Consider the following 72089-nt stretch of genomic DNA (forward strand, 5'->3'; position numbering starts at 1 on the left):
ATTATTTTTCATATGGACATTCAGTTTTCATAGCACTGTTTGTTAAAGAAACTGTCTTTTCCTTAGCATATGTTCTTGGCACCTTTGTAGAAAAGGAGTTCACTGTAGGTGTTTGAATTTACCTAAAGCTTCTTTATTCTGCCTCAGTGATCTATGTATCTGTTTTTATGACAGCATTATGCTGTTTTGATTATTACAGTTCTGTCATGTAATTTAAAGTCAGGTAATGTGATTCCTGCAGTTTTTGTTCTTTTTGCTTAGCATAACTTTGGGTCTTTTGGGTCTTTTGTGGTTAGACATAAAATTTAATATTGTTTTTTCTATTTCTGTGAAGAATGTCATTGGTAATTTGATAGATATTACATTGAATCTATAAATTGCTTTGGATAGTACAGACATTTTAACAATATTGATTCTTCCTATTCATGAACATTGAATATCTTTCCATTTTTGTGTGCCCTCTTCAGTTTTTTTTTTTTTTTTTTTCCAGTAGTGCTTTATAGCTTTCATTATAGTGACCTTTTACTTCTTTGGTTAAGTTGACTCCTAGGTATTTAATTTTATTTGTAGCTATTGTGAATGGGATTAATTTTTTATTTCTTTTTCAGATCGTTCATTGTTGACATATGGAAATGCTACTGATTTTTGTATGTTGATTTTGTATCTTGCAACTTTACTGAATTTGTTTATTAGTTCTAATAGTATTTTTGCGTGTCTCTAGGTTTTTCCAAATATAAGATTATACCAGTTGCCAACCAAAATAATTTGAATTTTCTCATTTTAATTTGCATTACCTGTATTTCTTTATTATATGTGACTGCTCTAGCTAAGACTTCTAGTATTATACTGAATAACTGTGAAAGTGAAAATTCTGTGAAGGGTGAAAATCCCTGACCTGCTTGTTGTACAGGGCAATTCATGGCAGTTTACAATCTGCCATGATTGTAAACTTCCTGAGTCCTCCCCAACTATGTGGAACTGCAGGTCAATTAAGCCTCTTTTCTCTATAAATTACCCAGTCACAGGTATTTCTTCATAGCAGCATGATAACAAACTAATACAATTTCCATGAGAACATTGTTAAACCAAGTAATGTAAGAAAGTTAACACATTCTCAAATGTAGCTATAGATACACTCATTTGTTTTTCATATCTGTGTCTATATATTTATACTTATTCTTACTTGTATCTCTATTTCTTAATAAAGTGGAAGTCAAAGGACAGCAATAACTAGTACCTATTGGCACATTTTACAAATTATGTCCTTTAGTTGTCATAAAACAACCCAATAGGTTTGGGTTGCTGCAATAAAAATAAGTAAGAGTGAATAGGTAACAGTGTAAACATCATAATGGATTTGGGTAACATGCTAAGGAGCTTAGATTTTAAAGAAAAAATAATAAATCAAATAATTTGGGTGCAACATGACTTTGACCTCCTTAGAAAGGTAGTATTTAATTTTAGAAAAATTGTGTACTTTTATGTTATATTGATCCTTTACTATTAGTAAGTATATGTGTGAATCTGACTAATTTATTTAACCCATCATTCCTTAGTTTTTGTCTTTGTAAATTTAAATTAAAAATAACTATCTGATATATGGGTTTTTAAAGGATTTATAACATAACATATATAAATTTTAGAACATCCAGCTTTTTTATTAATTTTGATGAATGCAATACTCTACCCCACCACGATGATTAATTTTATATGTCAACTTGTCTGGGCTATGTGATACCGGACATTTGGTTAAACAGTCTTTGGGGTGTGTCTGTGAGAGTGTTTTTGAATTAGATTAACGTTTTAATTAGTAGACTGAGAAAAGCAGATTGCTTTCCCCAATGTGGGTGGGTCTCATCCCATTAATTAAAAACCTAAATTGAACAAAATAGCTACCTAAGGGGAAACTCTGCCTTTCTTTGAGCTTGGACTTTATCTCCTGCCTTTGATCTCAGACTTGGACTATAATTTCCACAATCAGCTCTCCTGCTTCTCAGGTCTTCTTATGTGGACTGGAACTGTACCATCAGCTATTCTGGGGCTCCAGTTTGCCAGCTGCAGATCTTAAGACTTCTTAGTATCCATGATTCCATGAGTTAATTCTTTATAATAAATCATTTGGCAGATGGATTCTATCGATTTTGTTTCTTTGGAGAAGTATGGCTAATGCATCTACTAAGTCCATCAAAAGAAATAGCCCTGTGCAGCTTGGGTTCACCCTGAACAGAGCATAAGCAAGCATATGTACACAGACAATTTATTTTAGAACATAATCCCGTGGGAAAATGTGGGTGGGTTGCGAAAAATTGAAGATTTCAGGAAAATGAATAGCAAGAAAGAATAACTGAGCTGCTTGCTGCACAGGGCAATTAATACTAACTTTCACTAGCACACTGTGAGAGATCCTAGAGGGTATTCTTCAGTGTAATCTACATGAGGCATGGGAAGTGGGCACTTGTCCATTGAATCCCATGCCCTGTTTGTAAATGTCACCCCTGCGGTACTAATCCCCTTACTTTTCCTGATGCCGCATGCTGCTGCCACAAAGAGAGCAAAGAGACCGCAGATCAGAGGAATTTAGGAATGGTGTAGCTGACACAAAGAGCCATGAGACTACATTTACATACAGATGGTTGCTACCACAATTACTGAATCAAAAAGGTAGATGATGACCTTGTGAGATAGGATAGTAAATATTTCCACCACACCCCTTTAGGGGCATTCAAGTTCTTCCCAAAGCAGTGTGATTTAATGAAATAAGCAACACATGCTAAACCAAGGAACTTACACTTGGATCACAATTAAGGGCGATAGAAGAGACATCTTGAAAAATGGGGGTATGCTTTTTGTTGAATGAGGACAGAGGGTGGTCTGATTTGAAATTACTTCCTGGCTATGAGCTCCATTATAATTTGTACTTTCTGCTGGATGGTTTTGTAATTTCCTTTTCATCTTTAGTCAAGAAGCTTTCATCTTCTATCATGATATATGACTTAAAATTTTATAAGTGTGAGAGGCTGCAAAGTAGTTGAGAGAAAGCGTTCTGCCTTGAGAAGTGTCAGGAGTCAGGACACCCAAGACCTAGGCTCACTGTGTCACTTGTTAGGTCTTTGACATTGGGCTAACCCTGATCTTCTTAGCTTAATTTTTCTACTTTGTAAAAGGGAAGACTTTTATAGATTTTTCCCTACCAGAGTTAAAACAAAAAAGTCTTGCAGCATGATTTTGAAAGTGAAGAGAAATTGGACACACACCATACATGTCTCTCCTTCTTCTCTAAGACATACAATTCAATAATTGTATTTAGATCCTAATCCACTGCACAAATGAGTCTGGAAAAATGCCTCCAAGCTTCTTAATGCAGTTCATTTCTACAGGAAAAGCATTTTCACACATTAAGACAAGAAACAAAAATGAGTCATTCTCTCTCTGGTGATCAGACTGTTTATTCAGTAAACATTTTTCCCCAGAAGTCCGTTTTAGAATCCCTGCTGTGAGTCATCATTCGACATCTTATTACATGAAGTCTGAGCAGCTATGATTCTGGACTAATGGGGTTGTAACTGATCTATTTTGAGGACAGATTCATTAGATGCTAATTACACAAAGAGTATCCAAGTTAATCCCATCTCTTGTGTTTCTATAATCTTTGGCCTTACACAGTAGCAGCTAAATCCTTCCATCTCCATAGAAACACAGGAACCTATAAAGAATCAATAGAGCTGGACAATGCTAGAGTCTGTAAATAGAAAATAATTGCGTTTTAAACATGTAGAATGTCAGCTGTCAGAATAGAGACTTCATGCTCAGACAAAGAGAAGGCAGAGAGGACACTGGGCATGAACTCCTGGGTTTGTCAGCCATGTAAAGAAGCCACAGGTAGAGGATTTGGAAAATAATAGCCCAGGCAGGAAAGACATGTGGTAAAAAGAAAGTTGTATCAGAACTAGTTGCCAAAATGCAGGAGTTTCAGGAAAAGAAATAGAAGTGGTTTAGGGGCATTCACTCATTCAGTCAGGATAGCCAATATGGTGTCTATAATTTACTACGTGTAAAATATATACCCTGGGGATAAAATAGCAAGTAAGGCAGACACACAGACATGATTTCAGTTCTTATTAGGCTTGCACTTCTTCAGAGGATAAAGGTGATAAACAAGCTGGGCAGAAAATATATAAGATAATTATAAGCCTCGTGAAGTGTTACCAAGCATATGAAAGATGTAGAATATTAAATCAGAAAAAAAGTTGTTATAATTTGGGGAGTCAGAGAAGGCCTCTTTGAAGGATGACTGATAAGATGACACTGAGGTGTTAAGGGCCAGTTTGGAAAAAATTATTTTAGAATATTGTAGTCTGAGGCAAGAAAACACATATAGGCTTGTGAAGGTGAGAGCTACAGAGCATTTCTCCTAGCATCTGCTGGGTTTAGGTCCCCCCATCCCCTCAACAAGTTTTCTTTGTCAGATGATGCGTGCTACTGAAAATGAGGATAAATCAAATCATTTCTAAGTAAAAACTTATTTTTGTTCGCTGCACTTTGACAGATGAGGCCAAGAAACTGGTTTGAACAGCATTTAGTGGCAAGCAGAAGATAACACTTGGCCACTCAATCTCCTGAAATTATCAGTCCTAAGAACATTCTACTCACTCAAGTTTCCTTGTTTACATTATAAAGCTAGAAATGTGGTGAATCTCCCCATGAAACCCTTTGGACGGGGACAGCATCTACAGGCATTGTGGAGTCAGTGGTACCTGGAAGAAACCAGTCCTTCCTTGCCTCTGACAGTTGAGATTCTAGGGCCATTACCTGCGGATGCAACCTTAGGTTGTCATCACAAAGCTGCTTTCTATGGCCTAGCTACAGTGAGGGGCATAGCCATCTGTCACCACTGCTCCCAGGGCAACAGACCCAACATCTCAGGTGGGGACAGCCTAAGAACCTTAGATCTCCCACTTTTACCTGACAGTGTGTGTAGGGGGAGCTGGCAGGAAAAAAGGACCTTAGACAAATATAAAGATGAGATATATAAAGCTAGATGACAGGCTAGGAAGAAAGGTGCAGAGAACAGCTTGTCAAATGGGCTAGCAAAAAAGAATATCTGGAAGATTCCAGCGATATAGGCTGGTACCATGGTTGCTTTTATGAATTTCAAGAGAGTGTCGTGACTGAGGGTCAGGTTTATTTAAAGGACCAGGAGAAATATTCATCAAATTTCCAATTTTGCCCAACAGAAATCTGACTCCAGTTATTTATTTCTTCATTCTTAATCCTCTTTAGCCCTAAATCTTTGCTGTAACATACTGAGAAAATAAGTATGTAAATTAATCTGTAGAAGTTCTAGGATAAAAACAATCACTTCAGATTTCCCTCATAGAATACCAAATGAAAACCTTTAAAAAACAAAGATACAAAACTTTAATACTAAAAAAAAAAAAGAAAAAGGAAAGAAGAAGTTTAGAAGTGCTAGCTCATGATTTCGTACCCTTAAGATGATACAAATAAAAAAATAGACTGCAGTATAATAGATTTCAATACCCCAGTTTCAGCATTGAAGTGATCACCCAGATAGGAAGGCAACAAAGAAACACTGGACTCAATCTTTACAACAAACAAAATGAAACTAAGAGATAGTTATACAACATTTCATCCAACAGCTGCAGAGTATACATCTTTCCCCTCAGCACATGGATCACTGTCAGGGAGAGACCGTGTATGTTAGGCCACAAACAAGTCGTAAAACATTCAAAAAAATTAACATCATATCAAGTATCTCTTTGACCACAATGAAATAAAACTAGAAGTCAATAATAAGATAAACTTTGGAAATGATTAAAAAACCCAGGAAAATTAAGGAATATGCTCCTGAATGACTGATATTAAAGAAATAAGAAAATTTGCAAATTTTTTGAAACAAATGATGATGGAAACACAATATACCAGAACTCATGGGATCCCACAAGAGCAGAAGTGTGAGAAAAACTTATAGCTATAAGCCCATTCAAAAGAGAGGGAAAAATTCAAATAAACAATCTAATGGTGCATCTTAAAGAACTAGAAAAGCAAGAGCAAACCAAACCAAAAATGAGTAGAAGAAAGAGATAAAGATCAGAGTAGAAACAAAGAAAACAATACAAAAGATCAATGAAACAAAAAGTTAGTTTTTTGGAAAGATAAACAAAATTGACAAACCTTTAGCCAGACTATCCAATGAAAAAAGAGAACACTCAAAAAAATAAAATCAGAGATGAAAGAGAAGACATTACAACTGGTACCATATAAATTCAGAAGATCATTTGTGGCTACTGTCAGTAACTATATGCCAATAAACTGGAAAATCTAGAAGAAACAGATACAACTTACCAAGATTGAATATGAAGAAATCCACAACCTGAACAGACCAATAACAAGTAACAAGATCAAAGCTGTACTAGAAAGGGCCCTAACAAATAAAAGCCTGTACCTGATGGCTTCACTGCTGAATCCTGTGACACATTTGAAGATGAATTGATACCAATCCTACTGAAACTATTTCAAAACATAGTGGAGGAAGGAGCGCTTCCAAACTCATTCAATGAGACCAGTAGTCCCCTAACACCAAAACCAGAAAAAGACACATCAAAGAAAGAAAACTACAGGCCAATATTATTGTTAAATAGTTTTGCAAAACTTAATGAAACACTAGCAAACCAAATTCAACAACATATTAAAAACAGCATTCATCATGACCAAGTGGGACTTATCCCAGAGATGCAAGGATGGTCCCGTGTATGCAAATTAATCAATGTGATGCATCATATCAACACAACAAAGAAAAACAAAAAGCATATGATTATTTAAACTGATGCATAAAAATTTGATAAAATTTAACATCCTTTCATAACAACAACAACAACAGAAAAAACCCTCCAAAAATGGGTATAGAAGGAACATACTTCAACACAATAAAATACATATACAACAGACCCACAGCTAGTATGATATTGAATGGAGAAAAACAGAAAGCCATTTCTCTAAGGTCTTAAAAAAAGACAAGGATGCTTACTTTCACCACCGATATTCAACACAATACTGGAAGTCCTAGCTAGAGTAATCAGGAAAGAGAAAGAAATAAAGAGCATCTAAATTTAAAAAGAAGAATTCAAATTATACTTTTTTGCAGATAATACAATCTTCTTCGGAAAAACCTAATGACTCCACCAAGAAAATTATTGGAACTGAAAAATAAAATTGAATAAATTTACAGGAAACAAAATCAACATACAAAAGGCAATAGCATTTTTATATGCCAACAGTGAACAATCTGAAGAAGAAATCAAGAAATAATCTTATTTGCAAAAGCTAAAAATAAAATAAAGTGTTTGGGAATTAACTTAACCAATAGTGGAAGATTTCTAGTGAATTCTATAAAAGATTGATGCAATAAGTTGAAGAAGACAAAAAAGGAATGATATTTTATGGTTTTGATTTAGAAGAAGTAATATTTCATCAATGTTCATATCTAAAACAATCTACAGGTTCAATGCAATCCCTATCAAAATAGCAATGGCATTCTTTGCAAAGGTATAAAAAAATCCTAATATGTATATGCAACCACAAAGGATCCAGAACAGCCAAAGCTACCCTAAGCAAAAAGAACAAAACTGAAGGAATCACATTACCTGACTTCACATTATACCTCAGAGCTATAATAATGAAAACACCATGATACTGGCAAAGAAACAGATACATGAACCAAGGGAACAAAATAGAGAAGACAGAAATAAATCCATAAATCTACGGTAAACTCATTTTCAACAAATGTGCCAAGACTATACAGTGGGGAAAGGAGAGTCTCTTCAATCAATGGTGTTGGAAAATCTAGATATCCACATGCAGAAGAATAAAACTAGACTCCTATTGATTACCATACATAAAAATGAAATTAAAATAGATTTTTAAAAACCAACAACTTAAATCTAAGACCTCACATGACTACTTTGGGGAACTCTCCTGGACATTGGTCCAGGCAAAAATTTCTTGAGTAATAACCAACAAGCACAGACAAACAAAGCAAAAATGGACAAATGAAATTACATCAAGTTAAAAAACTTCTGCACAGCAAAGGAAATAATTGACCAAGTGAAGAGACTACCCAGAGAATGAAAGAAAATATTTGCAAACATTCCATCTGACAAATAATTAAGAACCAGAATACATAAAGAGCTCCAACAATTCTAGAGGAAACAATGTAATCATCAGATTCAAAAATAGGCAAAAGATCTGAATAGACATTTCTCTAAAAAGACATACAGATGGCAAACAGGTATATGGAAAGGTACTCAACATTACTAATTATCAGAGAAATGCACGTCACTTTGAGGAAATATCTCACCTTAGTTAAAATGGCTTTTATTCAAAAGACAAGCAATAACAAATGCTGGTGGAAATATGGAGAAAAGGAAGCACTCATCACGGTTGGTGAGAATATAAATTAGTACAGCTACTATGTAGAACAGTATGTAGGTTCCTTAAAAAACTAAAAACACAGCTATCATGTAATCCAGTAATCCCACTTCTAGGTATATACCGAAAAGAAAGTAAATCAGTATATAGAAGACATAGCTGCACTCCCATGTTTACTGCAGTATTATTCATAATAGCTGAGATTTGGAAGCAGCCTAAGTGACCATCAACACATGAATGTGGTACATATACACAGTGAAGTACTCTTTAGTCGCAAAGAAAGACTGAGATCTTGCCATTTAAAACATCAACATGGTGGAACTGGAGGGAATTAAGTGAAACAAGTCAGGCCCAGAAAGACAAAATTCACATGTTCTCACTCATTTGTGGGAGCTAAAAATTAAAACAACTGAACCAAAGTATATAGAGAGTAGAATGATGATTACCTTAATCCTGAGTTCTAATCTGATTGAACGATGGTCTGAGAGACTGTTTGTTATGATTTCTGTTCTTTTGCATTTGCTTGGAAACTACACAACCTATCCTTGAATGACTACTGGGTAAATAACAAAATTAAGGCAGAAATAAATAAGTTATTTGAAATCAATGAGAACAAAGATACAATGTACCAGAATTTCTGGAACACAGCTAAAGCAGTGTTGAGAGGAAAATTTATAGCACTAAATGTCCACAGGAGAAAGCAGAAAAGATCTAAACTTGACACTGTAACATCACAATGAAAAGAACTAGAGAAGCAACAGCAACAAATTCAAAAGCTGGCAGAAGATAAGAAATACCTAAGATCAGAGATAGAGACATAAAAATCCTTCAAAACATCAAGGAATCCAGGAGTTGATATTTTGAAAAGAGTAACAAATAGATAGACAACTAGCCAGACTATAAAGAAGAAAAGAGAGGAGAATAAAATAGACACAATGAAAAATGATAAATGAGTTATCACCGCTGACCCCACAGACACACAAACTACCATCAGAGAATATTGTAAACACCTCCATGCAAATAAACGAGAAAATTTATAAGAAATGGATAAATTCCTGGACACATATACCCTCCTAAAACTAAACCAGGAAGAAGCTGAATCCCTGAATAGACCAATAACAAGTTCTGAAACTGAGGCAGTAATTAAAAGCCTACTAAACAAGAAAAGCCCACAACCAGACAGATTCATGGCCAGATTCTGCCAGAGGTACAAAGAGGAGCTGGTACCATTTCTTCTGAAACTATTCCAAACAATACAAAAAGAGGAACTCCTCCCTAGCTCATTTTATGAGGCTATCATCATCCTGATACCAAAACCTGGCAGAGACACAACAAAAAAAGAAAACTTCAAGCCATATCTCTGATGAACATCCATGCAAAAATCCTTAATAAAATACTGGCAAACTGAATCCAGCAGCACATCAAAAACCTTATTCACCACAATAAAGTCAGCTTCATCCCTGGGATGCAAGACTGGTTCAACATATGCAAATCAATAAATGTAATCCATCACATAAACAGAACCAACGACAAAAACCACATGATTATCTCAATAGAAGCAGAAAAAGCCTTTGATAAAATTCAACATCCCTTTATGCTAAAAACTCTCAATAAACTAGGTATCAATGGAATGTATCTCAAAATAATAAGAGCTATCTATAACAAACCCACGTCAGTATCAGACTGAATGGGCAAAGATTGGAAGCATTCCCTTTAAAAACTGACACAAGGTGGCCGAGGACTCAAGATGGCGCTGTGAGAACAACCCAGGATTGGAGTTCTCGTTGTGTCTGCGGAGAGGGTGTCCACTCAGAGACCCAATCGAAAAGTCAGCAACTACGCAGACGACCAGTGGACAAATCCACAAAGATGGGAAGAAACCAGCGCAAAAAGGAGGAAAACACCCGAAACCAGAACACCTCGCCTCCTAGAAAGGACCAAAACTCCTCACCAGCAAGGGAACAAAGCTGGACGGAGAATGACTATGACGAAATGACGGAATTAGACTTCAGAAGATGGATAATGAGAAACTTTTGTGAGCTAAAAGACCATGTATTAAATCAATGCAAAGAAACTAAGAACCTTGAAAAAAGAGTTGAAAAAAGATTCGAGGAAATGATAACAAGAATGGATAACTTAGAGAGGAATATGAATGAATTAAAGGAGCTGAAAAACACAATACGAGAACTTCGCAAAGCATGCACAAGTTTCAATAGCCGAATTGACCAAGCAGAAGAAAGAATATCTGAAGTCGAAGACCAACTCAATGAAATAAAACGAGAAACCAAGATTAGAGAAAAAAGCGCAAAAAGGAATGAACAAAGTCTCCAAGAAATGTGGGACTATGTGAAAAGACCTAACCTACGTTTGATAGGTGTACCAGAAGGGGATGAAGAGAATGAATCCAAGCTGGAAAATACTCTTCAGGACATCATCCAGGAAAATTTCCCCCACCTAGCAAGACAGGCCAACACTCAATTGCAGGAAATTCAGAGAACACCACAAAGATATTCTGCAAGAAGAGCAACCCCAAGGCACATAATCGTCAGATTCAATAGGGTTGAAATAAAGGAGAGAATACTAAGGGCAGCCAGAGAGAAAGGTCGGGTCACCCACAAAGGGAAGCCCATCAGACTCACAGCAGATCTCTCAGCAGAAACACTACAAGCCAGAAGAGAGTGGGGGCCAATATTCAACATCCTTAAAGAAAAGAACTTTCAACCCAGAATTTCATATCCAGCAAAACTGAGCTTCAGAAGTGAAGGAAAAATAAAATCCTTTGTGAACAAGCAAGTACTCAGAGATTTTGTCACCACCAGGCCTGCTTTACAAGAGCTCCTAAAAGAGGCACTACACATAGAAAGGATCAACCAGTACCAGCCATTCCAAAATCACACTAAATGCTAAAGAGCATCAACATAATGAAGAATCTACAACAACTAACAGGCAAAACAGCCACTTAGCATCAAAATGGCAGTATCAAATTCACACATAACAATATTAACCCTAGATGTAAATGGACTAAATGCACAATCAAAAGACACAGACTGGCAAATTGGATAAAAATCCAAAACCCATCAGTGTGCTGTATCCAGGAAACCCATCTCACATGCAAGGATACACAAAGGCTCAAAATAAAGGGATGGAGGAAGATTTACCAAGTAAATGGAAAGCAAAAAAAAGCAGGAGTTGCAATTCTCATCTCTGATAAAATAGACTTTAAAGCAACAAAGATCAAAAGAGACAAAGAAGGCCGTTACATAATGGTAAAAGGATCGATACAACAAGAAGAGCTAACGATCCTAAACATATATGGACCCAATGCAGGAGCACCCAGATACATAAGGCAAGTTCTTAATGACTTACAAAAGGACTTAGACTCCCACACAATAATAGTGGGAGACTTTAACACTCCACTGTCAATACTAGACAGATCAACCAGACAAAAAATCAACAAGGATATCCAGGGCTTGAACTCAGACCTGGAGCAAGCAAACCTGATAGACATTTACAGAACTCTCCACCCCAAATCCACAGAATATACATTCTTCTCAGCACCACATCACACCTACTCTAAAATTGACCACATAATTGGAAGTAAAGCACTGCTCAACAAATGCAAAACAACTGAAATCATAACAAACAGCCTCTCAGACCATAGTGCAATCAAGTTAGAACTCAGAATTCAGAAACAGACCCAGAACCGCACAGCTTCATGGAAACTGAACAACTGGCTCTTGAATGTTGACCGGATAAACAATGAAATGAAGACAGAAATAAAGAAGTTCTTTGAAACCAATGAGAACAAAGACACAACGTGCTAGAACCTCTGGGACACATTTAAAGCAGTCTCTAGAGGAAAGTATATAGCAATAAGTGCCCATATGAGGAGAATGGAGAGATCCAAAATTGACACCCTATCATCAAAATTGAAAGAGCTAGAGGAGCAAGATCAAAAAAACTCAAAACCCAGCAGAAGACAAGAAATAACTAAGATCAGAGCTGAGCTGAAGGAGATTGAGACACGAAAAACCCTTCAAAAAATCAATAAATCCAAGAGCTGGTTTTTTGAAAAGATCAACAAAATAGACAGACCACTAGCCAGATTGATTAAAAAGAAAAGAGAGAACAACCAAATAGATGCAATAAAAAACGATAAAGGGGAAATCACCACAGATTCCACAGAAATTCAAACCATCATCAGAGAATATTACAAACAACTATATGCGCATAAACTAGTAAACCTGGAAGAAATGGATAAATTCCTGGATTCCTGTGTCCTCCCAAGCCTAAACCAGGAGGAAGCTGAAACTATGAATAGACCAATAACAAGGTCTGAAGTTGAGGCAGCAATTAAGAGCCTACCACACAAAAAAAGCCCAGGTCCAGACGGGTTTACAGCCGAATTCTACCAGACACACAAGGAAGAGCTGGTACCATTTCTTCTAAAACTATTTCAAACAATCCAAAAAGAGGGAATCCTTCCCAAATCATTTTATGAGACCAACATCATTCTGATACCAAAACCCGGCAGAGACCCAACAAGAAAAGAAAACTTCAGGCCAATATCCATGATGAACATAGATGCAAAAATCTTCAATAAAATATTGGCAAGCCGATTGCAACAGCGAATCAAAAAACTTATTCATCATGATCAAGTAGGATTCATCCCGGGGATGCAAGGCTGGTTCAACATACGCAAGTCTATCAACGTAATTCACCACATAAACAGAACCAAAAACAAAAACCACATGATTATCTCAATTGACGCAGAGAAGGCATTTGACAAAATTCAACAGCCCTTTATGCTAAAAACCCTCAACAAACTTGGTATTGATGGAGTGTATCTCAAAGTAATAAAAGCTATTTATGACAAACCAACAGCCAATATCATACTGAATGGGCAAAAACTGGAAGCATTCCCTTTGAAATATGGCACTAGACAAGGATGCCCTCTCTCACCACTCCTATTCAATATAGTTATGGAAGTTCTAGCCAGAGCAATCAGGCAAGAAAAAGAAATAAAGGGTATTCAAATAGGAAAGGTGGAAGCCAAAGTGTCTCTATTTGCAGACGACATGATAGTATACCTAGAAGACCCCATTGCCTCAGCCCAAAAACTCCTGAAACTGATAAGCAACTTCAACAAAGTCTCAGGATATAAAATCAAAGTGCAAAAATCACAAGCATTCATCTACACCAATAACAGACTTAAAGAAAACCAAATCAAGAGCGAACAGCCATTCACAATTGCTACAAAAAGAATAAAATACCTTGGAATACAACTCACAAGGAACGTAAGAGACCTCTTCAAGGAGAACTACAAACCACTGCTCAACGAAATCAGAGAGGACACAAACAGATGGAGAAACATTCCATGCTCATGGTTAGGAAGAATTAATATCGTGAAAATGGCTATACTGCCCAAAGTAATTTACAGAATCAACGCTATCCCCATCAAGCTACCATTGACTTTCTTCACAGAACTGGAAAAAACCACCATGAACTTCCTATGGAACCAAAAGAGAGCCCGCATAGCCAAGCCAATTCTAAGCAAAAAGAACACAGCGGGGGGCATCACACTACCAGATTTCAAACTATACTACAAGGCTACAGTAATCAAAACAGCATGGTACTGGTACCAAAACAGAGATATAGACCAATGGAACAAAACAGAGGCACCGGAGGCAACACAACATACATACAACTATACAATCTTTGATAAACCTGACAAAAACAAGCAATGGGGAAAGGATTCCCTGTTTAACAAATGGTGTTGGGAAAACTGGCTAGCCATGTACAGAAAGCAGAAACTGTACCCCTTCCTGACACCTTACACTAAAATTAACTCCAGATGGATTAAAGACTTAAACATAAGACCTGGCACCATAAAAACCCTAGAAGAAAATCTAGGCAAAACCATTCAGGACATAGGAGTAGGCAAGGACTTCATGAACAAAACACCAAAAGCATTGGCAACAAAAGCCAAAATAGACAAATGGGACCTAATGAAACTCCACAGCTTCTGCATGGCAAAAGAAACAGTCACTAGAGTGGATCGGCAACCAACAGAATGGGAAAAAATTTTCGCAGTCTACCCATCTGACAAAGGGCTGATATCCAGAATTTACAAAGAACTCAAACAGATTTACAGGAAAAAAACAAACAAGCCCATTCAAAAGTGGGCAAAGGATATGAACCAACACTTTACGAAAGAAGACATATATGAGGCCAACAATCATATGAAAAAATGCTCATCGTCACTGATCATCAGAGAGATGCAAATCAAAACCACATTGAGATACCATCTCACGCCAGTTAGAATGGCGATCATTAAAAAATCTGGAGACAACAGATGCTGGAGAGGATGTGGAGAAAAAGGAACACTTTTACACTGTTGGTGGGAGTGTAAATTAGTTCAACCATTGTGGAAGACAGTGTGGAGATTTCTCAAGGCCTTAGAAATAGAAATTCCATTTGACCCAGCAATCCCATTACTTGGTATATATCCAAAAGACTATAAATTGTTCTACTATAAGGACACATGTACACGAATGTTCATTGCAGCACTGTTTACAATAGCAAAGACCTGGAATCAACCCAAATGCCCACTGATAATAGACTGGATTGGAAAAATGTGGCACATATACACCATGGAATATTATGCAGCAATCAGAAATGATGAGTTTGTGTCATTTGTAGGGACATGGATGAATCTGGAGAACATCATTCTCAGCAAACTGACACAAGAACAGAAAATGAAACACCGCATATTCTCACTCATAGGCGGGTGATGAAAAATGAGAGCACATGGACACAGAAAGGGGAGTACTAAACACTGGGGTCTATTCGGGGGAAAAGGGGAGGGCCAGTGGGAGGGGGAGGTGGGGAGGGTAGCCTGGGGAGAAATGCCAAATGTGGGTGAAGGGGAGAAGAAAAGCAAAGCACACTGCCATGTGTGTACCTACGCAACTGTCTTGCATGCTCTGCTCATGTACCCCAAAACCTATAATTCAATAAAAAATTAAAAAAAAAAAAAAAAAAGAAAACTGACACAAGAAAAAGATGCTCTGTCTCATCCCTCCTATTCAACATTGTATTGAAAGTTCTGGCCAGGATAATCAGACAGGAGAAAGAAATAAAGGGTATTCAAGTAGGAAGAGAGGATGTCAAATTGTCTCCGTTTGCAGATGACCTGATTGTATATTTAGAAAACCTCATTTCCTCAGCCCCAAATCTCCTTAAACTGATAAGCAACTTCAGCAAAGTCGCAGGATACAAAATTAATGTGCAAAAATCACAAGCATTTCTATATACCAATAATAGAGTCAAATCATGAGTGAACTCTCATTCACAATTGCTACAAAGAGAATGAAATACCTAGGAATACAACTTACAATGGACGTGAAGGAACTCTTCAAGGAGAACTATAAACTACTGCTCAAGGAAATAAGAGAGGACACAAACAAATGGAAAAACATTTCATGCTCATGGATAGAAAGAATCAATATAGTGAAAATGGCTACACTGTCCAAAATAATTTATAGACTCAATGCTATCCCCATCAAGCTACCATTGACTTTCTTCACAAATTAGAAAAAGCGACTTTACATTTCATATGGAACAAAAAGAACCTGTATAGCCAAGACATTCCTCAGCAAAAAGAACAAAGCTAGAGGCATCACTCTACCTGACTTCAAACAACATTACAAGGCTACAGTAACCGAAGGAGATGGTACTGGTACCAAACAGTTATATAGAACAATGGAACAGAACAGAGGCCTCAGAAATAATGCCACAGATGTAAAACCATCTGAGCTTTGACAAACCTGACAAAAACAAGCAATGGGGAAAGAATTCCCTGTCTAAAAATGGTGTTGGGAAAACTGGCTAGCTATATGCAGAAAACTGAAACTGAACCCCTTTCTTAAACATTATACAAAAATTAACTCAAGATGGATTAAAGACTGAAACCTAAGCCCTAACACCATAAAAACTCTAGAAGAAAATTAGACAATACCATTCAGGACACAGGCATAGGCAAATACTTCATGACTCAAACATCAAAAGCAATGGCAACAAAAGCCAAAATTGACAAAAAACGATCTAATTAAACTAAAGAATTTCTGCATAGCAAAAGAAACTGTCATCAGAGTGAACAGGCAACCTACAGAATGGGAGAACATTTTTGTAATCTATCCATCTGACGAAGGGCTAATATTCAGAATCTATAAGAAACTAAAATTACAAGCAAAAATAAACAACCCCATCAAAAGTGGACAAAGGATATTAACAGGTACTTCTCAAAAGAAGACATTTATGCATCCAATGAACATATAAAAAAAAAAACACTCATTATCACTTGTCATTAGAGAAATGCAAATAAAAACCACAATGAAATACCTGTTTATGCCAGTTAGAATGGTGATCATTAAATAGTCAGAAAACAACAGAAGCTGGAGAGGATGTGGAGAAATAGGAACACTTTTACACAGTTTGTGGAAGTGGAAATAATTAAAGCATTGTGGAAGACAGTGAGGCAATTCCTCAAAGATCTGGAACCAGTAATACCATTTGACCCAGCAATCCCATTACTGGGTATATAACCAAAGGATTATAAATCATTGTACTACAAAGACACATGGACATGTATGTTTATTGCGGCACTGTTCACAATAGCAAAGATTCAACTCAAATGCCCATCAATGATAGACTGGATAAAGAAAATGTGGAACATATATACCATGGAGTACTACACAGCTATAAAAAAGGATGAGTTCATGTCCTTTGCAGGAACATGGATGAAGCTCAAAACCATCATTCTCAGCAAACTCACACAGGAACAAAAAACCAAAAACCGCATGTTCTCACTCATAAGTGGGTTGAACAATGAGAACACATGGACACAGGGAGGGGAACATTATATACAGAAGTCTGTCAGAGGGTGGGGGGCTAAGGAAGGAATAGCATTAGGAGAAATACCTAATGTAGATGACGGGTTGATGGGTGCAATAAGTCACCATGACACGTGTATGCCTATGTAACAAACCTGCACATTCTGCACATGTATACCAGAACTTGAAGTGTAATAATTAAAAAAAGGAGTGATGATTACCAAAGTCTGGGAATGGTAGTTGGTAGGGGAGTGGGGATGGTTAATGAGTAAAAAAAAATACAGAATGAATAAAGTCTGGTACAATGGGGTGCTTATAGTCAATAATAATTTATTGTACATTTAAAAATAACAAAGTATAATTGGAATGTTTGTAACATAAAAAAATGATAAATGTTTGAGGTGATGTATACCCTGTTTTTCATTATGTGATTATTATGCATTGTTTGCCTGTTTCAAAACATGTCATGTACCCCATAAATACTTATATCTACCACATACACCAACACTTAGAAATTGTAAAGGTATAGAAATAAAAGAAAAAATTAAACAAGTGTTCTCTGGTTCAGGATGAGATAAACACATCACAGGGAAAAGCATATTTAAAGTTTCTGAGAGCCCAAAGTGAAGGGACTTACCTAGGGTACAGAGTCAACTTTCCCAATAAGAGAATTCTTTGCTTGGATGACTGAAGATTAGAAACCAGGATGAAATCTGCCAAATTTTAAACTTACATCCTTTCTTAGGAAACTGACTTTCAAGCCTCACAGATGACATTAAAGAGCTGAGGCTATTGGGAGCCTGACACCTAGACAATGAGATACACCTGTGGCTTATTAATCAATCAATTCCTCTTCCTTACCTCGCCCTAGTTTCTATTTTTCTACCTGTGGTTACAGTGAGATACTAGACCGCTTATCTGACCACCTGCTGCCTGTTAACCAGCTCCACTTCCCTGCGTCTCTTTTTTTCCTTCTCTACTATGTAAACCCCTAACTTTTGTTGGAGAGGAGAAATGGATTTGAGATTTGGCTCCCATTTCTCTGGCAAATGTCACCCATAAAATAAAATGGTTTTTTTGTGTGTTTGTTTTCTACCCTCCCCGCCTCCCCACTCCCACTCCCCAGTGATGCTCATTGTCTCAGTGATTGGTTTTCTGTGTGGTAAGCACACAGAATTTGAGATTTGGGATTCGGACCAAACCCCTGGTGTTCCGTAACAAGGACCTGACATGAATGAACAGCAATCGAGCTGCTCTCCACTGAAAAGCCCAAACTTGAGAGATGGTTGGTGGGAGAAGTAGATTTACTCCCAGAGGCAACAGACTGAGAATATGGTGGGCTAACGTCTCAAGTTGGTACAAATTACAGGCTCTTTTTGTGTTAAGGATGGCGGGGGGTGGGGGGGAAGGGGTTTGGAATCAGGAGGTGACTGAGGACCTCGGACACCTGGGCACCAGAGGGGGTCCAAGGGGGTTGGGAACTCCTTTGTCTTTAGTCAATTCAAAATGCTCCTATTAACTTAACAAAATATATTTCGTTGTTAACGTACTTCTCCTTTAATCCCAGAGTTAGTTTCAAAAAGTATATGATTGCTGTTTTTGCATTTTATCTCTGTGTTCTAAAATTAACCTAGCCTGTGTTGAGGAATGAGTAAAGACCCTTGAACAAAACTGGAGTTAGTTACGTTAGTTTATTTGTTGTTGCACTGTTAGGTTTTCCCCATCTTTTTGTTTTAAATACAATGGCATTTTAAAAAGCCTATTGGCTAGGAAATCTCTGGATACTCACTTCTCTTATTAAAAAATCAAACAAATAAGCAAGGAAACTGAAGGCTTACAAATATAATTTTTGACAATTTGATTTTTAAGTTCCTTTTTCACGATTTGGTGGGCTTTTGATAATGGAAAGAGAAAAAGGAAAAGAAATATTGAGAGAGAACAATTAAGGTTGAAAGAAAACTCCACACCTCTGCAGATAGGCACATATAGATGAGTCCACATGCCATCATGCTACATATGAGAACTAGAAACTATGAGTAAAAAAATTTGCTTATTGGTAGAAATTGGTCAATAATAATAGTAAAAAAGGTTATCGTGAATATATAGGAATATAGGATCCTTAGCTGTTCTTCACCTACCAAAGGCCATTGATTGGTTGGACTGATGTTACAAATTTATTAGTCAGTAAGGAAGATTAGATTTTAAAAGAAAATACTAGGTGGACCCCAAGTCATCAGAGAAGCAACTCAAAGATAATCCATTGGCATTATTGTTAGAGTACCTAATATTTGATGCAATTATTTGTTCTTTAGGGAATTTGTCTAAATACATTAAGTGTGTGTTTGTGTTTGTGTGGCTGAATACGATGTTCAGTATGTACAATAGTGTTGTCTTACCTGGGAAGCAGGTGAATAGACCAACCCACAGCCTGAAAGAAACCTACTGCAACTGACCTGCAAATATTTACTGTTGTAGGCCATTAAGATTTGTGGGATTTGTGTAAGGCAGTATTATAGCAGGAATCTGATTTATCAATTCAGCAGAGGATAAATTAATTTGGTAAGTCTGACTTCAAAAAACAAGGCTCTGGCTCTGGCAAAGATACACCGGGTTATAATTTGAATTGATTAAGTGAAGATTATTAACTCATCTGTAGAATATTGGCTCACAAAGTAATGTGCCAAGTCTTCAAACTTTACCATTTCCATTTGAGATGTTCTGTTCCCTTGACTTCCTTGGTTTTGGTAAAAATAAAAATAGGTATTTATTTTTTTCAAATTATTTTTGAATTATAGCCACCTTTTCAGGCAGATTCTACTCATAACTACAATTTATTTCTTTAGCTAAAGAATAATTCATATTTCGATCATTTAATAACAAAGCAAGAGTCTGCAAGTTCAGGAAGAATATTGTGTATGTGGGAGAAATCCTAAGATTCTTGAACAATAGCCAACACAATGGAATATTCTCCCTATTACCTCCAGGAAACCTGACTTCCTAGTCCAGATTTTGTACTAATAAGGTTTGTAGTATTGGAAAATTTATGTCTATTTTCTGGTTTAAATATTTTGAGTCAAGTAACTGGATGAGTTGAATAGAGCTGCAGAGTTTATACTCTTCATTGGTGACTTGGGCATATCAAATTGAATAGGAGGTGGGGAATGGGGCATCAGATTGAGGTACAAATGTTCAGAAATCTTTGCTCTTGTTTAAACCTGTATAAAAATCCATCTTCAATCTATTTTTCCTATTTGGACTATGGATAATTTGTTAATGAAAGGTCCGTAGCTAAAAACATTAAAAATCCATTAGCTGAAACAATTTCAAGCATTCTTTCTAAATAAAATTCTCACCGACCCTAGTAAAGGAAATAAAGATGATAAGTTTGAAGGTGAAAATTACCATTTTTATTGCTTTAATTTCAGTTTAACTTTCACTTTGAGGAAATGGTAAATCTTTATTCCTGCAGCAGTCCTTCTCTTCATTCCATCTTTCGTTATGGTTTTGTGAAAATCCCCCTCCAGTTTATTAAGTCAACAGCATGCTCTGGACATGACGCAGACACATTATTGTTTTAGGAAAGTCTGTAAGCAATTGCAATCGACAATTTATGCCGTACCTTAAATGATAATAACTGTGATTCATTTTAGAAATGGCTGTTATGATCGAACAGTTAAAATTCCAGAACAAACTGCTATTCACAAACATTAAAATGAAACAGTGCCTGTTTTGAAGATTTTCTTAAATAGTGAAAACTGTTCTGTTAGCTATTTGCTTCATCAAAGAACATTAAGCCTCACCATGGCAGATTCCAACAGAGTCAACTTTCTCTAAAGTCATAGCTTAATCAAACATTTGCTAATGAAAATTAATGAAAGTTATATAACTTTCTTAATTCAAAAAGTCTTACTGAATACATAAAGGATCTACAAAAATATATGTTAAGATGGGAAATAAATTGACTGAAGATTATTAGGCCAAGAAGTTTCAATTAAGTAATGCAAAAACGTGTCCTAATTTGCCACCAGAAGTAGAACTTACTTGTCCATGGAGTAAATGGATGACTCAACCTGGATACCAACTTAGATTATTTTATGTTAACAAATTTTTAAAACTTAACCTTGAGAAACACTTTATGTTTCTGGGTCCTGGATCTGTCCTCTACCAGCTGAAGGTCTTAGCCTATGTATTGTTTCAGACACTTTTAGATTTAAAGTTATGATATGTAATGAGACAGTTATGATACTAATTAACATACGATATTTGCTTCACCCCTTAAACTCAACTCAAATTCTATTGTGTCCATGTTTTGTCAAAAATGCATTAACTATATCTCCTTAACTTTTAGCATAAAGACTAAACTCCTCACTTAGGCTATTCATGCTACAGTAACAAAATATCTGAGACTGGGTAATCTGTAAGTAATAGACATTTATTTCTCACAGTTCTGTGGATGAAAAGTCCAAGATCAAGATGCAGGGAGGTTTGGTGTCTGGTGATGCCTGCTCTTTTTTTAAGTTGGTGACTTTTTACTATATCCCACCATGGCAAAAAAGATGGAGGTTAAAAAGGATGACCTCACCCCTTCAAGTGCTTTTATAAGGGCTCTAATCCCAGCCCCTAGGGTGAGCGAGGTCAGGGCCTAATCACCTTCTAAAGGCCCTGTCCCTTAGTACTGCCTCAATGGGGATAAAGCTGCTAGGAGGGACACCAATATTCAAACCATAGCATCCTGCCCCAGATCTCCAAAATGTATGTTCCTCTCATACACAAAATGCATGCAATCCATTTCATAACCTTCAAAGTTTTAATTCACTCTAGCATCAACTTTAAAGTCTAAGTCCAAAATTGCACTTCAATATCATCTAATTCGGATATGGGTGAGCCTTAAAGTATGATTCATCCTAAGGCAAACTTTTCTCAGCTGTAAGCCTGACACATCAAATAAATGATGTTCTTCTAAAACACAACAGTGAGTAAGGCATAGGATAGACATTCCCATTTCAAAAGGGAGAAACAGGAAAGAAGAAAGGGTTAATAGGTTCTATCCAAATCCAGAACTCAGCAAGGCAAGCACTAATTCTTAACGCTCTAGAAAAATACTATTTCGCTCTATCAACCGCCTTCAGAACACCCTGGGGTGGGGATTGGCTCTCAAAGCTCCTGGCAGCCCCACTCCCACCCCTTTGCTGGGTGCAGTTCACATGGCAGCTCTCCGGGTTGGCATCTCATGGCTTTCCCAGGCTGGAGTTGCACAGTGGCAGCTCTACAGCTCTGGTGTCTTGAGAGTAGCCCTACCCCTGATCCTCTCAGAGCCCTGTCTCCCTTCCCCTCCCCAGTTCTCTGCCTGGGCCCTGAGACTCTGGAGACATCCTTTGACATCGACTTGGAGGTAAGCATTTCCATCGCGAATTCACTCTGTGTACTGCAGAGTTGGCCGTGAACAGACACCACCCAGGTTTATGGCTTGTTTCTTCTGGAGGCGTGTCCTGGGCTGCACTGGGAACCATTCAAGGCACAAATGAGCACTGCACCCTCATGCTGGGAGCAGTCCTGAAGCAGGAGAGGGCAGTGAGTGCTCACGTTTCAAGGGTACCTGAGGCCTCTTTTTTTGACATTCTTCCGTTTTCCAGACCTTAGCACTCTGGGCCTGTAATGGGAGGGGCAATGCTGATAATCCCTGCAGAGCCATCAGGGTCAGTCTCCCAGGGTCCTGATTAATAGCACTTGGCTTTTTCCCATTCATTGGTGTTTTCTCCAGAACGTAATTTGTCATTTTTTTGCAAGCTGAGAACTTTCCAGCTCCTTCTCTCTTCCCACATTTTACTACAACCAGTCAAGCAAACTCATTCCACACCCTCAACACTTTATTTAAATATTTCTTCTGCCAAATACCCTAGTTAATCGCTGTTAAATTCTGCCTTCCACAAAGCCCCAGGGATGGATACATTTCAAGTTTGTTGCCAGTTTATAACAAGGGTGGCCTTTTCTCCAGTTTCCAAAGGACTTTTTATTTCTGTCTAAGGTATCATCAGAACGGCCATTGCTGCCTATACTTCCACCAGCATTCTCATCAGAACCACTTACATAATCTCCAATAATATTTAGTCTTCTCTACAGTTCTCTTCTTTTGAACTTTCACCAGAATTGCCTTTAATGCTCTATTAAGCATTAAATGCTTAATAATGCTCTATAAGCTTTTTCTGTTTTTAACTCTTATTTTAGTTTCAGGGTCACACGTGCAGGTTTGTTCTGCAGAAAAACTGAATGTCACAGGGGTTTGGTGTATATGTTATTTCCTCACCCAGGGAATAAGCATATCCTATCCAATGAGTTCTTTTTAAATCGTAAGATTGAAAAAGTAACAGGCATCTCAAAACTCATTCACTCTTGACTCAGTCCCCAGTTTCAAAGTCAGTTCCACATTTTCAGGTATTTGCTATAGTAACACCCCACTTCTGAGTTCCAGTTGCTATCTTGTTTTTTTGTACTGCTAACATAAAATACCTGGGACTAGATAATTTATAAATAATAGAAATGTATTTGTTATCGATCTGGAGGCTGGGAATTCCATGATCCAAGCACAGGCAGGTTCAGTGTCTGGTGAAGGCTGGGTCTCTGCCTTGAAAATGGTTCCTGTTTTTACATCCTCTAGAGGCAAGTGCCTCTATGTTCTCACTCAGCAAAAGGGCAGAAGTAGAAAAAAAGGAGCTACTAGCTAACTACTTCCCATTAGCCCTTTGAGGCATTAATCCCATCCATGAGGGCTCTGTCTAACCACCTAAGGTTTTACTGCTGCACTGGGAACAAATTGCAACAAGAATTTTAGAGGGAGCAGCACATACATTACTTGTAGCATGTACATACCTTTTGGAAAATTAGGGGCCACTCATTGTTTGTAAACAGATCTTTTCAAGAGCCATGAGTAAATAAATAGGTCTCTTTAGTTCCATCATCTAAATAGTAAAGAAAATTATGCCCCATTTGAAGATGTTTTTGTGAAGAATAAAGTGGATAACATAAAATAACTTGAAATGATAGAGGTGCTGAATAGATAGCAGCTGATTATGGTATAATTGTTAGGTGAATAGTAAACAAACGTTTAGCACTATATCCAAGTATTCTTAATAATGTAGTCATTGAAGTTATTTGTTTAGCAAAAATATTTGACAGGACACATTGTCTAAGGTTGATAAAAAACACAACAAAAAATTTCTTACATGCAGTAAAAATGTATTTGCTCACAAAAATGTGAAGGGGCAATAATATAGATACAAACAATTTGATTAAGCGACTCCCTATCACTGCAATGATTTCTCCATCTTTCATCTTTGCATCATACCATTCACTGGCTTTAACTTGAATTTGGCCACCGCAACTCCTAGCATTTAAATTTCATAGCTAGGAAGAAATAAATCCTTCTTATTCTTGTAGCATATTAGTCTGTTCTTACATTTATATAAAGAAATACCTGTGGCTGGGAAATTTATTTTAAAAAGAGGTTTAATTAGCTCACAGTTCTGTAGATTGTATAGGATGCTTGGCACCCATGTCTGCTTCTAGAGAAGCCTCAGGAAGCTTTCAATCATGGCAGAAGGTGAGGGGTGAGCAGGAGCATCAGATGGCTAAGGCAGCAACAAGAGAGCAAGAAGGAGGAGGTCCAAGACTCTTTCAACAACCAGATCTCATGGGAACTGAGCCATTGAGAACTCACTTATCAACAAAAGTGCTAAATCATTCGTGAATAATTTGTCCACATGGTCTAATCATCTCCCACCAGGCCCCACCTCCGACACTGGGAATCATATTTTGACAGAAGATTGGGGGAGGACAAATATCCAAACCGTATAACCTGGATATAATTGTTATGGTTCTAGAGAATAAGTGAGAGTAACCAGGCTTGGTCATATGTCTATCCCTCCAAACAATCACTGTGACTGAGAAGTGGAAGCACTGATTAATCCAGCCAAAACCCAGCCCGTTTCTCAAGCTACTGCTATAGCCAAGGAGGCTGGGAATACCTCCTGTCATAAGAACTGAAGAAGCTGGGTTGCTGCATAGATGAGGCCATTGGGTGTATGATGATAAGCCCAGCAATATTTCTGGGTTGTTCACTAAGTCTCTTCAACAGTAAGCAGCTGAGAGCTAGACAGTTCCAAGCCCAGTTTCACTGGTGTTTCCTGCTGCATCATCCCCATACCTAAGAAACACTGTGTCTCATTTTCAGCAAAACTAGAATCATGTTTCCTTTAGGACTGAAGAATGGCACCTATGGGCCCCAGCACAGAAGCTGAGGATTCTATTGGGGAACAAAGCACCCCAGCCTCTATAATTCTAGTCTTATGTTTGCACCTCTCTTGCCATAGGACCTTGGAGTCATTAAGTAATCATTCTGACTCAGTTTCTGCATGCATAGAATAAGAAGTATCCACTACAGGGTATTTTCAACTCTATTTTTTCCAAACTTTACCTGAATTCTTGTTCTCCGATTCAAAGAAATTTACTAGAGCTTTTCATTAACATGAATTTTTCCTGTGTTACCATTTTTCTAATTTAAATGTCTATTTTTTAAGACAAATATGTTTTGCATTTGAAGAGTATTTACTCTTTAAACGTGAGTTAAAATATGAGTTTGCTAAATGAGCTGTTTTCAGGTTATCATAAATTACTATTATTTCCTGGGAAGGGCTTTCTATTTCCTATCTCCTGGATAATGTAAAGGATGAATCCACATGCTTCCTTTTCAAAATTTAATTTAGCATTTATAGTCCTGCTTCTTTTGCACTCTTTGCACTATCATCTCTTAGAATGACCTTTAAAGTCTTTGATTTCCTGGTAACTTCCTGATGTTCATTATTTTCATAGAATTCAGAATTTACAGACAAATAGTGGATTGCCAGATATTATGTGTTTCTCCTATAAACATAAAAATATAAACTAATCAGGCATATTATATTATATGACTATCAAAAGTATAAACTAGTGGAGTATATTATATTGCTATGCTTTTATAGGATGCTTTTTGACTAGAAACAGTTCCTAATAGTACTACAGATTCTGAGACCTGCTCTGATGAACCTGACCCCATCTTCCTCTTTACAGGCGTCCTGACTGCACTTAGGTCCTATGTGTCCTCAGAGAATAAAAACACTTGTGAAATAACTAAGAGACGGAGAGGTTTTAATGTTTACTTTTTCTTATAACTCCCACCAAGTTTTAAACTTCCTGAAAGAGACTGTATCTAACTTGCTCACGATAGTTTCTTCAGAGCTTAGCAGACCCAGGCAAGTACCAGATGCTCAACATCTGGTAAATATTAGAAGAGAGAATATCTAAAGCTGCTGCTTTTTAGTTATTGAGATGTAAATATGATGCCTTCCCGAGTCAAATATTTTATTACCATATACTAGGCATTTTCTATATAGCTCCCCATTGTGGCAGGGGGGATGTGGTGCCCTTGATTTCTATGTACATAAAAATCTCCTAGGTATATTTAATAAAGGTTTTAATCAAAATTCGTTGTAATTGATTTTGCTAATTTGAGAAGAGTCTCTCTTTTCTGTCCCACATAAGCTTCACAGTATGAATGTGAGGGCTACCTCTCCTGCTCTCCCCCATGAATGGCTGTGGGCTTTTAACTGTCCTCAGATGGTTTGGGGGAGTGCTCCCTGTGGGGTTTCCTAACCACTTTCCATTTAAGAACCAGAAGTATCTGTATGCCGTTGCTTTCACTCAAACGCTTCCCCTCCTCACCATCCTCATCATCATAACAGCAACGATAGTAAAGGCTACAGTATTTTTCAAATATTTGTGTCAGGCAACAATCCAAAAGCTTCATGTTTAACTCATTCAATTCTACAAAGCCCTGTGAGGTAGTTTCTATCATTTCCCAGATGAAAAACCTGAGGAACTTACAAGGAGACGAAGTAATTCACTGACGGTGACACAACTAGAAAGAGAAGAACTGGACTGAGAATGTATGCAGCGAGACTTGAAAGTGACCTGCCTTGCTGCTCTGGAGTAGCTGGAGTGGCATCTAATATTTAGTGGATACTCATGCATGCCTGTCCCTACTCTGTTCATTGTCTCATTTCATCCTATTGAGAACCTTGTGAGCGAGGTATTTTATTGCCATTTACAGATGAATAAAAAGAGATACTTGAAAGGACAGTGAACAAGGAACCCACAGACACACAGCAGCTCAGTGGATTCAGCAGGCTGACAACTTTGGACATGGGGTCTCTTAGACTTTCGTCTATGCGGCTTCCTCATCAAAACTAATCACACTCACATATCAACATATGGAGATCATCTACTTCCAGTCACCTTATATGAGGTGTTCCTTTTAACAAACATGAGAACTCCATTATACACATGAGAAACGTGAAGACACAGAGGGGTTAAGACTCCCAAGGTTCCAACAAATTAGTAAATGGCAGAGCTTGAGTTTGAATCCAAGCCATCTGACTCCGGAAAGCAAGCTACTAACCACTATGCTAAACTGTCTCTTAGGCCTGTGGGCGGAAAGGGCAGACACCAATACTGAGGAAGGAGGATGGGTCCACTAATGTGACAGACACCCTGTATGCTGCGGTCACATGCTGACTTAAGAGTGCTCTGCCAGTGACTCATGAGGCTTACGTACTCACGCCGTTTTCCTGCAGAGCTGCTTCTTGAAGTGTCTTGCCCTGGACTGCTCCAGATAGCTCACAGTCTAACAGCTGGACTGCTGGATCGAGCAGTGCCCATTTCCTCCCCACAAATTCCTCCTTAGAGCTTTGTCTTTCTTTGAAGAAAGACGTCAACTGCAACTGCTGCTCTAAATGTGTTACCTATCACAGTGGTCCACAAAGAGAGGCATGCTGGCAAAGAAGCCTTCAGGTTTGCAATGGTTTCTTTTCCTTTTGTTCCCTCCCTCCCTCCCTCCCTCCCTTTCTCCCTCCCTCCCTTCCTTCCTTCCTTCCTTTCTTCCTTCCTTCCTCCCTTCCTCCCTCCCTCCATTCTCCCTTCTCCTCCCCTCCCCTTCCCTCCCATCTCCTCTCTCCCTTCTTCCCTCTCTTCCCATTCCCTCCCCTCTCCTCCCCTCCCTCCCTCCCTTCTCCCCTATCCTCCCCTCCCTCCCTACCTTCTCCCTTCTCTTCCCTCCCTCTCCCTTCTCCCTTCTCCTCCCCTCCCTTCTCCTTCCCTCCATTTGCTTCCCCTCCCTTCTCCTCTCCTCCCCTTCCCTCCCCACTCTTCCCCCCTTTCTCCCCTCCCCTTTCCTCCCCTTCCTTCTTGTCGCCACCCCTGCCTTCCCCTCCCTTCCCCTTCTCTCCCCTCTCCTCCCCTCTTTCCACTCCCCTCCCCTCTCTTCACTCCCCTCCCCTCCCCTCTCTCCACTCCCCTCCCCTCCCTTTCTTCCTTTCATGTGATATCAAACAGAAACATAACTTTATTCCTTTCATTGGACCTGAGATTCAGGATACTTAGTTGCAATTCTCTGAGTGATGCAGGCAGCAAATGACTCATTTGAAATCAGTAGCTGGGATTTTCTATTCCACGTTCAGTGTCCTTTATGCTAACCTAAGCCACCTCCTTGACAATTCCAGGACAACAAAAGAACAGAAGAAATGCACTTTCCTCATGTCACCAGTGTCAGTACAGTGCTTACTCTGTAATTTAGATGATATTGTGAACATTTTAGATCAAATTCTCAAAAATTGCTTTATTTCTCTTTGTTGAAACTGCTAACATATTTAAAACCAGATTCAAATGGAAACAAGATCTTTTGCTTTCTTTTTTTCATCAGAATGATTTAAAACAATAGGCACAGATATATTTAAATTAAACTATTTCCATTCTTTTATAAAGTTGGAAAATATTTTAATGAGCCATGAAGGGTAAACTGAACCATGACAGACAGAAGAATTAATTAGCTGGTAATCATGTTAATTTTATCAACATGCATACTCGAATGAGGATAGGAAATGTCTTGCAGAGAGAGATAGAGATGTGTAGTATATAAACCTCTAGTTAAATTATAATTAATGCTGCAAAATGTGGCAGGCTGAAAAAATTGGAATAATAAGATATAATAAAATGACTTCCTCGATATCAAAGACAGAGTGGGAAGGAGCCAACGAAAGCCGAAGAAAACCTGATTTTACGGACACTTCTGAAACTGCATCTGTATGAACTGAATTTTCTATCAGATGAGTCAAGTCCCATTTTTAGAGCACCAGCTGAGTTGCTGTTTTGAATGTCTCCTAAAATGGAAATTTTCAAGGCATAGCAAAAAAGGGTCACTGACATAAAAAATCAAGAATAAAATACTGTGTTTCAAAAAAACCCAAGTCTTATCTGCTTATGTGAATTACTGATTTGTCTGTGTTTTATCTAACGCAGTCAGCATCTGCAGGGTTTGAAGCTGGTTGGCAGCAGGGAGTAACTTCTGAACAGAACTGCTATTTTTAATCCTGACAAATATCTGCATTCGTCATAAAGTACTCAGTTCATAAATAATTCATGGTATATAATGGAGGAAAATACTGCTATGAGAATGTTCTTCCAATGCATGTGCTTTGTTTTGTTTTGTTTTTTCTCAAAAAGCATATAAACTGAATTAAATGTTTTCAAGACTATTTAAATTCATCCCACCTGAACTTCCTGCTTTGGGATGAGGATGGCGTTTTCTCAGACAGATTTGAACACTTTAATGAGATCTACTGGTAGGGCTGGGGTGAGGACCAGAAATAGTCCTAACAATCATTTTTGGTTTTAAAGAGTAATTATATTAGCTGGCCCCTGTAAATGTTTACCAACATTTAATAACATCTTATTTAATTTATTTCTTATGATACATTTAGTTATTTTCACATTATTGCACACATGCACTTTCTCTTTTTTTGGAGATTTTCTTTCTCTACACATCATGTATATGGTGATATTGATACTGGATGAATATTCATCCTAGATACTCTCTTCCATAAAGTGCTTAATTAGTTGGGCATCTATGTGTGTACATTTTGTTATTTTTGTTTTTTAAATTGAGATATAATTCACATATGATAAAGATAACCAATCTAAAGTTTACGATTCAGCAGTTTTTAGTATATTTATAGGTGGTACACTCATCACCATTAATTTCAGAATATTTTCATCATCAGACACACAAAAATACAGGTTGTGGCTCTATTTCCTTTATGCCCACCAATCCTGACAAGTAATCTGTGTTCTTTTATGGACTCGTTTGTTCTGGGTGTTTCATATAAATTGAATGATATATTATCTGATCTTTGTGTCTGGCTTCCCTCATTTACCATAATGTTTTGAAGATTCATCCATGTTGTAGCGTGGGTCACCACTGCATTGCTTTTTATGGTTGAATAATATTTCATTGTATTTTATGTCACCTTTTGCTTACCTGTTTATCTGTTGATAGATATTTGGGTTGTGTCCACTTTGGGGCTATTATAAATAACGACACTGTGAATATTCATGGGTAAGTGTTTGTGTGAACATGTGCTTACAGTTCTCTTGGGTGAATACCCAGGAGTGGTATTCCTGGACCATACAGCAACTTGTGTGTAACTTATTCAGGAATGAAACTGTTTTACAAAATGGATGCCCCGTTTTTCACTTCCATTTTTGTCTTGCTCCTGATCTTAGAGGGAAAGTTTCGCTTCTTTTGCCACTAAGTATGATGTTAGATGTGGACTTTTCCTAGATACTTTTATTAGCATGAGGATATTTTTATTCTATTCCTAGTTCTGAGTGTTTTTACTAAAAGGGTGCTGGATTTTGGAAAATGAGTTTACCACATTTATTGAAACAATCATATGCTTGTCTTGTTTTCTTAGTCTATTTATATGGGGTATTCATTGATTTTCACATATTGAATCAGTTTTGCATTTCTGGAATAAATCTCACTTGGTCATGGTATGTGATCCTCTCTTTGTATATTTAGTTTGTTAGAATTTTGTTGAGGATTTGTTGTGTACATGTCATAATGGATATTGGTTTATACATTTTTATGAAGTCTTCTCTGCTTTTGGTATTAATATGATACAGGCCTGATATAATTAATTAAGATGTGTCCTCTGTTTTCTGTTTTTGGAAGAATTTTGAAGTTAGCGCTACATTAAAATGATTCTTTAAACATTTGGTAGAATTCACAGATGAAGGCATCTGTTCCTGAGCTTTCATTTATTGCAGGTTTGTTATAGTTCTACCTAGATTTATGATTTTTTTCTTCATTTTAAAAATTATATCTGAGATGTTGAGTTTCTTGACAGAACATTTTTTTACATTTCTTCTTTAGAATATTTTGTATTTATGTAAGGTAGGTAGTAATATCTCCTCTTTTATTCCAGATTATAGTAATTGAAGTGATTAAAAAAATTTTTTTTAATTGCTCAACTTAAAGCTTGCCAATTTTGTTGATCTCAAAGAACTAACTTTTTGTTTGGTTGATTTTTTTCTACTGTTATTTTTTTATTTTATATTTTGTTTTAATTTATAAACACACAAATATTTATCATCTTTGTTCTACTTGCATTGAGTTTCATTGCTTTAATTATTGTAGTTTCTTCAAATGGAGGGTTGGCTCACTGATATGATAGCTTTCTTATTTTTAACATAAGCATTTATAGTTAATAATTTCTCTGAGTTTTGCTTTCTCTGAATTCCATAAGTTTTATCAATTTGTCTTTTCATTTAACTTATCTCAAATTATTTTCTAGATACTTTTTGTCATTTCTTCATTGATCTATAGGCTGTATAGGAACATGAGATTTAGTGTTTATGTATCTGTGAATTTCTTCATTTGTTTATTTTTAATCTCATTCCATTGGGGTTGGATAACATACTTTGTATTTTTTTTAATTCTTTTTTTATTGTACTTTAGGTTCTTGGGTACATGTGCAGATCATGCAGGATTGTTGCATAGGTGCATACTTGGCATTGTGGTTTGCTGCCTCCATCACCCCATCACCTATATCTGGCATTTCTTTCCATGTTATCCCTCCCCAACCACCCCACCCCCTGATATCTCTCCCTAGCTCCCTTCAACAGACCCCAGTGTGTGAGGCTCCCCTCCCTGTGTCCATGTGTTCTCATTGTTCAACACCCATCTATGAGTGAGAACATGTGGTATTTGATTTTCTGTTCCTGTGTCAGTTTGCTGAGAATGATGTTTTCCAGATTCATCCATGTCCTTACAAATGACATGAATTCATTGTTTTTTATGGCTGCATAGTATTCCATGGTGTATATGTGCCACATTTTCCCTGTCCAGTCTATAATCAATGGACATTTGGGCTGGTTCCAGTTCTTTGCTATTGTAAACAGTGCCACTATGAACATACATGTGCATGTCTTTATAATAGAACAATTTATAATCCTTTGGGAATATACCCAGTAATGGGATTGCTGGGTCAAATGAAATTTCTATTTCTGGATCCTTGAGGAATCACCACACTATCTTCTACAGTGGTTACACTCCCACCAACTGTGTAAAAGTGTTCCTATTTCTCCACATCCTCTCCAGCATCTGCTGTCTTCAGATTTTTTAATGATCACCATGTTAACTGGTGTGTGGTAATATATCAATGTGGTTTTGATTTGCATTACTCTAATGATCAGTGATGATGACCAGCAGTTTTTTATGTTTGTTGGCCTCATAAATGTCTTCTTTTGAAAAGTTTCTGTTCATATCCTTCACCCACTTTTGAATGGGTTTGTTTTTTTCCTGTAAATCTGTTTTAGTTCTTTGTAGATTCTGTCAGATGGGTAGATTGCAAAAATTTTTTCCCATTCTGTTGGTTGCTGATTCACTCTAATGATTGTTTCTTTTGCTGTAAAGAAGCTCTGGAGTTTAATTAGGTCCCATTTGTCTATTTTGGCTTTTGTTGCCAATGCTTTTGGTGTTTTAGTAATGAAGTCCTTGCCTGTGCCTATGTCCTTAATGGTTTTGCCTAGGTTTTCCATCTAAATTTATTTACCCCATAGAATACTATGCAGCCATATAAAAGAACAAGATCATATCTTTTGTGGGAACATGGATGGAGCTGGAGACCACTGTTCTTAGTAAACTAACAGAGGAACAGAAAACCAAGTAGCACATGTTCTCATTTACAAGTAAATGATGAGCTAAATGATGAGAACTCATGGACACTAAAAGGGAAACAACAGACACCGGGTTTACTTGAGGACAGAGAGGGAGGAGAAAGAGGAGCAGAAATAACAACTATTGGGTGCTAGGCTTAGTGCCGGATGATGAAATAATCTGCACAACAAACCCCTATGTCATGAGTTTACCTATATAACTAATCTGCACATGTACCTTTGAAGCTAAAGTAAAAGTTTCAGAAAATTATTTAAACTTGTTTAATTACTTAATATTTGTTCTTTTCTGAAGAGTATTGTATGTACATTGAAAATAATGTATAGTTTACTTTTATTGTGTGGTGAGTTCTATATTTTAGGTCTCATTTGTTTGTAGATTCTTTCTTTTTGTTGTTGCTATTTTTTAATCTAGTTGGTATACTTATTAGTGATAGTGGCATACTGAAATCTCCAAATTTAGCCAGATTATCTATCCAAGTCTCTGTTTTTGCACAATGTATTCTGAGGCCCTGTGGTTAGGTGTATATACATTTGATATTATTATATCTGTGTGATAGACTAAGTTTTGTATCATTATGAAATATTTTTTTTCTCACTCTAGGAATATATTTTACCTTACAGTTTTATTTATATGGTATTAGTATACTTACTTCGGCTCTCTTGGTCACAATTTGTATGGCACATATTTTAAAATTTTATTACTTTGAAGCTATTTATGTCTTTGAATCTGAAGTCAGTCTCTTACAGATAATACATAGTGGAGTTACTTTAAAAAGTTGATTCTGAAGCTATCTGACTTTTATTTGAAGAGTTAAATATTATTTATACTTAATTTCATTACTGATAATGTGTAACTGATATGTGACATTTTGCTATTTATTTTCCACATGTCTTACATTTTTTTTCCCTAAGATATCCATTATTTCCTTATTCTGTGTTAAATAAACATTTTCTATTATGCTATTTTAATCATTTTCATATATTTTATAATTCCCTGACATATGCATATATACATACATACACATATCAGGGAATTATAAAATGTATGTACACATACATACACATATATATATATGTATCACATATCAGGGAATTATAAAATATATGAAAAGATATGTATGTACATTTATATGTAAAGATATATAAATATATTTATATATTTTTTCATATGTGCATATATACATATACACACATATACATGTATTTGACTGTATGATCATATGAATTCCTTATTCAAAGCCGTTTTAAATTCACAGAAAAATTGAGAGGAAGGTACAAATATTTGCCATATGCTCTCTGCTCACAAACATGCACAGAATACCCCATTATCAACATCCCCCACCAGAGTGTTACATTTGTTATGATGAATGAACTTATACAGACACATCATTATTATCTAAAGTCCATAGTTTATATCAGAGTTTGCTCCTGGTGTTGTGCATTCTGTGGATTTGACCCAATATATAATAACATATTCACCATTATAATATCACACAGAATACTTTCACTGTCCTAAAAACACTCCGTACTCTACCTGCTCATCCTTCCCTCTTCCATGCTCCTAGGAAATTACTGATCTTTTTCTGCCTGTTCAAGTCTGCTTTTGAGCTCCTTTAATGCATTTCTGTTTTAGTTATTGTACTTTTCAAAACTAGAATTTCTGTTTCATTTGTATAATTTCTATATCTTAATTGACATATATTTTGTGAGACATTATCATATCTTATTTTTTTCCTTAGGTTTAATTTTCTTTAAGTCATTAAATATACATAACATAAATGATTTTAGATCTTTGTCTAGGAAGTCCAATTTCTGTGCTTCGTTAGGGCCAGTTGGTAACAATTGTTTTCCCCAATGTATGTGTCTCACTGTTTTTCCTTTAAATCTGTAGTGTGTAAAGAGACATATAAATATGTAATGGCAGCAAGAACATGGTTATGAATGTCAGGATTATCAGAAATGATTATGAAATGTGGAACATATTTTTAATTGACTAGGTACTTGGTTTAAAGGAGAATATCCAAACATTTAACTTCTGTTAGCAATATGCAAATGTCAGTATTCTGATTTTTAAGGTTATATTTGGCAATGTAAAATAAGGTCATTGCTTGTATTAAATATACAGGAATGTATGCAAGGGTAATGAAAATATGGTTTCTATCTCATTCAAAACTAGGTCAGAAAAATAAGTATCTTGTACCATATCATCAACTTTTCTGTAAGTGTGTGATCATTTCAATGTCTAAAAATAATAAATTGTTAGGCTAAAGAAATTTATGAAGTAGAAAATGAGTTTTTCAAATGAAGAAATAAATAGATCATGAATATACCCAAATGAAAAGAGTAAAAAAATAATAAGCCAAGAAAATGTAACTGAGAAAAGTAGATATAAAAATGCTTTTATAATTAAAAGGAAACTTAACATGGAAAGCAACCAAAAGAAAATACAATTTAAATCCTGATTAGAAGTTCCCATGAAGCAGACAGGCAATATTTGAAAGTTTTTGACCTAATTATTTGGTCTAAAAAAATATAACAAAAAAAAATGGTAGAGTCAAGGAAAAACATAAAAATTCACAATTACATTGAAAAATCATTAAATATTTGACAGGTAGAGTAAGAAAACCAGAAGATTAAGCAAGGACATAAAAGATTTAGTTGTATAAAATGTTATAAAGTGATAGAAATAGAAATATGCACTCATGAAAAGAAACCTAAATTGATTTTAGCATGTATGTAACACAAAATTCACTATATAGTAGATCACAGAAAATTTTTATTGCAATGAATTAAAATTCACCATATTCTCTAGGAGAGTATAGATAATAATAAGAGAGCTACTATAAATAAATTGGAAAAGCATAATATAGTGTTGTGTATTATTAAGCATTAAATAAACTGAAAAATGTAAGAGATTGCGATGGCATACTGGTGCTTATACCAAGGGATGAGTGTGCTCATTTTTTATTAAGCTGTGGGAAATGGACTCTAGGAGGTAATACTTGAGGCAATATTTGAACACTGGATAAAGCCATCTATGGAACCAAAGAGCTTTCTTGGCAAAGGGAATATGAGTGCAATGATTAGAACAAACATAATGCCTAGGAGGGTAAACCGGGAATACAAAACTCAGAGCTTAAAGAAATAGGCCAGATAAGGTAAAACACTGATGTTAGGAATGAGAGTATGCTCTGCATGCCACGCAAAGTCAGTGGCATGCTTTACGGAGTGGGAAGGGGTTATATTTACATAGGGGTGGGGTGTGTGTGTGTGTGTGTGTGTGTCTGCGTGTGTGTGTGTACATGTCTAATGCGATTATCTTTTTAGAAAATTATATATATCTACTGTATTGACAATGGATTGTAGGAGATTAGGAGTCTAAACAGAGTGATCACATTTGCAATTGCCTTGTAAATACAGCTTCAATCTATCCCATATCTGGTTTTGAATCTTCTTCTTCTACTCTGTAACTGTCTAAGCTTTTCTTAAGTTTTTATCCTTTATCTGTAAAATATGATTGACTATTAATCTATTTCTCCAGGAAGTTTAAATAAAGCAAACTGAGTAAAGTTCTAGACATTTTAGACATAGACAACAATGGTAGTGAATGTGCCTAAAAATGTATCTGGCATGTCATAGATACATGTCATTTTTTTTCACAATGTCCTGTCAGACTCTGTATTTCTTGGCACCTTGTATGTCTTTTATTGAGAGGTGTCTGTTCATGTCTTTCACCATGTGTTAATGGGGTTACTTTTTGCTTGTTGAGATGTTAATATTCATTATAGATTGAGATATGAGACTTTTTCAGATGCATGTTTTACAAATATTTTCTCCCATTCTGTAGGTTGTTCATGTTCTCCATTGATATGCTGCTTTTTGTTTTATTTCTTTTGCTGTGCAAAAACTCTTTAATTAGGCTCCGCTTGTCAATTTTAACTTTTTTTTTTTTTTTTTTGCAATTGCTTTTCAGGATTTAGTCATAAATTATTTCCCCAGGTTAATGTTCAAAATGATATTTCCTAGGTGTTCAGCAAACCTAGAATAACTAGAAAAGCAAGAACAAAGTAACTCCAAAGCTAGTAAAAGAAAATAAATAACTAAAATTAGAGAAGAACTGAAAGAATTTCAGACACCCAAATCCATACAGAGAATCAAATAAACTAAAACTTGGTTTTTTGAAGGAATAAACAAAATCAATAGACTTCTAACTAGATTAACAGAAAAAGAGAAGATCGAATAAGCACAAGCAAAAAAACAACAAGGTTATATTACAAATGATCCCACAGAAATACAAAAAACCCTCAGAGACTGTTATAAACACCTCTCTACACCTACACTAGAAAATTAAGAGAAAATGAATACATTCCTGGAAACACACAACCTCTCAAGATAAAATCAGGAAGAAATTGAAAACCTGAACAGACTAATATTGAGTTCCCAACTAGAATCAGTAATTTTAAAAAACAACCAAACAAACTCTAGACTAGATTGATTCGTAGCTGAATTCTACCAGATGTACAAAGAAAAAGTGGTACCAATGCTAGAGAAACTATTCCAAAATATCAAGTAGGAAAGATGCCTCCCTAACTCATTCTAAAAGGACAATATCACCCTGTTACTCAAACTTGGCAATGATATGACAAAAAAAAAAAAAAAAAAGAAAAAAGATAAAGAAAACTACAGACCAATATCCCTGGTGAACTTAGATGTAAACATCTTCAACAAAATACTAGCAAAGTGAATCTAATAACACATCATAAAGTTAATTCACCATGATCATGTAAACTCCATTCCTGGGATGCAAGGTTGTTTTGATAGTGACAAATCAATAATTGGGATTCACCACATAAACAGAATTTAAAACAAAAAACTTAAAATTATCTCAATAGACATGGAAAAAGCTTATGATAAAATTCCACATTCCTCTATGAAACCCCAAAATAATAAGAGGCATTTGTTGTGTCCATTTCTATGTTTGTAAAGATAGAAACATCCTTCACAATAAGAATTCAAACAGTGAATGATACTTTTTTACCCTAATAAATATCTTACCTAAACACATATACACACTCACACACACACTTGCTCACTTACTAGTCTTCAGTGTTTGATGTTATATAGTGATTCAACATATTTGTCCAAGATCCTTAATAAAAATACTTTCTGTCTCCTGGTCAACCAGAAAATAAAGAAATCTGGCACCTCATTATGACAGGTGACTTGAAACTAGAGTCACAGGTGGAGATTTTAGCTCATATGGATGAACACAATACAGGTGTGGCTGACTTGAGTGTCCCATTTCTGTGGTCATGCTGGGTTGAATTTCATACTATCCTTTTAATATATTTTTTTATAGCTATGATCACAATGACTCTTTGGCTTGTTTCAATGTGATAGCCATTTTGGATTGGATGGGCTGTTTTCTTCCTGAGATTAAATTTAATTTCCAGTGTGATGACCTCTTTACACCAGTTCATTTTCTTAGGCATGTAAGACAGTAACTCCTTGACTACAATTGGATACTTTGATTTTTTTGTACTGTTTTACCTTTACGTAGAATATGTAAGGGGTATAAGAAAAGAGAGGTAGAATCAAGAAATGATACTATATGCATTTTTTTTCCTACGTATCCAATATTTACATACAATCTTTGCTCATTCTCTTGCCTCTATTCAGTAGTTCTTCTTCATTCACTATTAATTTTGAAACAAGTTTTAATTAACAGCTGATGATAAAAATTTACAATTTAAATTAAAATATTTTTATTAGACATGATACTTATCACCTATTATCCATTTCCAAGTGTTTGAGGTGGCATTTTAAATGCATAGATGGTGTTTATTGTTTTTGGCTTTGCAATTAATTTCAAAAGGACATAATACAAAATTCTAAGAAATATAGAGGCTTTATTTTGTTCCCCAGTGTGCCTCCTTTTAGCCTTATTGTCAATGTCTGAAGCTTTGTCAACTTAGCATATTTATAATTGAAGGGCATATTGTCTTTTGCACTTCCTCACATGTGCCATTTCCTGTGTTGGTTCTCCACTTATCTCTTTCACTTTTTCTCCCCTTTATTACTCTTTCTCTTCCTTCCTCTTTCTCCTTCTCTCTCACTAATAGCATAGTAAGCATAAGGGTGATGGTTCATTTTACCCATCAAATTGGGTTACAGAAGGCCCAGACAGTTAATCAAACATTATTTCTGTTTGTGTCTGTGAGGGTGTGTCTGTGGGGGTGTCTGTGAGGGTGTTTTCAGAAGGGGTTAGCATTTGAATTAGCAGGCTAAATTTAAAAAGAGAGAGAGAGAGAGATTTCTTCTCACCAGTGTGAATGAGAATTATCCAATCCATAGAAGGCTCAAATTAAATAAAAAAGTGGAAAAAGGGAACATTTCTCACCTCCTCCAACTCAGTTCTAAGCCTTTAGCCTTGAACAAACTCTTCTGGTTATTGGACCTTTAGGCTCAAGCAGAATTTAACCAGAGGATTTTCTGGATTTCCAGCTTGCAAATGGCACATCATGTTACTTTCCAGTCTCCATACTTGTGTGAACTATTACCATAATAATTTCTTCTTACATGTGTATGTGTTTTATAAACAATAGGATATATATGACTATATATACATATACATATATATTTATATATATACCTATACACACACACACACACACACACACACACACGCATATCCAATTGTTTCTGTTTCTCTGGGGACATCTTGACTAATGCATTAAGTGAAGAAGAATTTTTATACAGAATCTAATTTCCCATGTCCATGAATGAGGGCCTCACTACTAATTTTAGTAGCCAACTTAATTTTTGGACAGCACTGAATATAAATTTAAAACACATTCTATTTACATCATGCTATTCAAAGGAGATATAAGCTCAGAATTGCTCCAGAGTGTTAAGAAATATGAAACATTAGAAAGTAATAACACTTAACAAGTTGATGACCCTTTAATCTTTCCAACTAAAAATCAAGAAGTTTGACATTTTTACTTTTACATGTAAGCATTTTTTTCTTTCCTTAATGGTTAAACAACCAGAATCCATGATTCTAATCAATTACTGAATCTGTTCTTTCTTTTGTCCTGCTTAAAACATGAAGGCAAGCGAATACTATTTGACATCTGGCTTCTCTGTGTATGCTTTCTTTTTTATTATTTATTATACTTTACGTTCTGGGATACATGTGCAGAATGTACAGGTTTTTTACATAGGTATACACTTGCCATGGTGGTTTGCTGCACTCATCAACCCGTCATCTTATTAACAGCTATAAAAATCTGTCTTTTGAAGTGTAGTGCTAGCTGAGTAGAAATGTATAATTTAGGTCACATAATTTGATAATAAAAATAAAAGTTCCATTTGTTCATGTGCTGTCATTGTTGCTGGGGTCCATTCTCCAGCAATGGCTGCAAATTTTGATGTTGAATGATCTATTTTTCTTTTATGTAAATCCAGGAAAAAATGTCTTCTAACATTTCTCACATCTTTAGCATAATCTTTCTGGTTCTACATTCTTAATGCAAAGTATGTTTCCTCTGAAATATCAGAATAAATTGTTCAACTCTATTTAGTTTGTAATATACCATGTAGGCTTTCCTCTTTGCGTCAAGCAGATGGTGCATATATCTTTCTGCAGTGTTAGTTGCTACCCTTGCAAGTCCATTCATCTCCCCTCATTTATTCGTCTGATTCAGCCTTGCCCAACTCTGAGTGAATATTGAAGCCTCATAGTATATGTATGTGCTCAGAGACACCAGCACAGTAGTAGTAGGCTCAAGATTTCTTGTGAATGGCATTAAAGGCAACAATTTTGTGTAAGTGACCAAGTCTCAGTTGCGGGTGTTATTAGGGAGACTCGTACTGAAACTGTGCTTAAGTAAAGATGGTATTTTTACTTATATTGCTATTTAGATGTAGATAAAGAATCCTAATTTCATTCAATTTTTATGTAAAATTTAAAAAACATCAATTTTGAATAAGGGTACTGTATTAGGGCTCTCTAGAGAGTCAGAACTAATGGAATCTGTATATATACCTATATATATATATATATGGGAGTTTATTAAATATTAACTCATAGTATCACAATGTCCCACAATAGGTCCTCTCCAGGCTGAAGAGCAAAGAGAGCCAGTCCGAGTTCCAAATTGATGACTTGGAGTCCAATATTCCAGGGCAGGAAGCATCGAGTACAGGAGAAAGACGTAGCCTGGGATGCTAGGCCAGTCTCTTTCACATTTTTCTGCCTGCTTATCTTCTAGCTGTGTTGGCAGCTGATTAGATTGTGCCCACTTGATTAAGGCTGGGTGGGCCTTTTCCAGGCCACTGACTCAAATGTTGATCTCCTTTGGCAACATCCTCAAGACACACCCAGGAACAATACTTTGTATCCTTCAATCTGATCAAGTTGACATGCAATATTAACCATCAAAGGCACTAAGCGTTGCTTGTTAGTAGTTAGAGAGGAAATCAAAAGAATCTGAGACCACCATTGCTACTGTTCCTGCCAGAAGCTGGTATCTTGAATGTATTACGCTCTTCTCTCAGTGCCCACGTTATACATCAATCATAATATTTTATCTTGTTCCTACATGGCTGACTCTATCTTTCATGAAATAATGCCATTTAGATCTTTTTCAAGAAGTATCTTCCCATTTTGTTTTCCGTCAAGATAGCATAACAGGAAACAGATTTATTTTCCCATCAAATGAAAAAAAAACTTTTAAAAAACAACTTTAAAAGAGACTTTAAAAATATTTGGCATCAGTCAATAAGGAGAGTAATCTCTTTAGGATGGGGAAACAAATGCGGCAAATGCTACCATTGCCTCAGCTAACTGCATAAAGTGTTTCCGGACCACAGAACAGGTAAGGGGAACCCAGAAAGACCCTAGTGGTTCATTGTTTGAGGGAATGGCACAGAGTTTCACAGATGATAGGAGAGAGCTAAACACAGAGAGAGATAGAATTATAGATACCTGTAGACAGTCTTCTTTGAGTCTTCAGCTGAAGACTGACAGACCTATGGATGTAAGCAAAATATCAGAGGGCAGTGAAAAACACACCCAAAGAACTAAGGGAATTCTTAGGCTTCAATGGGCCTGTGGATGGTTTCTGTTCCATAGTAGAGTTTACCTCATTTATGGCAGCAAACAAGTCCTAGACTCGCTGATGCTCTTGTCTTACTTAACAAAGCTTGAAAAAAATCAAAAGGATACAAATAATTACAAGTAAATTCGCTGAGATCCAGAACAAAGTTCAAGGATATGTATAGGTATAGAAAAATGGCCAGCATGCCAAAGGATAAAATCCATACCTGGTATTTAATGAAAACTGTTATTAATAAAAAGAAGCAAGAAAATAGGAGGTATAATGAATAGACATATCAACTGAAATCAATCCAGAAATGGCACAAATGTTAGAATCAGTGGACAAAGACATTGAAAGAGTTATTATAAATGTATTTGACATGTTCAAGAACATAGACAAAAGAGTGAGCATGTTAAATGAAAACATGAAAAATACATTAAATGCATAAATCAGTTTAATTGGAGATGGAAAAAAACAATTTCTCAGTTGAAAATACACTGGATGGGATTAATGGAAGATTAAACATTATGGATATTGCAAAAATGAATATTAATGCATTTGGAGACCTATTAGAAGGCAGAAAAACACCCACAAAGAAACAAAAAAAAAAGATGTAATGAATAGCAAAATAGTGGACTTAAACCCCACTGTGGTAGCCAGCCTCTAAGATATTCCTCCATGATCTCTCTATTTCTGATATTCATATCCTTATGTAATTATCTCCTCTTAATTGTGGGTTGGGCTTATTTGCTCACTCCTTGGGTAAAATAAGGAAGAAGAGACAGTATGTAACTCACACACTGACTTATAAAGACCTCTCCTCTCTCCTTCCTTCTGTCATCTCTCTCTTTCTGGCTCACCACTCATTGTAGATAAAGCCAGCTCATTAACAACATTAAGGAGAGACCCATTTACATAGCATCCTTCAAAAGCCTTATGAGTGATCTTGGAAGCAGTGTTTGCAGCCTTGGTCAAATCTGCTATGACTGCAGCCCCAGCTGACAGCTTCAATGACATATCATGGGAGACTCTGAGCTGGAAGCACCCAGCTATACTCCTCCCAGGTTATTGAAAAAGTGTGAGCTCGTAAAAGTTTGTGTTTTAAGCTGGTTAGTTTGGGATATTTTGTTATATAGCAATAATACATCAACTCCGCAAAATCACATTAATTACAAATGTTCCAGAACCACAATAAGAAATGGAGACTGTCACACTGTATAAAAGAGAGAAATCAACTATATACAGTATACATTTTCATTATACTACAACAAACCATATGAAGACATGTAAATTTAAAGAAAATTATGTAAAAAGTTATACTATGCTAACATTAAACAAAAAAGAAATTTGGAGTAGCTATATAAATAACAGGCAGTGTATGTTTCAGATTCAGTAATAAAGTGGGGCATAAAAATCATAAATGATTTATGTACCTAATAAACAGATTTAAAATACATTAAGCAATAAGTCATAGGCTTGCAAGATAAACTAAAATAATGCTTAAGAGAACAGTTGATTATTTTAACGCCTCTCAATAACTGAAGTTACAACTAGATGAAAAAAGCAGTAATGCTATACTAAAAACAAACAACAATATCAACCAAAATAATCGACTTAATATTTAAATTGACAGAAGCATATACTTTCTTTTCAAGTGCACAGAAAGCATTTGCCAGAATGGACTATATCCAGAGCCATAAACAAATATTGACAAATTTTAGGTAAATCAGTTCATATGAACTGCATTCTTTGACAATAATAAAATAATAAAACTTTCTTGAAAACAGAAATCATCAAAACTAACTCAAGATAAAAATAGATAATCCGAATAGCCCTACATCTGATAAATGTATTTAATTTTCAGTTATACTTTTTCATAAAGAAAATTTCAAACCAAGAGGATTTCTTTGGTAAATTCTGTCTTTTAATGAAGATTAAACATACTGAAATTATAAAAATTCTATACAAATATTTTCTTAAAATGAAAGATGAATTAACAGACAAATATGCTATAATATATAATATCCCCCATGAAATAGATGCAAAGAATTTTATTTATTAAGTACCTTTTTCCATTTACGGAAAAAAGCGCAGCTTGCTTCCAGCACTTCTTTAATTTTACATAAACACCCTCTGAGGCTGGAGCAAATCTGACTGATTTTCAATGTGAAAATAAAATATAAAAAATGTTCTTGGAGTGATTTCTAAATAGAACTAATATCAGAATAATCAGAATCATTTTTTTTGGAAAAATCAGATTTAACAAATTAATCTTCAGCCAACCACTGCTGGAGGACCACGTGAACATCACATGTAGGAATGTCACATTGCCTAGGATTTGACATTTTGAGAGGTCAAGAATTACCATATTTTGTAAACGGAAATACTACTGCTAAAAATGGAATGCTATAAATAGAATGATGTCTTTTGTTTCCCAAGTCACTGTACTAGAGCAAGGTGAAAATAATAATAAAAGCTAGCTACTCTGTGCAACATTCAGGGTAAATGCTGCATCTACAAGCACTGCAAGCAAGTATTCTCGGAGTATATGGGAAAAGCGTAAAGATGCTAGCAAACAGAATCCAACAATATATCAAAAGTCATAACATGTAGAATTTATCTCTAGGCTGTGATATTCTTTAACATTCAAAAATCAATCAAGACAATTCAGATTAAAACACTTAAGAATAAAAAATGTAGGATCATCTGAATAGACACAGAAAGTATATGGTAAATTTCACAATTCATTACTGACTAAACAGCATAGAAAACTATAACTATAAATAGGACTTCCTCAACCTGATAATCAGTAACCATGAAAAACACTATTTAAAAGTGAAATACTGAATGTCATCCCCACTGAGGTCAAGAATAAGACAAAGATGTCTGTCCTAAGCATGTCTGGTTAGCATTTTATTGGAAGCTCAAGTTAGTGCAATTAGGAAAGAAAACATAAATGATAGGCATCCAGATTAAAGAAAAGAAAAGAAAGTAAAGATTATTTACATATTATACTATAGTTTATGCAAAATTTCTTTTGAATATCAATAGATAAATAATTAAACACACTACATCTCTAAAATAACTTACTTTGTTAAGCCCTCAGAGTATGTGATCAATATTTCTTAAATGTTTGATGAGTGTTTTTTTTTTAATTAGTAAACATTTTCTCTTATTGCAGCTTTAGGTTTACATAAAACTTGAATGGAATGTATAAAGAGTTTCCATAATACTCCTTATCTATTGCCCCTTAATATCCCTGACTATTAACATATTGTGTTAATTGATGCAATGCATTTTTACAATAAATGATATTGATACATTACTAAGTCCATAGTTTACATGAGGGTTCACTCTTTGTATTGTACAGATGTATGTGTTTTACCAACATATATCCAACATTACGATATCTTACACAATAGTTTTATTGTTACTCATCCCTTCCTCACTGCCTGCTCCTGGCAATCACTGATCTTTTTCTGTCACTATAGTCTTGACTTTTCCAGAATGTCATGTAATGAGAATATTTCTGCACTAATCACCAGCGTCCTGTCAATATTTTGGATTTTGGCCATTCTAACAGATGCCATCCTGATAATGGTGCCTCATTGTTGCTTTAATTTGTATGTCCTGATGACACGATGTTGAGGATTTCTTCGTTTACTGTCATCATAACATCTTTGTTGAGGTGTCAGTTCAGATTGATTGGCTATCACAATCAATTTTTTAAAAAAACCATTTGTATTTCTATATATTAGCAATTAGCAACTGGAAATTTAAACTTAAAACCACTAACATTTACAATAGCATGAAAATTGTAAAGTGATACACCTGCAGAGAGATTACCAAGGCATGTATGCTGAAAACTACAAAATGTCATGAAGATACATTTTAAAAAGAAAAGCCTTAAATATATGGAGAGATACCTTGTTCATCAGATAGAAGTTCATCTTCACTATTGTTAAGATCTCAGTTCTTTCCAAGTAGATCTATAGTTGATAAAATTTTATAAAGTTAACATATATATATAATGTATATAATAGGCACAAAACTTTAAAATTAAGAACATAGGTGAAGGGCTTACACTATCTGACTTTAAGACTTATTATAAAATTAAAATAAAGATGAGTTTGTGATATTGAAATTTTAAAATGACAAATGAATAAGTAAGATGAAATAGATAATCCAAAAATAGATCCATACAAGTATGGTCAACTGATTTTCCTCAAAAGTGCAAGAACAATTCAATAAGAAAAGGTAGTCGTTTCAGAATATAGTGCTAGAATAACTAAATATTCATATGGAAAAAACACTCATCTGTGTTTCACATCATACACAAAAATTAACATAATAATTCATAGTCACGAATGTAAAATCTGAAAATATAAAACTTCTTGAAAACAGGAGAAAATTTGTGTGACTTTGAGTTATAAAATATTTTTTAGGTCTAACAGTAAAATCACAATTTATATCAGATAAAAACTTGGACTTTATCAAAATTAAGAACTTCTGATATTCTAAAGATATTGAAAAGAGAGCCACAGATTAGGATAACATTTCTGTAGGATATATATCTGATAAGGAAAGTGTATAAAGAATATATAATATATTCATCTCAAAATTCAATGATTAGAAAACAACTCAATAAAAATGGGAAAAGTTTAAACTGATACATGACAAGAGATGTACAGATGTCAAGTAAGCACATGGAAAGAGAATCAGCATTATCGGTTGTTAGCAAAATGCAAATAAACCACATTGATTCACCACTACACAACAATTAGTAGGTATAAAATGGAAAACAAAATAGGAATACAAAGCACAACAGAAAACTCACCATGCCAGGTATTGGTAAGGAAGTGGAATTACTATATAACCACCTCAGAGAACAATTTGACAGTTTGTTAAAAACTTAATCATATAACTAATATATGATCCATCCATTTCATTCCTAAGAATTTACCCAGTGGAAATCAATGTGTATTTTATAAAGATATTTTAAGTGCATATTCAAAGAAGTTATATTTATTAGAGCAATAACTAAAATGACCCCAATATCACCAACAGAATAAATAAACCAACTGTAATGTATCTATATCATGGAATATTACTCAGAAATTAAAATAAATGAACTATTCATACCTGGTTGGATCTTAAAATGTCAAGTGAAATAAACCAGACAAATCATATTATATTATTTTATTTATTAAAAATTCTGGAAAATTCAAAATTGTCTATATTGACAGAAAGCAAATCAAACTTTGGATAGGGATCACTAGATGTGGGAGAGATTAGTGGAGCACAAGAAGCATTTTTGGGGTGATAGTTACATTTATATTCTTGGTGGTGATAATGATTTCACAGGAAATCCTCACATATCAAAGCCTACCAAATTCCTTACTTTAAATCTGTTTATTGTGTTGTGTGCCAATGATAGTTCAATTAAAAAAAATTCGTAGTGGCATGAAATATTGCTCTTGGGCTTTCATAATTCATGAGCAGAGAAATCACATCTAAGGAAATCCTGTGGTCACTAACAGAATGTTTTGCATCTCAATTTGTCTATCTTCCGTAAGCAAATTCCTTTTGCTATAGAAAGGTGGACAGCTTGCCCCGATGTCTTAGTGAAATCTCTTGGAGTGCCATGAAGATAAAACTTGTATGACTGAAAATATTTATTATTTGTTTTTCTTGACTTGACAACATTTTCAAAACATTCACAAAATGCCAGAAACTGCTGGAAACTGAAAAGAGGGCCCGCCACTTAGTTTTCCACCTTTCCGAATCAATCATATTCTTTTAACATGGAAGATATTACTTGTAGGCATTTTTGCATCCAATACATGGATTGTTCTCAAAATAAAATGTCTGTAGTCCATATCCCCAAGCACTTGGGTAAATATTATCTCTAAATTCTAAAGCCAACAAAGCAGATTTTTATAGATTTGTGTAGATTCCCTTTCCCCACAAATCTCTACCAGGGTGACCATGTATAATAAATAGTCCTTGAAGGCTAAATACACTTTAATATGTTTTCTATGTAAAATAGACTGTATCTTGTTTTTTTTTTTTTTTGAGACGGAGTTTCATGCTTGTTACCCAGGCTGGAGTGCAATGGCGGGATCTCGGCTCACCGCAACCTCCGCCTCCTGGGTTCAGGCAATTCTCCTGCCTCAGCCTCCCGAGTAGCCAGGATTACAGGCACGTGCCACCATGCCCAGCTAATTTTTTGTATTTTTAGTAGAGATGGGGTTTCACCATGTTGACCAGGATGGTCTCCATCTCTTGACCTCGTGATCCACCCGCCTCGGCCTCCCAAAGTGCTGGGATTACAGGCTTGAGCCACCATGCCCGGCCTGTAATTTTTATTTGAGATGTTTTAGACTTGGACTTTGCCTCCAACAAACTGTTCCATTTGAAGTTACAGAAAGGCATTTGCTTTTGCTTCTTCTGAACCTTCTCACTGTAACATGGTGGCAAAGTTGGGGGACGTAGTACTTTCTTTGAGATTTTTCAACCCAGCAAGAAAGAATGAATCATATGTGTTTCTACAGCAGGTCATCTGTGATCATTATGGGGAGTGTTTCCAAAAGTACAGAATATTTGCTACAAACAGCAAAGCTTTCCAGTCCTACTCTTCAGAGATTAGTATTTTCTCAATAGGGCTGAACACTTTAGGCTTGCAGTGTCCGTGGGAAGTGAAGAACCACTTCTGAGTCACACTCAGAGTAACTTTTTGCAATATGGAATGAGTGTTGACTATCACAGTAGATAGAGATGGTACATATTGTTATATTGTTAAAAGTTAGTATTAATAGTAGAGAAGTTAGTACTTTTCATTTTTTGTAGAAGTGATCATAGTGGAATTCGTTGTAACTCACGTGAATTCAGCCACCAGATAAAGGTTTTATATATTTGGCATAACACAGGTTTTTCTATCAAAAGGTTGGTTTGGGAATTTGTACTAACTGCTGACTACTTTGGTTACCTTGGAAAATTCACTTAATCACTGGAATGAATTTTTACACTACAAACCACTACAACAGAGTTTTGTGAATCCTGCAAGAAAGGATCACGTGCGAGTATTTTGTAAACATCCAATAATAAGCAAAATGACTGCTGTGAATGCCTATTATAGGATTACAGGCTGATTGAAAACTTAGTGCAGAATCTCTATGTGCTATGATTTAAGATGTTGGTCCCCTCCAAACTTCATGATGTAATCAATCTGGTTCCCAGTGTTAAATGTGGGGCCCAATGGCAGGCATTTGAGTCAAGGGGTGGATCCCTTATGAATAGAATAATATCCTTCTCCCCCATGCCACAGGATGAGTGAGCTCTCACTCTATTAACTCCAGAGAGACAGCAGGTTTTGAAAAAGATCCTGGCACCTCCCTCTCTCTGTTTCCCTCTCTTCTCCCCTCCTGCCATGTGATCTACACACACCTGCTCCCCTTTGTCTTCCACCAGCAGTGGAAGCAGCCTGAGTCCCTCATCAGAAACAGATGCTCAATCTTTCACTATTCAGCCATCAGAATGGTGAGCCAAATATTGCTTTATTTCTAAAAAAAAAAAAAAAGGTAATAATTACCCAATCTTGGGTATTTATTTATAGCAATAAAAAATGAATGAAGATGACATGTATATTCTCTTTAGCATTTAAGAGATATTGCCCATACTTAGATTGGTAAATTTATAGTGAGAAAATTATTCCATCTCTGGACATTTTAAATCAATAGGAAACTCCTTATTCAGTTGTCATATTCTGTCTTCAGGTATCTTCTACTTTTGTGTAAGTCTCATTTAAAAATTATCATTCTCTATATTGTACAATAACATTACATTATCAGAAGGTAGTTGCCAAGAGTCCACTCAGACCCTAGTCTCTGAGTCTTCATACTAAACGTTCCCAGTCCTTTCAACCGTCCCTCATAGGAACTGGGTCCCTTCACAAAGATGATGACTTGACCTTACTGTACAGTTCATTTATAAACAATATTGATGGAAAAGGGGGATAGGAAGGTGGGGTGTTTTCTGGCACCAATGACCAATTCTCCAAATGCCTACTGGGTCTCCAACACTTGAATTGAATTCTGCTGCCTGGAGTATGCATCAGACTCCACAGCTTTAAGGGCTTAGTCCCACAAGACTGTCCCCTCTTTACATGCCAAACACAAATCCTGAAGCCATCCATATTTCTCACAGACCAGCTATAAATTGGGAATTCCCCCAATCTCCTACTCAGGTTGGCTAGTTTGTTAGCCCAGCTCACATAATTCAGGATGGGACTTTGCTTACAGTTACCAGGTTATTATAAAAGTTACAAATGTACTGTCAGTTGAGGAGGTACATTAGGCAAGGCTTGGTGAGAGCCTGAACTCAGGAGCTTTGCTCTGTGGAGTTGGGGTCATCACCCTTTTAGAACATGGGTGTATTTGCCAATTCTGAGGCTCTCCAATTATAATTTTTCAGAAGTGTTTTAGATCTCAGTCTCTAGACCCTTACTCCTCTTCCAAGAGCTTGGTGGGTGGGGCTGAATGTTTTAACCCAGAATCACGTTGTGTCTCTGTTGACCAGTCTCATTCTAAGCCTATAAAGCCCCATTCTAAGTCAACTCATTAGCATAAACTCATGTATGATAAAAAGGGACCTAGTACAAATTTAAAAAGACACACTTATTACTCAGAAATCCCAAAAGATTTAGGACCTTTGTGCCTGGGGCCAAGGAGGTGACCAAAACCAATATATGTTTGCATTATACCACACAAGGGGAAAACTATGTGAGTTACCTTTCTAGTCCTCTGCTGATCTGACTTGTTTTGGCAGGAAGTTTTACACTTTGGACTATTTGAAATAAGATATGTGGGTGGGAGCCCTCAGCAATACTCATGCATAACCGTTATGTTTCATCAGAGCTGTGGAAACTGAGATGCCATGATATAAAAGTTGTAACCCTTAGTAAAAATAGAGTAAGTGGTTAGTTAGTGTAATTAACATAGCACTCATCTGCCTCCACAACATTTGAGTAAGGAGAACTGTTTACATGCACTAGGGGAGTTAGAGAGCTCTATTCAGGATTTTCTTTGGGAAAAAAAAAAGAAGCAGAAGTTTCTCACACTCATAAAAACTTGAGCCAAGGGTGTATCTGACGGAGTTAAGGTCCTCCTTTGAAATTAATTTTGGCTACCCCAAAGCACTGATAAATCAATAAATATAAGCATCAGTTTTCTGCCACTGGCTTTACAAAATCATTTGTAATACTCTCGGATATTATTTAGTCTTTTTTTCTATACAAATGGAAAAACTATGAGCCCAATACTTGTCATGAATTGTCTTAGAATGCGAAATGGTAGGTCCTAGGACCATAGTTCGAATTACTGGGCTCCCAACTCTTAGTATTTCCACTGTGCACACCACCCAAGCTCTCACTGCTATGATTGCAGGGCTTGGTAGAAAATGCATGTTCTCGGATTCACAGCCAAGTGTGTGCTTTAGTTTTCAGCTTCTGTGTGTCACTGGGGTTTGAGTCTAATGAGTACTAGCTTGCTACCACACAAAGGAAGCCCATGACTTCCCACTGGCCATGAAAAACTGTCAACATATGGTTGAATTGTCACCATTTTAGACAAGTAGTTTCCTTTCCTAAAACTAGGGGAAATGTACAATATATATGTAGTTATCAAAATGAGGACCTTATGTTGGAATCCAGAAAAGTTAAATGTCTTCTTTAATCTATTTTCCACAAGTCCTTGCTCTGCTCTCCTCATTGATAAGTAAAGGAGTTGTAGCACCAGCATGAATATGTTGTCTGTGGAACCCTCTCGTGGCTGTGTTAGCCCTTCTTTGAACCTGTCGCAGGGTTAAATTACTGACTTGTTGCAAGTCTTCTGTTTGTGCAACCTTTTCTGATAGAGCACCAATTCCTTTGAAATCTTTAAGCTGGAAAATAAATAAAAGGTGCATTTTTTTCAGGATGTAAATTTTTTAAATATAAAGCATTTTTTAATCTAGAGACTTCACCATCATATCAAGAAAAATATTCTGGGGCTGGGCACCATGGCTCATGCCTGTAATCATAGCACTTTGGGAGGCTGAGGTGGGTAGATCACCTGAGGTCAGGATTTCGACATCAGCCTGACCAACATGGAGAAACCCCATCTCTTCTAAAACAACAACAACAACAACAACAACAAATACAAAATTATGTATGTATAGACACATAGCTGTCATCAATGAAAAAAACTACATTCATCAATCCTAATGAATGATATTATGCACCACCCATCCAAGAAACTCAGCATCAAAAAGTCCATTTGTTTCAACTAAAAAAAAAAAAAAATCCATCTCAGGCTGGGCGTGGTGGCTCATGCCTATAATCCCAGCACTTTGGGAGGCTGAAGTGGTTGGATCACAAGGTCAAGAGATCGAGACCATCCTGGTCAACAAGGTGAAACCCCGTCTCTACTAAAATTACAAAAAATTAATTGGGCATGGTGGCGTGTGCCTGTAATCCCAGTTACTCAGGAGGCTGAGACAGGAGAATTGCTTGAACCCAGAAGGCGGAAGTTGCAGTGAGCTGAGATCGCGCCATTGCACTCCAGCCTGGGTAACAAGAGCAAAACTCCGTCTCAAAAAAAAATCCATCTTATTCTACTTTTCATTCTTTTATTTATGTGTTAATATTTCTTAAATGATATGATCACTTTGGGACAGGTCATGATCTAGGTCTCTATTCTGCTAATACTGTGATCTTTCCTTATGCAATTCAGTACACCGAATTCTAGTGCGAGTAACATTTTGTCCTCATAAATGGCATTCTGAGGCCCAAGGACATAAAAATTGCATTTCTTAGAAAGCTTGCAAATAGTGCTTGCCTCGTCATAAACACCGTCTATTGCATGTTATCTAGAACTATATTATAGGAACTTGGCTTTTCTCATTTTACAGACAATTATCCTGTCTGTCTGTCTTAGACTAGACCATGTTACAAGAACTTAGAAACAGGTCGTTTATTTATGATTCCAGATAGGGAGCGGGAAAGTGAAATAAAAGAAGAGGTAGTGTCCATTGATGAGTGGCTTACCAGTCTAAACAACTTGAATTCCAAACCACAAGGGTCTCTATGAGAAATATTCAAGCTTTTCCAGCAAAGTCTGAAGAGACTGAGGTCACTTATTCATTGACTCCCATCCCCCTGTTGGTAGACATTGACCCTTGCAGCTTTAGCTCTCCTATATTTTGAGTTGGACTTGCAGATCAGACCAAGCCTGTACGGCCAAAGCAAGCATTGAAGCAAACAGATAGAGAGAGATACTGTCACGTTGCTGGTAACTATCCATTAGAGCTGCAGGTGAGCTCATTCAAAGACAGGGCAAGGAAACATGGATTGGAACAGACACTGCCTGCTGCACTATCAAGGTATGCTTATAATGAATGGCAATCACTGGCTAGCTATGTAGGTATAAGACATGTCATGCAAGAATAGAGAAGTGGAAGCTTTATAATTTTTCTGAAACAATAAAATTCTCATGTTAAATCTAACAGCTTCTTATTTTTCTGGATGCTGCAGAGTTTGCATTGGAGCAAAAAAGTGGACAGAATGGACAGGTCCCAGGATTCTAATTCCAGGAGCACAGCCTTATTCCCTTCGTAGTGCTGCTGCTCAGGTACACCACTAAAATTCTATTTGCCTTGAGATAAGCTGAAACTTCTCTAGATCCTCCATATAATTAGTCTTTTAGGTCAGGTCTTTGTTGTTATCATTAGCTCATTTAAGTTTCTGTGCCCATATTAATATTTCAGTGAGATTTTCAGAAAATCTTATTATATTCTGCCTATATTATAGATATATAGGCATAGATATATATGTCTCTCTCACCATATACACACACACACACATATGCATATATATATATCTATATATATGCACATATAGGCATAGATAATAAACCAGAATCTCAACTCCATGGCCTTTGATTTTTGCAGATTTCCATTGTCTTTCTATTAGATTTTAAATTTCAAGATTTTTAATTTTCATTAAAGGTTTATTCCTAAGAGGATAAAGATAGTGTGTTTTGTTTTTTACATGTATATCACCTCCAATGCTTATCATACTGTTTGTTCTCAAGGACTATTTATGGTAATCTAATAGATTTTCTCTAGTCTTTATGAGCTATTTACACACAAAACATGAGGCTACAGCCATCCTGGGGATTCAACAGAGTAACCTGACTAGAGCAGAAATGTCCAAGAGCTTTCTTTTTTTTTCTCATGTATTGAGCTACTCAATTTTTTTGCATATGTGTATATATATAATATATATATAATTATATATGACATATGTTATATATATAATATATATAATTATATATGACATATATGTTTTATATATATATTATGTGTGCATATATACATATATTTCCAGAATTATTTTTGCTGAGAAACAATAAATGTCATATATGTATCAGGCAGACCTGCTGTCCCACTGCACTTTACCTTGTTGTGGACACTGGGGCCTCTGCAGATCCAGGCCACCAGTGCTTGTGACAGGTCACTATGTCACTAGAATTGCCAAATCTGACAGATTGAGGGAGGACACCTGATCCAAGTGAGGCCAGTCAGATTCTATCTCCTTAGAATATGGAATTTTAATTGTATCACTTGCCTTGTTGATGTATCAGGTTAGCAACAGTGTACTACAGAAAGACTTGCTTCTAACGGCCTTCTCAAGTTTATATAATTCCTCCAATAGTTTTAAAAATTTTCAGGAGCCTGCCAATAATTTGATTTTGTTTTCTAACCCTTGCTCTTGCTTGTTTCAGTGTATGTTTGTCTTTTGTTTAAACTTTATTTAACCAATGTTGTTTGTTCTTACTTTCAATAAAAAACCTTCAATGACTGCAAAGAACTTTTTCTATTTACAAAGTATTTTCATAGTTAATATTTACTTGACCCCAAATAAGCCATGAAAAAATGGCAGTTTTAGTTACTGGTGAAGGTCAGGTCAAGATGCTGAGGGGATGACCAAAGGTCAAACAGAACATTACTTTCCACCTGTCCTCATTTTTAGTTTTTGTTTGTTTGTTTGTTTGGTTTAACATCTCATAGCAGCTGATAAGATGCAAAGGTCAAAACTAAGAAGTATCTGGAGATGTTTCCTTACCATTTCTTGTTTTTTCAGATGAGAAACTGAGCTTCAGAGAGGTAATAATTTTTCACTGGTCTCTGTCTTCTTCTGGTTGTTGACTGAGCTTACAAATCACAAGACCACAGATAGTGTAGAAATATCTTATCTTTCTATACCAGGGAGAGAAGCAGTGATCTTTGGGCCTTTTTCTCTACTTTATGACAGAATTTACATTGGATAGTCTTTACTTAAAGTCTTCCAGAAAATCTTTCTATTTTTGCCAATATGGATGAAACTTTAAGATCTTATGCTAAATCAAATGAGCCAATCATAGAAGAATAAATACTGCATGATTCCACATATATGAGGCACCCAAACTAGTCAAATTTATGGAAGCTGAAAATAGAATGGTGGTTGCCAGGAGCTAAGAGGCGCATGAGGCAGGAGTTGCAAGGGGTTGAGAAGTTATTATTTTATAGGTATAACATTCCAGGTAAGCAAGATTAAAATGTCCTAAAGTACTGTTACCTTGTAACCATGTTGTACAGCATGCTTATATGGTAACAATGCTACACTGTAAATGACAAAGATACCAAGAATACACATCAAGGAAAGACAGTTTCGTCAATAAATGGTGCCAGGAACATTGAATATCCACATGCAGAAGTATGAAATTAGATACCCATCTCTCACCATATTAGAAAATCAAATCAAATTGGAGGCTTAAATGTAGATTCCAAAGCTACGAAACTACTAGAAGGAAACCTAGGCAAACCCTTTCCCAACATTGATCTGGACTAGGATTTTTTTTAAAAATAAGGACCTCAAAAGCAAAAGCAACAAGACAAAAAATAGTCAAATAGGATTTCATCTGACTAAAGAGCTTTTTCACAATAAAGGATTAGTACCAGAAGAAAAAGACAACCTGTATAAGAGGGGAACATGTTTACAAACGATACATCTAACAAAGGAGTTAATATCCAGAATATATTTAAAAAATTAAACAACAGCAAAAAAAAAACCCACAAAAAAAAAGCAAAAAAAAAATCTTATATAAAATGGGCAAAATAGCTTAACAGACATTTCTTAAAAGAAGACATACAAATAGCTAGCAGGTATAACAAAAACATGCTCAGCATCACTAATTATCATGGAAATGCAAATCACAATCTTAATGAGATACTTCACTTAAACTAGAACTGCTGTTATCAAAAAATATTCAACAAAGCAAGTCTTGGTGAGGACGGAGAAAAGAGAACATTTGTGTACTGTTGGTGGATTTGAAAATTAGTATAGACAATGTAGAGGTTTCTCAAAAAATTAAAAATAGAACAAGATCCAGCATTCCCCACTAATGGGCATATAGCTAAAGGAAATGAAGTTTGTCAATAACAGATCTGCCTCCCCATATTTATTTCAGCACCATTTACAACAGCCAAAATAGAGACTCAACCTAAGTGCCCAATAATCAATGGCTAAATAAAATGTATATGTGTTTGTTTAGATGCACACATATACAGTGGAATACTATTTAGCCATAAAAAGTATGAAATTCTGTCATATGTAACAACATGGATGAACCTGGAAGTCACAAAGTTATGTGAAATAGGCCAAACACAGAAAAATAGACATCATATGTGGAAGTTAGAAAATAAAGAAAAGTGATATCATGGATATAGAGAGTATAACAGTTATCACCAGAGACTGGATAAAGAAGGGGCAAACAGGAGGATAGGAAGAGGTGGGTTAACAGGTCCGAAGTTACAATAAGATAGAAGGAATAAGGTTTGGTGCTACATTTCACAGTACAGTGACTGTGCTTGACAGTAAGGTATTCTATATTACTAAATGTCAAGAAGAGAAGCTTTTGAGTGTTCTCACCACAAAGAAGAGATAGAAGCATGAGGCAATGGATATACTAACTACCCTGATTTGATTATTGTACAACATATACAGGTACCAAAGCATTAAATTATATCACATAAATATGTATAATTACATATCAGGTAAAAATTTTAAAAATTATTAGTAGGGTAGAATCCATATTATGTGTTCTTACCACAGTAAGTAAATAAATAATACACCAGTGGTTTATTTGTCTTTATATATTTATGATGATACTGCTCCCCTCAATGAACATCTCATAAAGACACAAAAATAATGCAACAGGAAGGTACCGTATTAACGTTCCAGACACGGGCCTAAGAAATTCTGTTTGAAGAAGGAAAAACAATTCATTTTAAGGAATCAGATTTATCTCCAGTAATGGAGTATCAAGTTATGAAATTCTTAGAAGGAACTAACATTATTCTTAACAAATGAAAGGAGTAATTAACAACATTTTTTGGTGTTTTTTTCCCAGAAATTTTCCTCTTAAACCAACTTACAAAATATGTGTCATGGATGGTAGAAAAAGTTCAAGTGTCTCTGGTAAAAATTTAAGAAACTAAAAATTACATAGACACACCCTTTAAACAAAGGGCATCATATTCAGTGCAGTTGATCACATATGATACATCTTAGTGCACCGTGAGTTGTATTCCAAAGATAAAAATGCATGTTTATAGATAATCAGTAAGCACTTTTTTAAGCTTTCTTCCAAAAACACTCTTGTGATAATACAACATTAAGGACAAAAGACTGGCTAAGATTGCAATTTTCATCTGAGAAGGAGATTCTACTTGAACATTCAGGGATTAGAACAGATGTTGAACTTTATTTTCCTTGGAGTGGGATGGAAGCTCTGGGGTCAGAGAAGGTTGGTCTCTCTTACACTTTTTCTTCCAGTTAACACTCACCCCTTGATGTAGAACATAGGAGAAAAGATAGAAGAACATTAAGAAACATATATGTGTCTTCCAATACAAGACAGGACACCCAAAAGTCATAAGGAAAAAAAAAAACTGATACATTTGCTTAAAAACATCCCACATTTAAGAATGCACAGCAAAAATACTTTAATACAATGTGAAAACAGAAATTTTCCACTACAGAAAATATTTCCCTCATATCAAATTGAAAAAAAATAACACTACATTGCTACATTGATACGAAGAAGGTAAAGAAGTCGAGATAAAAATGAGAAAGGATGTGAAGAGAAAAAAGCACTGAAATAAATATAAACTGTGTAAACCTATTAGAAAGAAAGCTCAACCTCAAGTAGCTAAAGAAATGGAAAATATAAAATTGATTATAGTTTTCCAGTCTTTTTATTCAGATTGAACATACTCAGAGTGTTAACCGCTTCATTATATGACATGATTTCTTGTATGTCCTTCATAGACCCTTATGCCCTTATATGAATATGCCCTAGTTTACCAAAGTTCAGCAATATTTGGACCATGAAGAATAAATTTCAGCCATGATATTCCTACAGGAACTGAAATATTTTCTCTTCAATCTCATCTTAATCTAATATCTACTTTTGTCTTTCTGATACCATCTAACAATTTTTCAATGATGTCTCAGGACATTATTTTTTCTTAGTATGTGAAAAATGTCTCAGTATTCTGTCCTCTACCTGTAATGGTCTTCACTGCCTTTTCTCCCAGCTAACTCCACCCATGACTTCAAATACAATCTCATGATTTAGGTAAAATATTCCTGTTCGGTGTTCAAATCACCTGGCATTTCTTCCCGATAGTAATGTGTACACTTTTAATTAAATAACTAAGTACTTGCATATCGAACAATAAGAGAGGTTATCTTTTAAAAGGGATATATCAGTAAATAGTATTGATAATTTGGTTTTATTTGAATATTTTCAATGAAAATATGTTTGTCAATTATAGAAACAGCTTTATTTTATGCAACTCATTTTCTGACATCAAAGTTTAAACTCCCACTAACATAATGCACTATGAGTTATTGGATTATTATTTATTGTTTACCTTTGTGTTTCTAGGGTTTAGTATTTACTCCTGCATGCAGTAAATGCTCAACAGGTATTTATTGACTAACAGCAGAAGCCTACTGTGCTGTGAACAAGGCAGTGGAGAGTGAAATGATCATCTCATTTTGAGATCCATGGTTTTTCTATTGCTAGAACACAAAATAGGCTTTATTCTATGATAGCGACATCCAACTGCTGATTTATTTGCATTTCCATTTGAGTAAATTCTTAGGACTTTTGACATGTCTATATTGTGTTTTCTTGAAGTAGTTAGACTCTGTGAACTCAAATAGAGAATGTTCATTCTCTTAGCAAATATTAATGGAATAATCCCAATGTTCTAGAACCTGTACTAGGTGCTGGGAATGTGGAATAACTGAATCAAATTGCTTTCATTTAAGAACTTTCATTCTACAGGAGGACCTGTAGATTTAAAAAAAGAAAAACTTTACACCTATCATATGTTCTTTTTTGCTTTGTTGAGTACTGTGCCTTTTTGTAATCAACCAAGAAAGGGCTAAGGTGATCCATTTGGATTTTAAAGCACAAGTGAAAAATAAAAATGTGCTGGGATACCAACCAGTCACATTGCAGTTGGTTTCCTGTCACTGAATGTGACCTTGGGAGAATTCATTCACCTCTGTGAGTACTAGGAATGCATTTATCTCCAATATTTTGTACTTTTTTGTGGCTATGAAAGTCATTCTGAAGACACAAAATAGAAAGGTGCATCTACAGTTAATCTCATGATAAAACAATCCACGTGTTAAAACTAAGCACCTATCTTTTACTTTTGTGACTTACACATACAATAAAGATAAGAATGAGGTCTCAAAAGACAGAAGAGAGGATTGAGGCTATAAAACTTGCCAACTACCTTGACCTTCGCCCAATGGAACAGACTTTAGACTCCTGACCACAAGAATGGTGAGATAATAAACTTGCACCGCTTTAATCATTAAGTTTGTGATAACTTGCCATAGAGGCCACAGGAAACTCATACAATATATGAAGAAAACATTCCAAGGATTCACAGAAACCTGTCACTTCCTAGAGCTGTCAATTTGGCTGGGTATTTTACTACTTTGAGTTTTGCTTTCCTTATTTGCAAAATATGCATCCTATTAATGCTGCGTACCTCAAAAAACTATGCTGAGGATTCAAAGAGGTTTTGTCTGTGCATCATTAACCTATACATGACAGGTACCTGTTAGCAGTGTCCCTGACGTAATCCTACAGGACAACTTTTCTAAAACTCATTGGTAACTTTCTGCTGTGTGCCCGTGGTAGAGGGAAGGTCAGCTTGATCATATCCCATCCACTATCACACACACAAAAAACACACTCTGCAGTTCCCAGGGTGATGGCAGAGCCCTCTCATCAGCAGGGGTGCCATAGTGAGCCTTGAGGGAATCTGTCACCCATTGCCTGGGAAAGCAGTCAGGTAGAGTTGGAACCAGCATATAAATCCCACTATTGTCTAAAACTCTCATTGAAGTTTCTCTTTTTTATATCATTCCAGTTCCTGTACTAGGGACTGGCATTGTTATAGTGAGTAAGGCAGATATCTTGCTGCTGGGAATTAGATAATCAGGTGAAACCCACAAGTCAATACAATTGTGCACCATGTAATGAAATTTCAGTCAGTGACAGACCACATAAAGGACAGTGGTCCCATAAAATTATAATGGGGTTGAAAGATTCCTACCAGCTAGTGACACTGTGGCTACCTTAGCGTCTGACACAACGCATTACTCATATGTTTGTGGTGATACAGGTGCAAATAAACTTGCACTGCCAGTCTTATAAAATTCAGCACATAAAATTGTATATAGTACACAATACTTAGTAATGATGATACACAGCTCTGTTACTGATTTATGTATTTACTATACTGTAATTTCATTGTTATTTAGAGTGTACTCCTACTTATTTAAAAAAGTTAACTGCAAAACAGCCTCAGGCAGATCCTTCAGCAGAAGTATTGTTATTATATTTAGTACTGTACTAAATATCTACTCTTGTGTTACAGCTGTATTTAGCACAGTATTGTACTGAAGGTATTGTTATCATACCTTCTCCTGGAGGACCTGCCTCAGGCTGTTTTCAGAGAAAGAAATGTACAAAATTGAATCGGAATAAGGAAGTATCAGTACTAACAGGCGATAACAGCTCCGTGCATGTTATTGCCCCAAAGGCATTCCAGCAGAACAAGATGTGGCGGTCGAAGAGAGTGATATGTATGACCTTGACCCTACACAGACTTGATATGTGTGTCTTAGATTTTATGAATGTAATATATATTTTTAGTAAACATATATATTGTAAAATAAAAAGCATATATGGTAAGTATATAAAGAAAGATTTTTGTTCAGCTGTACAATGTGTGTTTTGAGGGAAATGTTATTACAAAAGAGTTGAAAAGATTACAAAAAAAGTTTATGAAGTAAAAACAGTTATAGTAGCTAAGGTTAATTTCTTATTGAGGAAATAGTTTTAGAAATAAATTTAGTGTAGCCTAAGTGTTCAGTGCGTATAAAGTCTGCAGTAGTCTACAGCAGTGCCCTAGGACTTCACGTTCACGCGCCACTCACTGACTCACCCAGAGCAACTTCCAGTTCTGTAAGCCCCATTCATGGTAAGCGCCCTATCTAGGTATACCATTTTTATCTTTTATAGTGTATTTTTATTGTATCTTTTCTATGTTTAGCTATGTTTAGATACACAAATATCTACCATTGTATTACGGTTGTATTTAGTATAGAAACACGCAATACAGGTTTATATCCTATAGGCAATAAATTATATAAGATAGGCATATGTAAGTACATTCTGTGATTTTTCACACAATTAAAAATTGTCTAACGGCACATTTTTCTGATCATATTCCTGCTGTTAGGTAGCAAGCGATGCCTGGCTGTAGGTAAATATTCCGTAAATTTCTGTAAAATTCACTGTAGCTCTGTGCCTCACTTTTCACACTTAAAAGATGAAGCTAATAAACAGCTGAAGGACCTTTGAGGTGACACATGTAAAATCACCAGAGCAGTATCTGACACATAATAAATGCTAGGTTAGTGTTTGTTTGCTATTGTTGATGTTATTGTGTGCTATGATTAGTCCCAGTGAAATATAAATCTGGGGCTCTGTGGGAGCGCTAAGACAAAAAAATCCAATCCCATCTCGGAGTATCAGGAAAGGTTCCCAATCAGCTGGCTGAACAGTCTTTGTTGGAGATAAGGGACACTTCTGGGTACTGTCTACATTGCTTTGTATTCTTAAGTTTTTTTAATAGGCCCTGCAAAGCAGCCCATTTCCACTTTCAGATATAGGACAAATTAAATTTCAACATGATGAAAATAATACATGTCTAAAATTCCTTACCTAAAACTCCTAGGGCCAAATGGGTTTTGGAACAAAGACTTTTCAGGATATGGACCATAGAGTATATATTATGTAACTCACCCAGTGCAGTCGAGAGCATCACCCTATAATGCAACATATGGCTTTCTGAATGGCAATATATAGAGATATTCCTAATGAGTGGGAAAATAGACTATAAATAACCTTCATGCCGGTTTTGCTGCATAACAAAATCCCACAAAACTCAGCAGATTAAAACAAAAATACTTCAACAATTTTATTGTATCTGTTGCATATGTTGCATAGATGATAGTTTGTGTTCAGTTTGATATCCAGTTGTATCCAGTGTACAAATGGTCTGGTTCAGAGGATTCAAGACATCTACTTCATGTGTCTGGTGTCTTGTCAGTATGATGAGAAGTCTGTCTTCATCTGGTTAACCAGAGCACCTCTATGAGTCCCTTCTGTATAAGTGATCTAAGCTTGGTAAGACTTCTTACATGGTATTTCAGGAATCCAAGAAAGATTGTTAGTAGAAGCAGCAAGCTCTCTTATCACCTGGCCTTGAAAGTCTCAGTTCCTTATTTGCTCAATGCTCTTGATCAGGCAAGTTACTAAGGCCAGGTCAGTATAAATTGGAAGGAAATGATTTCTTACCTATCAAGGGGAAGAGTACCACAAACTTTGTGTCCATCTATATTTTACCAGAGTCTACCCTCTGGATACGCATTATTTCTTTTCCTCAACATGAACAATGCACTTATCCCCACCTCCAATTTAACTAAACTCTGATCTTATTATGCCATTGAAGTGCAAGAGCCTTGTCATTTAAATCCATATGTGGATGAGGCTTCCCTGGTGCAGATCCTCAGGTAAAGACATTGAGTATAGTTCCTTTCATCTTAAAGACTCACCAACTCAAGAGACATGTATCTGCCCTCAACACAACTAATGCACAGTGGTGATCCAAGGATAGGAGAATTGCAATAGACCGTACTATTCAAAATGTGATAAAAGGTAAAACACATAGCTGACACTGGTCTGTAACAATTATGAAACTCAGGATATATTGCCAGCCCCTTCATTAAAACCCAGTTCTGCTCCTTGGGATTCATTCTGTGGGTCTCATCTCAGTTCTCTAGGGCTTTGATTCAACCCTCTGTGTCACCTCTCCATTCACATAAGAAACGTCCGACATCTGTAGCTAAGCAGCCTTCCCATCTTATGTCCTCCCAATAGAAGTTCTGAGGTTCTGAATGTTTTGTGGTATTTTGTTTTGTGTAATGGTGAAACTTTTATGTCCCCTTTGGTCCAAGCTGATCATGCTTTCACCAATACAATATTCAAGAAAATTGCAGTCTTTCTCTAAATCTTGTTGAGATTAAATCTATTGGACAAAATCCATACCTGATGATTTCTTTGTGATAGACCTCTCTATGGCTTACCTGAAAATCAGAATGCTGTGGAACAATGGTTTCAGGAGTCTTAGAAACCTATCTGTCTAGTAGAGAGGGTGTATATGGCACACTTTCAGATCTGTCTGAAGTTTGATAAAGGACCTTATAGCCATAGACTTCAGATTGGGGGTGGCAAACTATAGCCCATAGGCCAAATTCAGCCAGTCACATGTTTTTGGAAATAAAATTCTATTAATACAGTTGTCCCTTGGTATCCATGGAGACTGGTTCTAGGATGCACCACAAATACTAAAATCTAAGGACTCTTCTATAAAATGGCATAGTATTTGCATATAACCAACCCATATCTTCTTGTATATTTTAAAACATCTCTAGGTTACCTATAATATATAATATGTACATGCTACATAAATAATGGTTATACTGTATTTTTTATTTGTAATATGTTATTGTTTTTTTATAATATGTTATTGTTGTACTGTTATTTTTGGTGCATTTTTTATTCAAATATTTTCAATCTATGGTAGGTTGACTCTAAGGACGGGGAGCCCATGGATACTGAGGGTCAAATGTATACCCATGTTCATTCAGTTTCCCGTTATCATAGATGCTTTCACATTAAAATTTGCAACATTGAAAATACTTAGCTTTGAAATTTTAATGTGAAAGCTCAAAATACATACTCTGGATTTTTATTTAAAAAGAAGTTCAGGCAGGGCACAGTGGCTCACGCCTGTAATCCCAGCACTTTGGGAGGCCGAGGGAGGCGGATCACCTGAAGTCAAGAGTTTGAGATGAGCCTGGCCAAAATGGTAAAACCCCGTCTCAATTAAAAATACAAAATTCAGCCGAGCATAGTGGTGTGCACCTGTAATCCCAGCTACCTGGAAGGCTGAAGCAGGAGAATCGCTTGAACTCAGGAGCTGGAGGTTGGAGTGAGCCAAGATCATGCCAGTGCACTACAGCCTGGGTGACAGAAAAAGACTGTCTTAAAAAGAAAGTTCATCAATACTTGCTTTAGATTATCTTAATCCCAAGTTTTTGGCAATCTAGAGAATCTAGGTATAATGAGATTTATTTTCTAAACACAACAAATCGTTTTATATTTATTTTCTATTTTTGCTTTAAAATAAAACAGTCCCGCCTGTAATCCCAGCACTTTGGGAGGCCGAGGCAGGTGGGATCATGAGGTCAAGAGATCGAGACCATCCTGGTCAACATGGTGAAACCCCATCTCTACTAAAAACACAAAAATATTAGCTGGGTATGGTGGCACATGCCTGTAATCCCAGCTACTCAGGAGGCTGAGGCAGGAGAATTGCCTGAACCCAGGAGGTGGAGGTTACGGTGAGCCAAGATCGCACCATTGCACTCCAGCCTGGGTAACATGAGCGAAACTCCGCCTCAAATAAATATATTAATTAATTAATTAATTAAACAAACAAACAAAACAAAACAGTTCCTTGAAAGAAAATATTTTTTTCATCCAGATCTTGTCATATCTGGTTAAAAATATAAAAAACTAAACAGAAAACACAAAAGAATGAACACAACCCATTCACACAGTCAAGATAAATAGAAACCTTTTTAGCTAGATCTACCAGTTAATTAGGTGTAACTTCTATTTTCCACAGAACTGCAGTGAACAATGTCACTGAATTCCAACTTTCACGTAATGAGTGCTGCTTCACCAGTAATAATTTCCTTCTCATCCTTCCAGGCATGTCAAATCTCTTTGAATCTCTTCTGCTTTCATTAGAACTGTCCAACAAAGCACACTTTATTTTTAAAATGTAGGAGACATGATTTACCCCAGATCACACAGAAACTAGCGGATAATCAAATACTAGAAAACTGAGAAATAATAGACACTGGAGAGTTGGAAGAAGTGAGAGGGTGGGAGTAGGGTGAGGAATGAGAAATTACTTAATGAGTACAGTGTACATTGTTCAAGTGATAGTAACACTAAGGTCCCAGACTTCACCACAAAGCAACATATTCATGGAAAAACTTGCATTTGTACCCTTTAAATTTATACAAAAAAAAAGGGAGATACAGAGTTTTGATCTAAAACTCTTTATAGATTATAGCAATGCCTCCATTTTGTTGCAATTATTGCTACTACTGTCACTATTGTCTTAACTATTATTAAGCTTATTTGCTCTCCTTTCTGCAAAATCCTTATTCCTACCTAGACTCAAATATTAGAGCCATAGTCAGACAGTGTTCTATAAACTGGATGATAAGGCAGGAAAATTATGAAGAGTAAAGCAGGGGTTTCAGAGAGAAAATTAAAGAAAGAATTGACTCTCCATCATGAAAAGAAAAAGAAAAAGAAAACCATTCGTTAAAACTTTTCTATCCATGGGAGATTCTGGTGGCCATTCCTCTCAAATGCACTCATTTTATCCTCAAATTCCTGCTAGGAAGATAGGCCCTGCAAAGATTCAGAATGCCCCTCAGAGAAACGAACTCACTCTGTACCCTCATTAGTCCAGTGATCCAGAAAGTCGAAGGTCTGTGGTTCTGACATTTGATTGATAAGAATAATATGCTGCGTATTTCCAACTGTGCTAATATGTTGATATTCGACGTTTTAAAGAAAAACACACAAAATATTTCTCTTTTCTTAAAGGAAAAAGCAAACAGCTGTTTCCTGATCTGCTAAAAGAAATTATAGTATTTCCCATTACCACCACATATTTTATGGATCTGGGTTATTTATTGACCGACAAAATCTCAGTTCAGATGCGGCATATGGCTGCTCAATGAAGTCTTACATTTTACACAATTTTCCACCTGGACTTGCTAGAAAATACAAATCTAGACTTGATATAAATGCCAACTACTCCTCTATGTCACAGTAATTTATTTTCAAACATTTGTAAAACTGTTAGTCTACCGAGATCCTCTAAATTAGGTTAACAACACTGCCCCAACCCCCGCTTCCCATGCTGTCTTTATCCCAATATGAATTCTAGCAGTAACTTGCAATTCTAGGGGAGAGTGAGAGTGAGAAATATGTGATTAAGAGCAGGGAGTGTTGTGCAGAAAAGGCAACAATATCCTAATTCCTGAGTCTTGTTCTTACCTGTCTTCCACCTTTCACTGTTGAGCTCGCTTCTGTTGGGCTATATGTGCAATGCTGCCTAGATCCCTTTTTGCCTTTTCTTTGCAGGGGAGTTCTAAGGAGTCATAGGAGGTTGCCCATGGGTTCAGAATCTGTGGACTGGTTATGAGCCTAACATAAAATAAACACACACAATTCAATTGATTAAAATGAATGCTCAGGTGTTTGTACCTGACCAGCTTTCTGTTCTGTTTAATAGTCTTTATCCTAACTAGAGTGAAATCTTCATGAGGGCAGAAATACGTCTGTATTGCTTATTACCATAGCCACAGTGCTCAGCACATGGCTTACTATATGAAGGCAATTAATATGTGAAATAAACTAAACAGAAGTGCTGTTTTTTTTTAAATTAACGCCATAAGAAGGCATTCACTTCCTTTCCCAGTTTTGTATTTTCCTCTCTATTACTGAATAACTGATTTTAAGCATTGACCTGTAGCTTGCACACAACTGATGGCTTTCTGGCCCCTGCATCTCATCTTGAATAGATGTTTACTTATTGTTCTGTCTTCCTGCAACAGAAGACACCACACATTCGCTGTATTTGTCCAGCTCAATACCTGTAAGACCAAGTGCTTTCCTGATGTGATTCAGTGCTTACCTCTTGGGACTACTATCCCACTGCCTATACCTTTTCCTGTCATCAGCTATTTAAATCTATGCCAGTCACTCTCATTTGCCTCTTGGTGAACTCCAGATCTCAGGGACTTGCAAAGTTTCTCTGTCTCCCCTAACTCACCCTTTGCCAGGAGTCCATGTAAAATGTTAGGGTACTTGCAAAACACCCCTATTGGCTTTCACATGGAATGTTAGAAGTCACTTACTGGATACTACCCCAAAGTAGAAGAAAATTAGTGTGATATATTCCTCTAATAACTAAAATCTCACAACAAAATGGATCCACAAGACCTGTTAATGACATTTGTTAGCTGAGTGATCTTGGATTGTGTTAGTTTACTCTACTTAAGCATACATTCCTCATGAGAAAGAATGAAAATGATAATAATACATTGTTTGAACATTAAATGACCCAGTATGTATAAAAGTGCCTAAGCACTTTTAAGTGCCTGACACACAAATTACCACACAATATATTTAATTGATACTAAAATTTATAAAGCACATATTTCTATTTAACAAATATTAATTGTATGAACTACCAATTATATTTCAGAGAATTCATCAGGCATTTAAGCAGCAGATAATTTTACTTATATCACTATGCCCTTTAAGTTCCATAATAATATTAACATTATGCCCTTTTAGTCCCATTTTGCAATTGAAGAGATTGTAGGTCACAGATTATTCACACATAATGAACAAGTAGAAAAACTAGAATTTAAACCATATTCTTTTGTCATATATCCAGAGGCATCCAATCAAAAAAATCTTCCATCAAAATTCTCTCACAGTGATTACTCTGTTTCCCTAGCTCGGGGGAATGTTTTTAAAAATAGAATAAAGTATATAAGCATCATTTATATTTAAACTTTTAAAAAATGTCACGATAATTATAAATTGATGTACTGTTGTGAAAAATAATACAGAGAGATGCCATGTAAGGTTTATCCAGTCTTACCCCATGGAGAATGTTGCGAAGCTATAGTGCAATGTCAAAATTAGGATATTGACCATTGATACAATTAGATGGCATTTTTCTTCTTCTACACAAATTTCCTCATGTTGTCCTTTCATAGCAGTACCCACATCACTCACAGCCCACATTATCTTTAACTCCTAGGAAGTACAAGTATTCTTCCATCTCTATAATTTTATCCTTTCAGTAATGTTACATAAATTGATTCATACAGTGTGTAACATTTTGAGATTGTGTTTTTATGTTTTACAATCACATTTGTCTGAATATCCAAGTTGTTGCATATATTAATCGTTAATTCATTTTTATTCATGAATACTATTTATGAATAGTATTCACCAGGGTGTAGGTACCACAGTTAACCATTCAACCCTGAAAGGATGCCTGGGTTATTTCAAGTTTGGATCTGCTATGAATTATGAACATTAATGCACAAGTTTTTGTGTAAACGTAAGTTTTCATTTTTCTTTGGTAAACATCTAAGAGTAGAATTGCTGGTTGTATGATAATTTCATGTTCGTTTTTTGTGAGAAACAGGCAAACTGTTTTCCAGAATAGCTGTACCATTTCATTTCCCCATTAGCCATGCATCTGTGATCTAGTTTCTCCATATCCTTGCAATCCCTGATGTTGTCGCTATTTTTTTTAATTGTTAGCTGCTTTGATAGGTTTGTAGTAATAATTAATGTTTTTAATTTGTATTTTTCTAAGGTCTAGTGATTGAACACCTTCATGTGTTTAGTGGCCATGTGTACTCTTTGGTGAAGTCTCATGTTACATATTTTTTCTATTTTCAAACAGGATTTTTTTTTTAGTGTTGTCAGAGATCTTTCATATACTACATACTAGTAGGATACGTGGTTTGCAAATATTTTCTACCTGTCTGTAAGTTATGCTTTTGTCCTCAACAGTAGACGTTTTTGCTTTTAATGAGGTCTAATTTGTCAATGCTTTATGCTATGGGTCAGAGTTTTCCTGCCAACCTTAAAAACTTTTTACCTAATATTCCAACTTGGAGATTTTAATTTTGTATTCTCTGAAACTTCTATTTTTTTACACGTTACATTGACATCTCTGATCCATTTTGAATTAATATTTGCATAAGTTGTGAGGGTTTAGTCATGTTATATTTTCTTCCAAGTGGTCCAGCATCATTTGTTTAAAACACTGTCCTTCCTAAATTGAATTAATTTTGCATGTTTCAAAATTCAGCCGGACACATTTGTAAGGGTTTGTTTCTATATTCTGTCTTCTGTTCAATTGGTCTATATATCTATCCTACTAGTATCAATGGTTTGGATTACTAGCTATGTAATAAATCTTGAAACCTGGTCAATATTCCCCCCACTGTGTTCTTTTTCAGAACTGTTATGAGCCTTCTCATTTCTTTGCCATTCTTGTAAATTTTTGTCCATATTTATACAGTCTTGCTTGCATTTCAACAAGAGGTGTGTTAAACCTATTTATCAATTGAAGAACAATCGAAATCTTTACTATTATGACTTCCAAGCCATTTAAACAATGTATTTTTGTTTCTTTAGTGCTACATTTATTTATTTATCTACATTTTATAGATTTTACATACAAGCCCTAAATATGTATTAGATTTCCACCTGTTTCATTTTTCCAGTGATTTTAAATGGTATTGTATTTTCAATGTTGGTGACTGGTGTTCATTGCTATTATATATAAATATCTTGGTTTTCTTTTTTTTTTGAGATGGAGTTTCGCTCTTGTTACCCAGGCTGGAGTGCAATGGCGCGATCTCAGCTCACCACAACCTCCGCCTCCTGGGTTGAGGCAATTCTCCTGCCTCAGCCTCCTGAGTAGCTGGGATTACAGGCATGTGCCACCATGCCCAGCTAATTTTTTGTATTTTTAGTAGAGATGGGGTTTCACCATGTTGACCAGGATAATCTCGATCTCTTGACCTCGTGATCCACCTGCCTCGGCCTCCCAAAGTGCTGGGATTGCAGTATCTTGGTTTTTGTACATTGATCCCATACTCTGTTAACGTATTGAATTCACTTATTAATTCTACATGTTATTTTCTCTATTGCTTGGTATTTTTTATGTGCACAATCATGTCATCTGCAAATAGGAACAATTTTATTTCCTTCAGCTGTATATGTTTGATTTCCCTTTCTTGTCATATACTGGCTAGAACTTTCAGTATTATGCTGAGAAAAAAAGAAAATAGAAAATATCTTTTCCTGGTCCATGATCTTAGGGAAAAGCATTATTTCTTTCACTAGTAAACATCATGTTATCTTTCATTTTTATGGAGATGTAGTGGCTCCCTGTTACTCCCACTTTTCTGAGAAATACTTTAAGAAACGGATATTGAATGTTGTCAAATGCTTTTTCTGTATCAGTTGATATGATCTTGTTATCTTTTTATTACTTTTCAAATATTGACTAAGTCTTACATCTGTAGACTTAACTCCCTTGGTGATTTTATATAATTATTTTTACATATTAATTAAATATATTTACTAATATATTTGATACTACCTTTCATTTAACTATGCATGGCCAAAATATTATCATTAATACCTAATTAATATAAAATTATTGAGATTGCTTACATTTTTATACATGCTTATATGTTAGGGTTTAATCTCTTTTGCTGTTATTTTTTTCTGGGCTAGCTGGCTTTCCCTTTTTCTTTGTCATCCTTTGGGACACTTGAACTTTTAAAAATAAATTTTATGTTGATTTATCAATAGTGTTTTTGAGTATGAGCTAACTGGGTGATTTCTCTTGTGGCCTCACCATGCTTATTTTAGCAGTTGCCATCAGGTGATGGGTTGGCTGGGGCCTCAGATCAGCTAAGACTGCTGGGTGGCTGGCCTCTCTCTCCATGTGACCTTTCATCCTGGGTTTCTCCACATGGTGGTCCCTTGGCAGCATTCTAACAGGACAAAAATGGAAGCGTTAGACCCCTTGGCTACTGAGCTCACAGAATGGGATTTCTACCTTATTCTACTGATTAAACATGCCACAAATAAAGACA

General features: G+C 35.9%; 1 long non-coding RNA gene across 1 annotated transcript; it reads right to left on the reverse strand.

Annotated features, from left to right (window-relative positions):
* Positions 1 to 20764: 20764 nt before the first annotated feature.
* LOC118148566 (uncharacterized) lies at positions 20765 to 55156 on the reverse strand. Its single transcript, XR_004735425.3, has 4 exons — positions 55043 to 55156; positions 52421 to 52486; positions 46474 to 46536; positions 20765 to 20923 (listed from the first exon to the last, which is right to left on the reverse strand). It is a non-coding gene; the product is annotated as an uncharacterized LOC118148566 (long non-coding RNA).
* Between the last annotated feature and the right edge of the window lie 16933 nt (positions 55157 to 72089).

Source organism: Callithrix jacchus, chromosome 16 (assembly GCF_049354715.1).
Source record: "Callithrix jacchus isolate 240 chromosome 16, calJac240_pri, whole genome shotgun sequence".
NCBI lineage: Eukaryota > Metazoa > Chordata > Mammalia > Primates > Cebidae > Callithrix > Callithrix jacchus.